This window comes from Chlorocebus sabaeus, chromosome 9 (genome assembly GCF_047675955.1).
Source record: "Chlorocebus sabaeus isolate Y175 chromosome 9, mChlSab1.0.hap1, whole genome shotgun sequence".
In the NCBI taxonomy this organism is placed as follows: Eukaryota; Metazoa; Chordata; class Mammalia; order Primates; family Cercopithecidae; genus Chlorocebus; species Chlorocebus sabaeus.
In genome coordinates this window covers 24,977,634-25,049,722 of record NC_132912.1, presented here as the reverse complement: position 1 = coordinate 25,049,722, position 72,089 = coordinate 24,977,634, and the positions used below count along the sequence as shown (strand labels likewise).

The following is a 72,089-nucleotide window of genomic DNA, read 5'->3' as shown; positions in this document are numbered from 1 at the left end:
CAAGCTCAAGATCTGGCTTCCTTTTTATAATCAGAAAGTTCTAGAACAGGCAAGTCTACATTATTCATAAAATTATTGCCTAGACTTGTGCTTTGTTTCTAATTGTTGATACTGCTTTGTTATGGCAGAAGAAATGGGGCACTTGGGAGGGAGATGTATTTGTCAATACTTTTCTGAAAGGACAGAGGAAATTGAGCAAAACCAGGAAACACTATTCTACCTTACTTGCTAGTTCTTCTGAAAAACAGAAAAAGTTTGAGAAGCAGGGTGAAGGAAGTCTTCAGCCAAAATAAGGTACAAGAGCTTGTCTGTACAATTCAATTCTTCATGCTTTCCCTGTTCACAATTAGTCTGGATAATCAAATACTGAGTGACCTAGAAAGAAAGAGAGACAGTGGAACATTTTCCAGTGGCCTCACATGCTCCTGATGTTGAATCCCACTTGCTGACATTCAGTAACAGCCTCATCATGGAAAAATTGAAGAGGGTAATTACCATCCCTGAACAAACCTTGAGAGTTTGAATTAAATTTATAAAAGGAAAAACTGGGTTTTTCCGTTCTGTGGACTATAAGAATTTGGATAGACAATGCCCAAATGGCCAGCAGCCTCAGAGTCAATTACTCTGAAGTTTGTTACCAAAAACTAATTTTATTTGTTGAAAAGCAAAGTAAGAGTCCACAGATTCGACTGACCCCAAATTAACTTACAAATGACAAATTCTCACTTTTTCCACCTAAATAAAATAAAATGCTTCTACTGAAACATTCTGAATTTCTAGAGGATGGAAATTAACACAGAGGGCTTACTTTCAAGTACAGTCACCATTTAACAAAGTCCTTGGGGTGCTTTAGTAAATAAACTCTTTGGCTGGGATACAATAGCAGAGGTTGGTTAAAAACAAAAAAAAGTCAATCTGTTCATGAAAAGTTATAGTGAGATTTTAATATTTTATGAAACAAGATTATTTTAGGTCCATTCTATGAAAGGGCCATGATTTTGTAGAAAGCGAAAAATTATAGAGCTTTATATGCACTATCTCCTGTCATCCTCACAAACCAGGAAAGCAGGTATTTTTATCCTTATGTTCTAGATGAAGAAACAAAGGCACAGAGAGATTAAGTCACTTGCCCAAGGTCTTGATGCTGGTGATAAAGCCAGGACGCGGATGCATGCAGGTGATCTCGCTATAAAGCGGCTTCTATAAAGCATATGGAAAGTTTTGCATCTCTATGGTGTTGTAGAGATTATCAGATGCAAGAAAAAAAATTCAACTATGGAATTAGGGCTTACTACCCACATGAGAAAATGAAGGCAATAGTTCTAATGATTGACATAATGTGTTCATCAAAAGCCTGAAGGTACTATTGGTTGTGAATTTTTTTAAATCAGTGAGATTAATTCTGAACTTGATAGAATGTACTTAAGCATTTAATAGCTCATTCTGGCCTTGCAAAGACAGAATTTCTAATATCATTCTGATTGTTCCACCAGGATATATTCCATCTCCTCAGTGAAGAAAATAGCCAGATTGAGTTATAATAATTAATAAACCTCTCATAGCATTTGCTAAGCTTTGATTGATATATCCTCTTGCAGTTTTGTTTTTCTTTCAATCCTGTTACCATTGACAAAAAGGATAATGAGACCATTTTGATTTTAATCAATGTTCAACCAAAGAATGACTTAAATAATTTCTGGAAATTATATTTGAATTACGAAATCAGGTTCGTTGATTAGAATTCTATCAGTTATGTTTCTGTCTGTATTTATATCTATATACATATCTTTTATTTTTGCTCTGAAGACACCTTTGGTAGAATTGCTGCACACAGTTACTTCAACTTGATAGGACAACTGGTTCTGCCCTTAAATGTCACCATAAGCTTGCATTTTAGGGTGCTTGAACAGTTTTTAATATAACAAAGACATGACTTTTAACATTGTTTTATTGTCTTACTATAAGCAGAAGAGAATTATATTCTTTTGTCTCTTATTTATTAGTCATCAATGTCTCAGTTTCAAATTTAAAATTCAGAAAATAGCTTCTGAAATACAGAGAACTACTTTTCAGGGGATGGTTAGCCTGCAGATCTTATGTGACTAAAACTTAGATGTTTATATTTTTATGCAAATATATTTCATGCATATTTGAAGCTGTTTCATTTCTTGGAGAATTCCTCTTTTTTTTTTTTTTTTTAGAAAGAAACTCATTATTTTTATCACTACTACAGCTTATATTTTAAAAATCATTATGTTAATATCATATTATCCTCTTACTTTTTCATAACTTGGCAATGAATAGAAATCTGACCCTCAAAAGAAAAGCATAGAGCAGGATGGGTCATATAATAAGAATACACTGGAAGAAATTAACTAGTTGTGGTCTCATCTTGCCCATTCTACCAGCTTCAGATAAGGTAAAGAAACTTTTATCAGACTAACCCACTTAAAAATATAAATTATGAACTCCAGACAAAATAAAAATAAATCAAACAGCCTCTTAAAGGTAACGGACCGTGAATAAAAGTCAGCAAAAATGAAAAGGATTTCAACCCTTGAGATAGGGCAACTACATTGGATGAGGTCCACATGTATTCACCTTTTCCCTGAGAGCATTCCTCAGATGGTAAGGCATAAATGGATAAAGTTTAAGTGAAAAGCAGCTACTTTGCTGACCTGACTCCCTCAGAGAGGGAGTCAGGAGCTGCCCAAGTGGTTAGAAATTGAGGAGAGGAATTCCATAAAGGGAGAAATCCACAGTCAAGATGAGCCCCAAAAATCTAGGCATAAATTACCTTTAATACTTGGCTCATTCTTGAATGCAGCATGTACAAGGCAAGGCTCTAAGGATACTCAAGGGAAAACAAGAACTAGAAACTGGAAAGAATGAACTGAGCAGAGCTTTTAGCAACTGCATATTGCAGGAAAGACAAAGGGAGTTTAAGACCTGACCCAGCAGGGCATGGTGGCTCATGCCTGTAATCCCAGCACTTTGGGAGGCAAAGGCAGAAGGATTCAAGACCAGCCTGGGCAACATAGCGAGACCATGTCTCTACAAAAAACGAAAAAATTAGCCAGGCATAGTGACATGTACCTGTAGTCCCAGCTGCTTGGAAGGCTGAGGCAGGAGGATCACTTAAACTCAGGAGGTTGAGGTTGCAGTGAGCCGAGACCGTGCCATTGCACTCCAGTCTGGGTGACCGAGTGAAACGCTATCTCTAAGAAAAAAAAAAAAAAAAACCAAAAAACAAAAACAAAAACAAAACCCTACCCTAACAACGGTCACGCTTTAGGACTAAAATCTACCTCCCAGTTCTAAAGTATTTGCCTTAGAACTCAGAGAAAAACTGAAATACACCTATCCTAATAAAGCCTAAAACCAAACGTTCACAAATTCAAAGTTATATGCAAGAAATTTAACAGCCTGCTAGAGTGGAACTTAACATTCTTTTAGAGAAGATAATAGAATTCAGAATCTTTACAATGATTTATCCATGATGTGAGCTATATAATAAAAACTTAGTAGGTCTGAAAAGAAACAGAAGAATGTGACCCACAGTTAAAAGAATAATCATTCAATAGAAACAGTCTTACACATGATCCAGATATTGAAATTAGTAGACCAAGACTTTAAATAACTCTTATAAATATGTTTTAAATCTACAGGAAAAATGGGGCTGCAATGGGTATGAATATTCAAGGAATGTGGGAAGTATAAAAAAGAATCAAACAGAAATCCTAGAACTAAAAAAAAAAAAGAATATCTGAAATTAAAATTTCATCAGATGTGATTAATAACAGATTGGACACAACAGAAGAAAGAAAGAGTTAACTAAAGACTAGTCAATGAAAATCATCTAAATTGAAGCTGAAAGGAAAAAGACTGGAGAAAAAGAACAGAGTCTTGAGGACCTTAGAACAATGCCAAGTGGTCTGATGCACATGTAACTGGAGTCCCAGTAGAACAGAAGAGAATAGAAAAGAAAAATTATTTGAAAAAAATAGAGTCTGAAAGACCTCTAAATTTGATCCAAAACATTAGCCTGTAGATCCAGGAAGTTCAGCTAACTCAAATCAGGATAAATATTTTTTAAAAATTCTTAGGCATATTATGGTCACACTTCTAAAAAGCAAAGACAAAGAGAGACTCTTGAAAGCAGCCAATATAAAAAGATATTATGTACTGGGGGAAAGATGTTATATACACAGGAACAAGGATGGGAAAAGGTATAAATGATGACTAATTTTTAATTAGAGATTGAACAATTAAAAATTAATTATAATTAGAACATAAAAAGCTTTCACACAATTCTATTGATATAAAAACATGCATAACTAACAATATTTTAAATATATTCCACTACATCTTCTTATAATTTTATTTCAGTGGCTTTGAGAACTCCCAGAGTAGAAAAATTTCAGAGTAGTTTTATTGTTAACTAAAACTAAAAGCACTTCCTTTTATTGTGTGTAGAAAGGGGGAGAAAAGATGGTAATGGCAATTACATTAATGTAGTGGAATTATATTCCGTTCCTCGATATTTTGTCTTCTCATATTTTCAAACCTAATTTTGGTGAATTGGTCTCCCTTAATACTTCAGTGTTTATTTCTGAAACGTAATGCCACTGTCACATATAACAGTAACACAATCTTCAAAATCAGGAAATTAACAGTGATATCCAAATATTTCTCTCAAATTTTGCTGATTGTCCTAATATTATCCCAAGTAGGTTTAGGATTAAGTTCAGATCATGCACTGCATTTACATTTCTTCCACCTTTTCATTTTTAATTTTTAAATTTTTTTTTGAGACAATCTCACTCTGTCATCCACACTAGAGTACAGTAGTGTGCTCATAACTCACTGCAGCCTTGAAATCCTGAGCTCAAGCAATCCTCCCACCCCAGCTTCCCAAAGTGCTGGGATTATGGGCATGAGCCACCACATGGCTCATGTACTCTTCCATCTTGTACAGTTTTCAGGTCATTTCTTAATTTTCATGATCTTGAGGATTTTTTTAACTTTATATTTTGAATTAATTTCTGACTTAAAAATTTTTCAGGGCCAGGCATGGTGGCTCATGCCTGTCATCTCAGCACTTTGGGAGGCCAAGACGGGTGGATCACCTGAGGTCAGGAGTTTGAGACCAGCCTGGCCAACATGGTGAAACCCCATCTCTACTAAAAATACAAAAATTAGCTGGGCTTGGTGGTGGGCGCCTGTAATCCCAGCTACTTGGGAGGTTGAGGCAGGAGAATTGCTTGAACATGGGAGGCGGAGGTTGCAGTGAGCCGAGATCATGCCATTGCACTCCAGCCTGGGCGACATATTATCTTTGAAACGATAGTACAGAAAATTTCTATATGCTGTTCATCTAGCTTTAATCTTTCTCTCTCTCTCCCTATATATGTACATAAAATAATTTTTTTCAGAAACATTTCAGAGTAAGTTGCAGATACAATGCCTCTTTACTTTCAAAAATTTCAATGTGAGTTTCCTAATAACCAGGACTTTCTCTTACATAACGGTATCACAGTTATCGAACTTAGAAAAATTAACCTTGATTTAATACTCCTATCTAAACTACAGACATTCAATTTTGTCAATCACTTACTAATTTTATTTCTGTCAAAAGAAAACGAATGTCTGGTTCAGGGTTCAATTCAGGATCACAAGTTTCATTTAGTTTGTCATGCATTTTATTTTTCCTTTAATCTGAAATAGTTCCGTAGTCTTTTGTGTCTTTCATGACCTTGACATTTTTTAACAATACAAGCCAGTTTATAATCTTATAGACTGTCCCTCAAAAAATGGGAAATCTCAGCAGACAAATAAAAACAATGAAAAGAACCAAATGGGAAATTTAGAACTGAAAGAGGTAATAACTGATATAGGAAAATCACTGGGTGAGCTCATAAGAATGGGGATGACAGAGGAATAAGTCAGTAAACTTGACAATAGATCCATCAAAATTATCCAACGTGAAGAACAGACAGAAAAAGATTGTAAAACAAAATAACAGAGAAAAAAATAACAAAGCCTCAGGACCTGTTTGACAACATGAAAACATCTAACATACATGTAACTAGAATTCTAGAAAGATAAGAGAAAGAGATTGAGACAGAAAAAATATTTGAAGACATATTGACCAAAAGCCTTCCAATATTTGGTGAAAGACATAAATGTATAGATTAAAGAAGCTTAGCAAACTCCAAATAGGATAAATTCAAAGAAAGGCATGGCTAGGCATATGAAAATTCAACTGCTGAAAAGAAGGCACAGAAAACAACCCTTGAAAACGGCTAGGAAAAAAAGACACAGGACATACAAGGAAACAATGATCTGAATCACTACACTTTCTCATCCAAATCACAGAAACTAGAAGACAGTGGAACAAATTCTTTTCAGAAGGGCAGCACGAAACATTTTAAATATTCACACCCTTTATCTTAGAATTCCACTTCTAGGAATTGGTCGTGAATAAATGAAAAAAAAAAGTGACTAAAATGTACACATAGGATGCTTTTTACAGTATTGTCTATAACAGCAAAAACTGTAAATAATAAACATTTTTCAGAGGAAGGGTTCAATATATTATTGGGTACCTATATAAATTACTAGGCAGCCATTACAAATCTTACTCATATATTTATTGACATATAAAGATGTCCACAATCTTGTTGAGTGTTAACAGCAGACTAGTAAAAGGATGCACTTATGTATGTTTCTGAATTTACACAGCAAGTTCCCACTAAGGTCAGAAAGACAAAAGCCCAACTTTGTCTAAGGAAGTAAAACCAAATGGTCAAACTACTGTTAGGTTCAGAAATTAGTATTCTTTTCAACATTATTTCATCTTAGTGTTAAAATTCTCAAATCGTGACCAAAAAGCCATGTCTTCTTGATTGAAATGAGTTCCTCTTGAAAAGCCCACTTAGGGCTGGGCGCGGTGGCTCACGCCTGTAATCCCAGCACTTTGGGAGGCCAAGGCGGGCAGATCACGAGGTCAGGAGATCGAGATCATCCTACCTAACACGGTGAAACCCCGTCTCTACTAAAAATACAAAGAAAAATAAACAGGTGTGGTGGCAGGCGCCTGTAGTCCCAGCTACTCAGGAGGCTGAGGCAGGAGATTGGCATGAACCTGGGAGGCGGAGCTTTCAGTGAGCCGAGATCGCGTGACTGCACTCCAGCCTGGGCGAGAGTGAGACTGTCTCAAAAAAAAAAAAAAAAAAGAAAAACCCATTTAATGTACCTCTGGTAGAGTGTTTAAAGTGGCATCACTGAATTGTGCTTCCCTAGTCCACACACCTTTGTCATGTGACTTCACCTACTCCTTCTATCAAGAAGTGGAATCTGTTTGCCCCCACCTTAAATCTAGCTGGCCTTGTGGCTTGCTTTGACCACTAGAATGCAGCGGAAATGATGTTCTTGGATTTTTGAGCCTATACCTTAAAGAGCAGCCTTGTAGCTTCTGCTTCTGCTTTTGGGACCCAGCAATTATGTAAAAGCTACTCTAGTGGAAAGAGAAGGCAAGTGAGGAGAGAGGCCCCTGAGGATGGGAGACCATAAAAGAGAGAGGACACACAGGAAAGAACAGAGTACTAACCACAGCCAGCAGCCAGCACCAAGGCCCAGACTCCGGAGTGAAGCTATTTTGGATCCTCCAGCTCCAGTTGAGCTTTCCTGGCTGAAACCACGTGGAACAAAGATAAGCCTTCTACACTGAGTTCTGCCTAGATTCCTGATCCACAGGGTCATCAACAAATGGTGGTGGTTTTAAGCCACTGTTTTGTGATAGTTATGCAGCAGTAGATGACTGAAATAATACTTTCAGTTAAAAATCTTAACAACAAGGTATGCACTGCACATAGCTAGAGAATAAGCAATGTCAGAATAAGCAATGACCACTTTGTTTTTGTTTTTGTTTTTGTTTGTTTGCTTTGTTTTTTGTTTTTGTTTTTGTTTTGAGACAGGGTCTCACTCTGTCACCCAGGTTGGAATGCAGTGGCATGATCTCTGCTCACTGCAACCTCCACCTCCCGGGCTCAAGTGATTCTCTTTCCTCAGTCTCCAGAGTAGCTAGGAGGATGGGCATGCACCACCACACCCTGCTAATTTTTGTATTTCTGTAGAGATGGATTATTGCCATGTTGCCCAGGCTGCTCTCAAACTCCTGGACTCAAGCGATCCTCCTACCTCAGCTTACCAAACTGCTGGGATTACAGGTGTGAGCCACCATGCCCGGCCTAGCAATCATTTTGAATGACAGTACAACAGCAAAACTCTCCTTATTGAAAAGACTGAATTGAGGTATTCAAACAAAGCTTAATGAATTTGATTTCCAAGCGGATATCAGTCACCAATATCCTATTATAAGAAAAAAATGTTTAAAGCTTTGTGATTCTGACACTTAAAATTGTAATGTAGACTTAAATTCATTTTACAAACGTATATTTGAAAATCCACAGTAACAGAGCAAATAATTTAAAACAATGTTCTGCTAAAGTGACTATAATAATTCATGGCAGTAAAAATTTTGAGTTCAATGTAGAGACATCTACCATGCAACAAATTATCAAGGTGATCGCAGTAATTCTCACTGTACACATTTTTATTTAAATAACTCACACAACCTTTGACAACTATTGAATCTTTCTCAGTCCAAGTCCTAAATAAGCAACTTCAGGTCATTTCACATAGTTAACATTATGAGAAACAGCTACCTTTTACCATTCATTTAAAAACATAGTATGCATTTAAAATCATAGTCTCCCATTCTGTTCAGGTGCTGATAACCGGCGTTCATTTCAGACATCAACCTAAGACAGGGTTGTAGGGATTCTTCCCGGTTACATTAAAATCACTCCCAGAAAGGGAAGCTGCTATTATTAAAAAGATCACAGATTTCCTAAGATGAATTTTTTCCAAATTTGACAGTAATAGCAACAGCACTCATAAGAATAATATGATGTATCCTTTAAAACCCTCCTTGCACACGTTATTTTATTAGATCCTCATAACGGGCATATATCAATTTTATAGAGTTAGAAACAGAGGTCTGTGCAGACGAGAAGGATGCTTGCTGTCACTATAATGAAGTTAAATTTTAAGCCTAAGCCTCCTAAAAGTAAAACGAACGTCTAATGCTTAGTTCATGTATTATCATAAGTGGAGATACAACATACAGGCACACTCAGCCCTGTAACACAGGTAGGGAAGTGAGGACATAACACAGTTCCATGTCTACTTAAAGTGTAACTTTCATGGAAATCTTTCAGACAGTTATCAGACTTCAGTCACTTGTCTTGATTACCAAAAGAGTCAAACAACAGTTCCTTTTAAAAGGAAACCATCATTTCCTATGATACCCTATCTTACAATAAACAAAACAATTCACAAAACAATTGAGAGTAGATACTGAAGACAAATGGTACCTAGAGAGAACCAGAAGTATCCTATTATAGTATGTACTTTAGAAAGCGACTGCAAATTAAAATATCCCATTAAGGCTGCTCAATAAGCTTAAAATTCAGTGGTTTATTGTGGGATCTATTTTACTGCTAGTTATCAGAATGAAGCATAACAAGAAGTCAATTAACTGAGAATTTACCCTTTTAAAGAAATTTATGAATAAATTATGAAAATGATAAGGAGAAAGAAATCCAGGATCTTAGCAAGTTAACCAGAGAGGAGTCATAAATGGCATATAAATGCTAAAGCTGAAATGAACAGGGATGGCGTCTGCTCAGGGAACAATGAAGTGAAGTCAATCCTGAATTCCAACTTGAAAATGTTTAAAGTAAATTGGCAGGATCTAGGAGGTCATCTAGGAGGTTGTTTTAAGGAAATGATAAGGAAAGACAAGAGGAAAGGAGAGCAAAACAGCTTTGTAAGTTAGTTATGGGCAGAAATAGGAATTTGTTTGTTTGGAGGTAAAAGTTCTCCAAATTTCCAGATGCTTTCATTAGTAATTGAGTCATTTTACTTTCTCTTCCTGGAAGAGGGTTTGGAAATCATTTATTTTAAGATGCAATGGGAAATAAAAGTGAAAATTAAATGTTTGATGAACTACACATGCAAAACAATCAACATCTCTTCCTTACTCTGTTCCTCCTTTTCCAAGCCAGAATTTCTCTGCATGCTTTTGTCATCTAATTTGTCACCAAATCCTATAAAGCTATTTTTTAAATATTTCTTGACTGACAACTGCTTTCTGGTTCCACCTCTTAAGTCCATACTATGTCCTCCTAATTGGTCTCAGGCCCATGAGTCTAATTTCTCCATCACTACTAAGTTGCCAAAATGATCTTTCTAAAATAAAGAGGATTATGGTGTTCTACTTAAAATCCTTCAGTGACACCTCATAGCTTTCAAAAAAGTGTACACTCATGGAACCTGCTTAATTTTCTTGCTTCATCTTCACGACTTCGTACAGGTACTCTTTGTTCCAGGCAAAGTGAACAGCACATACTCCATGCCATGCTGTCTCCTCCAGCCATCAATTTGCCTTTGTAACTATTACTTGGCTTTACATTTTGGCTTGCATGGGATTGTTTCCTCAGAATGCCTGCCTTCTTTAATCTCGCAGTCTGATTTTGATGTTTCTCTTCTTGGCTCCCCTCCAATAGCCTCAGGTGTAAAACACCATCATAGCCTGAAGGGGATTAGGAAAGGACCAGCAGACAATTGTCCAGGGCTCCAATCCTCAAGAAAATGTAAACATCATTAGGAATGTTGCAGATCAATACTCTATGTGGCTGGGAGACTGCTTTGACAAGCTTCTAGGAATTAGAAGTCTAAAATGACCCAGGAATATGCTTCAATAGTAATAAATCACTTTTTAAATACCTTTCAAAGAGGGTTTGGTTACTTTCTGCTTTTGTTCTGCTAGGTAGGTACGCAAATTTGAAGTTAGAGCTGAACTGCTTAGAACAATACTCTGCTAGCAGACATCCTTCCTCATCCTTCACTGCACTGTGCTTGTGGTGCAGTAGTCTGTGCAAAACTGTGATCTTTCCCCAAAGAAAAGTGGAACAAATACTTTAAAAACATCTGTTTGAAGGGGAACTGTATTAGCCCATTTTCATGCTGCTGATACAGACATACCCAAGACTGGGTAATTTTTAAAGAAAATGAGTTTTAATGGACTCACAGTTCCACGTGGCTTGGGAGGCCTCACAATCACGGGGGAAGGTGAAAGGCACATCTTACATGGCAGCAGATGAGAGAATGAGGACCAAGCAAAATGGGTTTCCCCTTATAAAACCATCAGATCTCGTGAGCCTTATGGGGAAACTGCCCCCATGATTCAATTATCTCCCACCAGGTCCCTCCTACAACATGTGGGAATTGTGTGAGCTACAATTCAAGATGAGATTAGGGTGGGGACACAGCCAAACCATATCAGAAACCAAATACCTAATTAGTTTTCTCAGGCCATGCTATGTTTCTGTCTGGTCCTGATCATAATATTTATCGCACAATATTGTAATAAGTTGAATTACTTATCTAAGGTCTCCATAAGCTTCACAAGGACAAAGGCCAAAACTTTTTTGTTTTGTAACAAATATGAAAAACATGTTCACCCAAAGTGTGTGATCTTTAAGTGCAATGAACTGACACCCAAAGATCAAGATTTAGCAGCATATGTTCAATTCTGTCCAGAGAAGAATGACCTTGAGTCAAACAGATAAGAATATTCTGTTCATTAAAGAGGCATTCTTTATTGTGAGTCAGATACCAATCATTGTGAGAGAAATGTCCCTTAAAATTATTTTTCTCTTTTTGGTTTATCTTCATATTCACCAGATAACTGACTGTTCGTTCAATTTCATAGATACTGTCATAGAAAAAATGAAGAATATTGGAGGGAGAAGACCAAATTTCTGGTCACTGGAAAAATGCAATAAATTTACACTCTTTCTTTTTTTTTTTTTTTTTTTTCCTTGAGACAGAGTTTAACTCTTGTTGCCCAGGCTGGAGTACAATGGCACAATCTCGGCTCACTGCAACCTCCACCTCCCAGATTCAAGCAATTCTCCTGCCTCAGCCTCCCAAGTAGCTGGGACTACAGGTGCACACCACCATGCCCAACTAACTTTTGTATTTTTAGTAGAGACAGGGTTTTTCCATGTTGGCCAGGCTGGTCTTGAACTCCTGATCTCAGGTGATCCGCTTGCCTCAGTCTCTCAAAGTGCTGGGATTACAGGGGTCAGCCACTGTGCCTGATTGATAAACTTACATTCTATCTTGTGCATTATTCTCTTACAAGTAAGATTAGCAGGCGAGGACGTCTTAAATTTGACCAACTGAGTACATGGACAAAAAGTTACTTCTAGACCTTTCACTTGGCACTGTCACCTTTCTGAGGTCTTGGGAAAATAAAGTCCAATAATATATGTGTAACTGTTTTCAAAGTTATAAAGCTCCTATATATTTTTTCTTTGACAAGAATGACCTTCATATTTCAAAGGATATTTTAGCTTTGATTGTTGTCTCTCTAAAATAAAATTTTATCTTGGTACTGCTTTTGGCCAGCCAAATAAATTTTATGCTCTTGACCTGATTTAAACTAATATTTTCCTTCTTTCTTCTGCCAGTAAAATATTGTTATACTCAACTTTTCTCAAGAGAAAGATGTTCTGTGTTTCTTCATAGTAAGCAAAAACATTTAAGGGAAAAGGGGGTCTCTCTTGAACTGATGACTCTTTTTCTGGAAAATACACAGAATACTGTGAAAAAATAAGCTGTAATGATCTGTTAGGATTAAATTACATTACTTTAATAGAGAAGAATCCTACACATATGCGGAATTTACAAGAAATGGTGTTATTTTCTGGTAATGACCCATGTTGACTTGGCAGTTGTTTAAATATAATGTCAACCAATTATGTTTAAAATCTCGAGCAAATTTGAAAGATAGTTCCAGAAAAAAGGTAATATCAAGGGCAAGTAAAATTATTTCCTGAAAACTTCGGTGACTTGAGCTTTATAACATTTAAAACAAATATGGATAATCTTAAATTTCGTCAAATTGGGAAACTGAACCATTCAGATTAGGCCACTCAACCCAGTAGAAATACTATTTTTTTTCACATCTTTTTTGTTAGATTAGAAAACTGTGTTGTGCTAAAATGAACAGGTTCACAATTGCTTTTCTAGAACCTCTAGGGTAATTGGGTTGTGGAATTTAAATATTTTCAGATTTTAGAAAGGTAATATCATGTGTCTGCCACATAGTCAATGCAGTGGTAGTAAGTGGCTCTCTGAAAAAGTTTGCATGAGTACATATAAGTTTATTATAAATTTTACTGATATAAACAAACTGTAACACAAAATTACAAATAAAAATAAATAATATGTTTGACTGTAAATTACTTTTGATTTCACAGAATGCTTTCATTAATTTTTGCATAGCTTTCACATTCATAGTTAACCTATGGTTGTGACTGATGTAGAAATGTACTTTAGTCATGAGTGTTTGTCGGTGTTTTCCTTTATTCTTACATCTGTATTTGGGTTTACTAGTTCTCCCTTTAGTTTCTTTAACTGAATACTTGCTCATTTATTTTAATACACATATATATAGAGAGAGATAGGCATACGTCCACATCCAGATAGAGATAGATGATAGATATATAGGCATACATACATACATATATACATACTAAATGAACACAGTTCAGGCCATACATTTCTAAATTCCACTATGGCTGCATCTCTACAAATTTTATGTTGTACTTTCCTTGTTTTTTTCTTGATTTTAAAAAACCAAACATACATAGTTTAGAAGCCCTATTTTAGGACCCATTAAACTGCTCTAAATTCTCCAGCTTATATTCACCTATTCCAATATTTTTGAACTGTTTCCTGCAAAATATTTACAAGTTTTCCTTTCCTTGATAAATACGTTTGGGAAGAAAGGGTTAAGCAAAGTTTAAATGAGCTTCCTTAACGTAGGATTAATATGCTAATATGCATTATAAATCCTATAAAAAGGAAATATAGAAGGCACATTTACTAAAAGTATTGGACCACAAGTTTTTGTTTGTTTGTTTGTTTGTTTTTGAGATGAAGTCTTGCTCTGTCACCCAGGCTGGAGACCTGTGGCACAATCATAGCTCACTGCAACCTCAAATTCCTGAGCCCAAGCAATATTCCTGCCTCAGCCTCCCAAATAGCTGGGACTATCTTGGCCTCAAGCTCTCCTCCCAAAGTGCTTGGATTACAGGCATGAGCCACCATGCCCTGCTGACCACAGATTTTTGTTTTTGCTAAAACTATAAAAATGAACCAACTTAAAAATGTTTACCTACTCTATAGTAGTTGGTGTCAGTATCACTACTTTTACCTGTAATCATCATTTAGTACTATATTAATCAGGGTTGTTAATTGCAAATAATAAAAATGACTCTCAACAAGTTTAAGTATAAAATAAATTTATTAAGAGATAATAAATGGGCAAAATATTCTCCAGGAAAGCCAGGGATCAAGTTTAGAGGCTAGGACCAGAAACAATTCCCAGGTCACATCACTGGATTGCTGTTTTGGCACCACTAAAATGGCAGTAGATCCATGAAAAAGGAAAGTCATAAGCTGACAAATACAGCAGGGGAAGAGACCAGAAGTGCAGTTTGGAGGCCAGAAAGCACATAAATGACTGCTTACTACTTTAATAGACTAGGGAAAGTTGAGTTCTATGTCTCTAGTATGAAAACTTCAAAATTACACTGATTAGCATGTCAAGACCCTAAAATAGTTCAAGAATTAGAGGTAACATTTACTTCTGAACCCAGAGGTGCGTTTGGGGGAAAGGAGTATAGGACTAAGAACAAGAGAATTCATCGAAAATCTGTATGAAAAGCAGTTATAGCCTTGGAAACTGTTCCCCACCCCATGTAGCAGGGCGACTGCTGAATAAGCGCTTATTCGATGGAGAGACTTCAAATTCTGGGATACTAGGCATAGGTAAGAGCAGAAATAGTACATGCCAATACCACAAAATAGTGAGAGGTTCCATACTGAAAAATCTACATGTTGAATGGTAACAATTATAACCCCCCCTTTCTTTACTCTGACTCTAATTCCCTGGAGGATTTCTTTCCAGGAAGCCTAAAGAGGCTAAAAGAAAATCCTACAGATAGAATTGAGGGTACCCACTGAAATAGCCTAATTCATAATCATACAGTGAAGTCCAGCAATATCCAGGATATGGTTTCCAATCAATTTCTTACTGCTTGAAAATTAAATGTGAATAAGAGAGGAAGATCACTAAACACTTGAGGAATGTCTCAATAGGAAATACAGAGACCAAAACAAGCAAACAAAAAGTGGACTTCAGAAGAAACAGAAACAAATTTCAAATGAATTTTCTAACTATAATTAAATTCCTTAGCTGACCACAGTGGCTCAAGCCTGTAATCCCAACACTTTGGGAGGCTGAGGTGGGAGGATCACTTGAAGCCATGAGTTCAAGGCCAGTCTAGGCAACATAGCAAAGTCCCATCTCTACAGGAAAAGAAAAAGGCTTTAAAAATTCCTTAAAGAGTTTAAAAAAAAAAAAAGACTTTTGTATCCACGAAACAAAAACAGAAAGCAACTAAAAAATTTAAAAGGCACAAAAAAAAAAGAACTAAAAACATGATAATCATAACTTATAATAGAAAAGTTAACAAAGAAATAAACCCAGGAAGTGGAATCCCTCCCAGAAAGGATAAATGGATGAATTCAAAGAAAGAAAAATAAACGGGACATGGGAAAGAAAAATTCTAGAGAATTAGAGGGTGTTCGAGTTATTTAATACTTTATAACAAACCACCCCAAAACTTAATGGATTAAAACAATTTATTATTTCTCAATACTCTGTGGGTTGAGTGGGCTCAGTGTAGCATGTCTTCTGCTCTTTTGCTTAAGGCAGTCACATAGCTACACTCACCTAGTAACTTGGCTAAGGCTCAAAAATCCAAGATGTCTTTTCACTCTCTTCTTTCCACATGACCTTTCATTATGAGATAATCCGCGCCAAGTATCTTTACATAAAAAAACGAAGGATGTAGAAGTGTCTAGCACCCTTATGGCCTGGCCTTGAAATCCCATATACCTTCTGCCACTTTCTATTGATCAAAGCAAGTCACAAGATCAGCCCAGATTCAAGGGAAGGGAATATGGACTTCATTTGTTGATGTGAGGAATAGCATGCACATAAGGTTTGGGAGGTATCATTGAGCACTATCTTTATTTATTTATTGTTTTTTATTTTTGAGACAGAGTCTCACTCTGTCACCCAGGCTGGAGTGCAATGGTGCAATCTCGGCTCACTGCAATCTCTGCCTCAGGGATTCAAGCAATTCTCTTGCCTCAGCCTCTTGAGTAGCTGGGATTACAGGTGCCTGCCACCATGCCCAGCTAATTTTTGTACTATTAGTAGAGATGGGGTTTCACCATGTTGGCCAGACTGGTCTTAATATCCTGACTTTAGGTGGTCCACCCGCCTCCACCTCAAAAAGTGCTAGGATTACAGGCATGAGCCACCTCGCCTGGCCAAGCACTATCTTTAGAATCAATCTTCCACACTACATAAGATCATTTTAAGGAGTCTAAAATCCCTAAAATAGGAGTTTGAGAAAGAAAGAACAGAAAATATAAGACAGGAAAAAGAAATTCAAAAATAAGTTTTATCATAATTATCAGAAATGAAGGACATAAATTTCCATATTTAGAAAGCCTATCAAAGTGCTCCAGTAGCAAAACAAACAAGCACAAAGACTTATACCAATAAATACTACCATGAAATGTTAGAACCCTGACCATAAAGAGAAGATCCTAAAAGCTTCTACAGGAGAGGAAAAAAAGATTACATTTTAAAAATCAAGAATCAGAATAACATTAGACTTATCAGAAACAGTAAGAGAACCTAGAATATGGTGGAGCAATACCTTCAAATTTCTGAGGAAAAAAATTACTTCCAACCTAGGATTCTATACACAGCAAAACTATTAATCTAGTCTGAAATGGAATAAAGACATTGTTAGACAAGCAATTTCTCAAATAACTAAAAGCACACGCTAAAATCACATTATCATAGGAAGCTACTGGAGAGTGAGTTCTACCAAAATTATGGAATAAACCAAGGAAAAGGAAGAAGCTGGATCCACTCAGCAGAAAGTGGAAGGACAATGTGAATAGAAAGGAAAGGTGACTAGAGAGACCGTATACGGTAGTCTCCCTATAAACCAACCAGTCTGCCTTAAAACAGGAAAACAGAGCACTCAAGGGGAGAAATCTTCAAGAAAAAAAATAAAATGGTTGTATTACCTAATGAATTTCTAGTCATTGACATTTGTGCATCTGGCAGAAAGTTTGGAGATGAATTTGTTACATATGTAGAAAGTTAAACAAATTGAATAAACACCACAACTATTAATCCAAAAAATAAAACAAACCCAAAAATTATAGCATACTATGTAATTCAAATGTGGGTAATAGTCATTATAAGGCAAACAGTAATCTTAACCTAATCCAAAATCACAATATATTAGGAGGATGGGAAGTAAGGAAATGAGAGGATAGTGGGACAGAACAGTGGGAGCAGAAGTAAATATTTAACTTTTTTTTTTTTTTTTTTTTTTTTTTTTTTTTTGAGATGGAGTGTCACTGTGTCACTCAGGCTGGAGTGCAATGGTGCAATCTTGGTTCTTTGCAACCTCCACCTCCCGGGTTTAACTGATTCTCCTGCCTCAGCCTCCTGAGTAGCAGGGATTACCACTGTGTCTACCACTGTGCCTGGCTAATTTTTGTATTTTTAATAGAGATGGGGTTTCATGTTGGCCAGGCTGGTTTCAAACTCCTGACCTCAGGTGATCCACCCACCTCAGCCTCCCAAAGTGCTGGGATTACAAGTGTGAGCCACCATGCCCAGCCAAATATTTTACTTTTATATAAGAATGTCAGTAGATAATATCTAAAGCCAAAATTCAAAATGGTAGTATAGCTTGTTATCAAGAAATATGGAGGGAAATACCAGAGGAAACTGCTGATTTGAGAGTAATTGCCTCTGGGGAGTGGGTACTACTGTTTTACATTTTAGCTTTATAAAACAATTTGACTTCTTAAACTATGCATAAATTTGTGCTCTAAATGTAACACAAGTTTTCACTGGTGGGCATGTAAATGATGTAGCTGCTACAAAAAACAATACAAGAGATTCAAAAAGTTAAAAATGGAATTACAATATGATCCAGCAACTCTGCTTCTGGGTGTATGACCAAAGAATTGAAAGAAAGGTCTAGAAAGCACGTGTGTATTGGTGTTTGTACACACATACTCACAGCAACATGATCCACAATAGTCAAATGTTGAAACAACTCAAATGTCCACAGACCGATAAATGGATAAACAAAATATGACACAAGGATTGCAAACCTGGACCATGTGCTGCCAAGCAACCCCCAAATGGTATTTTTTACATGGCTTCCAAAGAAAGCCTATAGTTATAAATTAAGTTTTAATGTCATCACAAATACGGGTAAGTCTAATTTAGTCTGAAATAAAATTAAGTCATTAAAAATTAACATATGTCGATATTTGTGCTTTAAGAGCACCAAGAAGACTCTTTGTGGTGGTTATTACTTTTTTAACTTATTCTTATTGTTCAAAATGGTTCCTAAGGGCTTTTTTAATTTCAGTATTTCTCATGAGCTCTGAAATATCTACCTCAAAGTTTTGTTTTGAAAATTAGTAATAAAGCATTTGCTTAAAAAAATCCCTTGCAAAGATACTATTAAACTTATGATTAGATGGTATTGAATTGATGCATTTTAGAATTCATTCACCAAATAAGAATTTGTTCATTAAAAATAATCCATTGTGAATTTAAAATTATAAACTCCCCTTTATTTGTAAATGAAACTTACCTGCCATTAGCAACTCTGCATTTTGATCATAGGACTACGATCAAAATATTGCCAGCTTGTTGCAGGAAGTCAGGGACCCCAAATGGAGGGACCAGCTGGAGCCACAGCAGAGGAACATAAATTGTGAAGATTTCATGGACATTTATCAGTTACCAAATAATACTCTTATAATTTCTTATGCCTGTCTTAATCTCTTAATCGTGTTATCTTCGTAAGCTGAGGATGTACGTCACCTCAGGACCACTATAATTGTGTTAACTGTACAAACTGATTGTAAAACACGTGTGTTTTAACAAAATGAAATCAGTGCACCTTGAAAAACAACAGAATAACAGCGATTTTAGTGAACAAGAGAAGACAACCATAAGGTCTGACTGCCTGCGGGGTCTGGCAAAATAAAGCCATAGTTTTCTGCTTGCAGAGAGCCTATAAACAGACGCGCAAGTAGGGAAGATATTGCTAAATTCTTTTCCTAGCAAGGAATATTGATAATTAATACTCTGGGAAAAGAATTGCATTCCTGGGGGGAGGTCTATAAACAGCCGCTCTGGGAGTGTCTGCCTTATGCGATTGAGATAAGGACTGAAATACGCCCTGGTCTTCTGCAGTACCCTCAGGCTTACTAGGGTGGGGAAAAACCCCACCCTGGTGAATTTGAGGTCAGACCAGTTCTCTGCTCTTGAACCCTGTTTTCTGTTGTTTAAGATGTTTATAAAGACAATACATGCACAGCTGAACATAGAACTTTATCAGTAGTTCTGTTTTGCCTTTTTTCCTGTTTACTCAGAAACATGTGATCTTTGTTTTCCCTTTTGCCCTTTGAAGTATGTGATCTTTGCAACCTACTCACTGTTCTTGCACACCCTCCCCTTTTGAAATCCTCAATAAAACTTGCAGGTTTTAAGGCTCGGGTGGGTGTCATGATCTTACCAATATATGATGTCACCCCCAGAGGCCCAGCTGTAAAATTCCTCTCTTTGTACTTTTCCTCTTTATTTCTCAGCCGGCCGACACTTATGGAAAATAGAAAGAACCTACGTTGAAATATTGGGGGCCAGTCCCCCTGATACCAGCTAATCAAAGTATTGCCAGATATCAGTTATGCTGATTTAGTTGCTTGCACTTGACCTGTCCCTTTTCCATGACATTGGCGACTTTCTTGGCTTGGCTTTTTTCAGTCAGAAAAGCATATTTGTTTTTGAAGGAGACTGTTTGTTTTTAAAGTTTCAAAATGATAATAAGTTAATGATTTGAGCAATGGTTGGAGTGCACAGATGAGGCCTACACAAACTACTTTTTCATATGTAGATTGTATTCATTTTCCTGGATAGGGACAAAAACAGTATTATGTTTCCATGGGTTTGAAGTTCACATGAAAACAGGTACTTCATATTTTTTTTTAACTAACATTATGTAGTCTGAATTATAAAATGTTTATAAATGATTTAATGGATTGAGAGAAACAATATTTGTCATCCATGATTATTTTTGAAAGTGAATTGCTATTAAAATTTAACTAAAACTTCATACAATTTATTGTCTTCTAAACTCTATTTTGATGAAAACACATTTTATAGCTTTCATAAATATATAACTCAAAAATCTAATTTTTCTCAAATATCTTACAAATTCACTACATTTATGATACTGTAAATTAATTTCAAACAGTAAAAGCTAGATTAACCATAGCCTGAAAATTTATCAATTTTCATTTCATAAACTCATAGATTTTTAATAATGTCAACATAAAAGATGGTTTTACATGCTATTAAGAGTCACAAATGTTAAGAAGTTTACAGTCACTTTCAATATAAATTTTATAAAACAGTATATCTATTTGATACAAGAACAGATAAAAATTAGACAAATGTCCAGTAGTGGGTAAGTGGATTGTGGTGTTCATACAATAGAATACTATTTAGTAATACAATTCAATGAATTGTGGCTTCATTCATCTGGATGGATGAATTTGGAAGCCTCTGAGCAAAAGAAATAGGTCATGGGATAACACATAAAGTATGATTCCATTTATATAAAATTCAAAGAGTCAAAACTAAACAATGTACAACTATGAGAAAGGGAATGAAAAACAGAAAATGTATGATGTCATTACGGCTGGGGGAAGAAAGTGAATGTAATCAAAGAAGAGTCAAAGGTGAGTCATGTTCTATTGAGTGAGGTGGTGAATACTTACGTATTTAATGCTTATCCTTAAACTGTACATATATTTTACACTCTGGAGAAAAAGAGAGGCAGGAAAGTGGAGACCATATATGTAGATAACTCTGTGAAGAACTTTATCTTGATTGGAGAATAAAGAAGTACAGATTGGAAAAAGGCTGATGTTCACAGAGATCTTCTTCTTATGCTAAAGTACAAAAAGACTCTAAATGCCATAGAAAGTAAGGTTACACAGGAGGGGAGAAGTTGAAGAAACAAGAGGAAGGTACCTGATGACACACGCCATTTAAGTAGGTTGAAGGGAATAGGATCCAAGGCACATCTAAAGAGACTCGTCTTTAAAAAGAGAAGGAATGCCACCCAATTCAATCAAAGGGGAGGGGAAAAGGACAGAAATGTGCAGCAAACATATACACTTGATTATGGGGAGCCTGAGGTATGTTATGTATGGTCACTTGTTCCTCTAGAATGAAGCAAAGTTATTAGCTGAGAGTGAAAGGCCAGAGTTGGTTTTCAGAAAAAGACATGAAATAACTGTTTTGGCCAGTAAGAGAATGTGCTGTCCACAAACAAATACACGTGAACTCTTGGGCATTTCATCTTCCCTGTTTCTCCTGCCTCTGCTAGAATGCTTTCCCCATTCCTTTTCATTTAGAAAATCTTCCCATCCTTCTAGACTCATCTTAGATTCTATGTCCTTTGTGAAACCTTTTTTAATTATCCCATAGTAATCCTTTCCTCTTCAATCTTACAGCACTTAGCTGTATCATTCATTTTTCATTTGACACACCATCTTGCAGTAACTTTTTTGCTTGTACATGATTCAATTTTTGCGTTGTTTTGTTAACTACAGTTACTGAAGGCAGAAATCATGTCTTCATTTTTTTGAGGCTGAGTCTTGCTCTCTTGCCTAGGTTGGAGTGCATGGTGTGATCTAGGCTCACTGCAACCTCTGCCTCGTGGGTTCAAGCGATTTTTGTGTCCCAGCCTCCTGAGTAGCTGGGACTACAGGTGTGCACCACCATGTCCAGCTAATTTTTTGTATTTTTCATAGAGATGGGGTTACACCATGCTGATCTTGAATTCCTGGCCTCAGGTGATCCGCCCTCCTAGACCTCCCAAAGTGCTGGGATTACAGGCATGAGCCACTGTACCCAGCCAGAAATCATGTCTTTTTAAAACACTGTTCCTCTTACTCTCAGAAAAATAATTTTTTTTTTTTTTTTTTGAGATGGAGTTTTGCTCTTGTTGCCCAGGCTGGAGTGCAATGGCGTGATCTCTGCTCAATGGCAACCTGCATCTCCCAGGTTCAAGTGATTCTCCAGCCTCAGCCTCCTGAGTAGCTGGGACTACAGGCATGCACCGCCATGCCTGGCTAATTTTGCATTTTTAGTAGAGACAGAGTTTCTCCATGTTGGTCAGGCTGGTCTTGAACTCCTGACTTCAGGTGATCTGCCTGCCTCGGCCTCCCAAAGTGCTGAGATTACAAGAGTGAGCCACCACACACAGCAAAATAATGCATTCTTATGTATGGTGAATATTTAGATGCAGTTTCTAAATATATCATCTACTGAAATATCCTTAAAAGTAAATGATAAAATAATAAAGATACACATGAATAAACGGAACTTTGAATCTTCCATTTTTTTTCCTGTAACTGCTCCTGATTTTCAATTTTTGGTTTTAGAACCTCCTTTTTAGAAGCTAAGCCAGAGATCTGGTGCTAATATACAATTGGTTTAATTTTTTTAAAAAATTTAAAACAAATTTCTCTTGTTTATTAAACTATTAAAATGTTTTCTTCATTACAACTTTCAATATATTTCTCCTTGGAGATTGTTCTCCCAGAATATGAAACTGAATGTTATCAAAGACAAATTATGTTAGGAATGCCATCTTGTGGTTGACAGTAGTCCATTACACTAATTGGTCTTGACAATCTTTAATTCAGAAAGAAAACATACAGTAAATTCACAAACATAAATCATGGTTAAAAGGTACTACGACAAAGGAATACAAATTAAATACATGTATCAGTTGTGTGCAGTTTCAGCTGCCAGAAAAATAAAATGTTCACTGAAGAAACAACAAATTACATAAGAATTGACTCCAAATAATATAGTGAAACTGCTGTCTACAAATACCCTCCTATTGAGACTACTCAAGTACTCTTAATTTTGGAAAACTTTCCTCTTGAAATAGATCACTTCTTTCTGTATTCACTTATTATTTCTGTATTCACTTTATTTCTGTATTCACTTCTAAATAGTTCTGCTGTTTCATCCTGGACTTCAGTTATGTCTTGATTTTCAAACATCACCACCCTAACCATAAACATCCAAAAGACAGCGAAGGACAGAGTACATATTTAATTTGGACAGTGTGAGAAACACATTAGTTGTAGTACAAAATGGAATTTGAGGAGGGTTAAAAACACTGGCCATAGTCAGGTACAGAGGCTCACCCCAGTAATCCTAGCACTTTGGGAGGCCGAGGTGGGTGGATCACCTGAGGTCAGGCATTCAAGACCAGCCTGGAAAACTTGGCGAAACCCCATCTCTACGAAAAACAAAAAAATTATTCATGCGTGGTGGTGCATGCCTGTAATCCCAGCTACTTGGGAGGCTGAGGCAGGAGAAACACTTGAACCTGAGAGGTGGAGGTTGCAGTGAGCTGAAACTGTGCCAAACAAAAACAAAACAAAACAAAACACTGGCCTTAATCCTAATAGAAGAGTTTACTACTTCCTCCATTCAAGTTAGCCATTTTGAGTGGTAAATTAACTTTCTAATCAACAGAGAACTATTCACTAATTACAGATGTAGTACCTGAAAACTGGGCTTAAATATTTTAATTGCCAAATAGTATAGCAGACGTTTTGGCCCATATAACAGTGAGAGTGTGCGAGTGGAAACTGATACACCCCACGTGAGCACAAGGCAAAGCATGACAGTTCAAAGGTCCGTGCACTGTGTTACCTTTTGTCACTTCTAGATTAAAGATCTGAGGAGGTGCCATGAGGTCTAATGTCAGCCCTAGAGATCAGACTATTGAAATTCCAAACAGATATAGAGATATTTACATAAAAGAAAAAATGCTACTGTACTCCAAATCAGTGTTTGAGATTTATTATTGCATGCTTATAGCCAGAAAAAAAAATTTACTCTGAAAGCTTTCATATGAATTGATTTTGGATAAGTTTTTCCACATGACTCTTCAAGACATTCACATCAGCTGCACAGACCTGGTACTCCATCTTCTCTTGTTGTTTTGTTCTCTCTAATAAAGCCTCATGCAGTGGAGGTAATGCATTGTATGAACCCAGTAAATACAGCTGACTTGATGAAGTCTCATTGATTTCTTTAATCTTTAAAGCCTGCATGATAGCAGGTGCAAACTTTGAGTAATGGGCTGTAGATGAGACAATCACAGGGCAAGTTTTGTCTTGCACCCTATCTGCAACCACTTTTGCAACAGCAGTGTGTGGATCCAAAATATACCCTGAAGTATTATAGGTGGAGTTAATAGCTGCTAGGCACTCTCCCTCAGAGCACCAGTCAGCTACAAAATCCTGCTGAAGTTTCTCAACTAGAACCTTTTCTATCTGGAAGTGATGCTGACTTTCTAATTGATTAAATAATTCTGTCATTAGTTGTCCATCTTTATTAGCCATCAAGTGTAAATGTCGTTCTAGGTTTGAAGATTTGAGAATATCTATCGACGGTGAAAAAGTCTGTGCTAATTTTCTTTCCCTTAGATCATAATGTCCTGTTTTTATAAAATCAGTCAAAACACGGTTCTGATTAGAGGCACAGATAAATTTTCGAATTGGGATTCCCATCATTTTGGCATACACTGCTGCTAATATGTTACCAAAGTTTCCTGTGGGAATACAGACATCGACTGGGCTTCCAAAAGAAATAAATCCTTGACTAACAAGATCGAGATATGCGGAAGCATGATAAACTACCTGCGGAAGTAGTCGGCCCCAGTTTATGGAATTAGCCGAACTTAAAATTGTTCCATATTCCACAGTAAGAAAGCCAGTAAAATCAGAATCGTTAAAAATTCTTTTTATAGCTGTCTGGCAAAAATCAAAATCTGACTCAACACCCACTGCCCATCCATTTTCTCTCTGACTGCCAATTATTTGTGCTTTTTGAAAATCACTTACTCCATTCTCAGGAAAAAATGTGACCACAGCTATCCTTTGCTTATCATTCTTATTAAGACGACTAAAACCATTTAAGACTGCACTCCCTGTGTCTCCTGAAGTAGCTACAAGTATCATATAATTGCAACTTGGTGGGATACAGTGTGCAAAAATATGAGGCATAAGCTGTAAAGACAAATCTTTAAATGATCCTGTTGGTCCATGAAATAACTCCAGGATGAACTGGTTGCCTGAAAGGTGCCTGACAGGAGCAATTTTTGAGCAGGCAAAGTTTTCCCCATAAGCAGTTTCAATCATTTCTCCCAACCTGGCAGCAGGTATGTCTGCAGGATGGATACATCTTTCCAACAGTATCTGTGCTCTTTCTATGTACGTTGCTCCTACTAGGCTTTTCCACTCCCCACAGCTTAATTTTGGAAACTCCTTCGCAGGAACAAAGAGTCCACCATCAGAAGCCAACCCCTCAATTACAGCTTCACTAAAAAATTTTGCTGAAACCTTCTGTTCACAGTCTTTAGGCCAAACGTGTCTTGTTGAAATGAATGTTTCCGAGTCCACATCTTGGTATCTTTTAATTGCATTCAGCACTTTGTCAGCTACCTCCTCTGGGGAAGCCCCACTTTCACAGAAAACACGAGCATCATACCACTTCTTATAATACTGTCTTCTAAATTTAAGTAAGTCTTTCATAGATGTTCCAGAATTCCGACCTACAATCCTATCTATCTTCATTAATTTCAGACGATGAATTAGATCTAGTAGAGGTACATCCAGGTATACAATTACTCCATTTTTCTTCAGATGCCACATGCTAGCATCATGCATTGGATTGGACCCAGTAAGGGAAATCACACTTCCAGATGCAGAGAAGTTTAACACAGCTTTTCCTTCCTCTTCTAAAAATTGCTCATTACCAACATCCTGTAATTTTTCAGACACACTCATATTCCAGGTTTTTTCAAGGATATCATCATCTACATCTATGACACAACAACCTAGTTTCTGACCTATTATTCTGCCTACTGTTGTTTTCCCAGCACCAGGAGGTCCCATCAGGATAATATTTTTGTCTCCAACAAGAGAGTGGGTGGAATACCATGACTTCCTTAATTCCGCAAGTGCAAAGGTTCTTGAAAGAAATCGCTGTGCGTGTTTATCCATTTTAACATGTATACTAGAAAAACATTTCTGTGTTATCTTTTTCAGACGCTGACATCGGTTAAAGTGGAACATTCTCTTTTCACTTTTCTGCCCACACCAACCTAAAAATGGGCTTTAGCCCTTTTCAAAACACAAAACAAACAAACAAACAAACAACAAAAGATAATTTGGTTACTAATTTCAGTAGATTGTTAAAATCTCAACAGGATTGAATATAACCATGCCCATGGTACATAAACTGTTTAAAAATCTGCCAAACTTATGGAATTTTAAAAAAAGTATTCCAACCCAAATTCTTATATATTGCATATTATCCTTCTTAATGATATCTTTTAAAATCTCAAGACACTAAAAAATCAAAACTTTGACAAAATTTGTAACTATAAACAACAGAAACTTGTATTCACGAAGTGCCAGATTGTAGATGCTTTTAGAAGTGTATATATACTAAATCAAATTACTATTTCTTTTCGTATTGAGATCTTTTAATGGAAATTATTTCATGGTTTATCGGTTTATATCATATATAAAGATGATTTGGAGTTGGAGTGCTATCTACTTGTAATTCACAAAAGTTGAATAATATTCTTTATATTTAATTTCTCTTCAGTTATATGAACATCGTGATAGACTATATTACTCATAAATTTCTTACAGAATTCATAACAGGAAACTAGAATAAAAGAACATATTTGCTTATAAAATGCTTAGTTTTCCAAACTAGAGAACAAAGGTATGATATTTTCTTTCTTATGTGCCTTTTACACGCATATTAAGAATCATTGTGACATATCATTCATACTGAAGGCTTTAAAAAGAGCCAAAGTGAAAGGTATACTATTATACAAATAGTTAAGAAAAATTAATAATCAGCAATAAGGTCAAAGGCTACATATAACCTTATCTGCAAGGAACCATCGTTTTTGTTTCTAATCCTATAATCTTCAGTGGAGAGATTTAACTCAATTTCCAGGCCCAGGGCGATAGCCAAGAACCTCAGGAATGTTTCCAATGATGAGAGAAAACAATTATTCTGGCATCCAAAGAAGCTCTATAATTTCCCATATTGACCAAGTCCTTGTCTTTGGAAATATACTCACCATTAAAACAAAAATGTATGCCAGAGAAGTCAAGTCTTTGGCTTATGTAAAATGCAATATAATACCTCTGCAGTGTTCATGTAAACTGCCTGGAGTAATGTCACAGACACATAGTGGGGCTTATCACGTGTTCTCTGGTAGAACCAATATGCAACTAAAACATATTAAATACTAGATCATATGTTTAAGTATGTGCTGAAAACTTTTAATCATGTAATACTGACTTTCTATGCTACTTAAACTCTGTTTTGTAATTAAACATTTAAATGATTTTAAGCTAACTCTGAATTTAACTTACAAGTAAAATTAGAGCCGTCAAGGGAAGTAATTCATTTCCTTATTTGACTTTTCAATTTGTATGTGCTGTGCTTAATTTCCACTGACTTGTAAACACAATACACACCAGAACCAATCTGAAGAGTTGGTTGACTCTGAGGCAAAACTGATCTTTGCAAAATGTGGAGTCTATAATGGAAAAAATTTTAAGTAAATTATAACTGTATACAGTATCATAAAATTCTACACATAGACTAGTCTATTATTTGAAAAGCTCATCTGCAATTTTAAAAATACAGAAAAGTTGACCCTTTTCATGCTTCCCCAACTCTATTATTAGATTAAGATACCGTTTTTAAACATGTGTGTCTCATTATAAAAATAATTTCACTAAACAGTACTGAAGGAATTTCTACCATCAAGCAATAAAAAACCAAATAACAACAAATACAAAACCTTTCAGAAGGATACCTGGAATTTTAATGATTTGGCTGTATAATGATCAGAGGGGAAAAAAAATCAGTGGACTACAGCTATGAAATTAGTGTCTGAATTGTTTTTTAGGCTGTATTATCTATCAAAATCACTATATATTCATATGTAATAATATCCACTATAAAAAGCCCAAATAAAACTCTTGCCACAAAAAGCTCTCTCTTAGCTATATAAGTGTCTCTATAATAAAATCAAAGCACATATCATAGTGGTTAGCACAAAATATTTACAGTAAGATTAATCATTGTCACTCACTGACAATGAGCTAGGAATATATAAATTAAATCCAAATACGTAGGTACAAGGCAACGTGCATTTTTTTTTTTTTATGGCTTGGTTTATAAACCTTCAGAGAATACAGTGGTATTCTTGATTCAACCATGAATCAAGAACTGTTTTGCCACACACAGTTTAATCCTTTCCCTGAAGTAAACCAGGGACCAGAAAGAATTATATACTTGAATCATAACATCAATTTATTTTATTAAACGGTATTCTGGTACTGGACTTTAAAAGCACAAGCTGCTTTTAGGGCACTTATATAAAACAGTTTGATTAACCTCCTATTCAGGAAGCTTTTGCTTGTAACATCACAGTCTCTTTTTTTTTGAGTTTGCAATACATAACTTTCTGGTATCAGTATCAGTAATAATTGTATATAAGAGAGTAGCTGGTTTTCAAGTGCAGTAATTTTTTTTGTTTGTTTTTGTTTTTGCTTTTGAGAAAGGGTCTTCCACTGTCACCCAGGCTGGAGTGCAGTGGCATGATCTCAGTTCACTGTAGCCTCAACCTCTTGGGCTCAGGTCATCCTCCCACCAGGTGTGCACCACCACACCCAGCTAATTTTTGCAGGTTTTGTAGAGACAGGGTTTCAGCATGTTGCCCAGACTGCTCTTGAACTCCTGAACTCAAACAATCCTCCCACCTTGGCCTCCCAAAATGCTGGGATTACAGGCATGAGCCACCACACCGGCCCAGTAAATCTTTCATCTTTTCTTCTGCTTTATGTTGCTTGCTACCATGCCTAACATCAACTTCATTAAAAGTAGATTGTAAAGCAAACATTATGTTACCTTCACCTTATGTTTTGAAATCTTACTTTTCCTATATATTAGTTCCCCTCTACCCTCTCGTTTTTAAATTTTACTTCACTTCCCTTTTTCAAGACTTTGGGGTAGACATATATATTTTTTAAAAATTATGACAGTTCAATTTGTAAATTCTGTATCAATATTTCCCAAAAACATGTTCCTTAGACTAGAAGGCAGTTAAGTACTATATTATTTCTAAAGAACAATAAAGATATATTCTATTTTAAGATACATACTACATTTTATTTTGTAACATTTAACCACAAATTGATTTTAGGGGCTCAACATTTTTTAACAAACCAAATGAGGAAAAGACATCCTCATTTTCTTTTTGAGAATGCCTGCTGCAATGGCCAGTCAGGAACATACATAGAAGGCATATATATGGACTTCACCAAAGCATTATCCATGGTTCGCTAAATATTTGTTCAATTCACGGAGAAATGGAAAAAAGGATTTGAGGATATTGTTGAATGATCATAAAAAATGGTTCTGTTGAATAGAGGGAAATTTCTGGTAGTGCACTCCAAGGCTTTCGGTCTTGCTACTCTTCTCTTTAATGTGTTTAATAATTATTTGGATTAAGCATTGAGAGAGATATTGGATAATTAGTGGTTAACAGGACGGGCTTCAGAGAAAAATCTGCAGATGTGCAAGTCCTTTATATAAAATGGTGTAGTATTTGCATACAACCTGTGTACATCCTCCTGTATACCTCAAATTATCTCTGAATAACTTATAATAAGTAACACAATGCAAATGCTACGTACAGAGCTGGTATACTAATTTGCTTTTTTATTTGTGGTATTTTTACTGTTCCATTATTTTCGTGTTTTTGTTTTTCAGACAGGTTCCCACTCTGTTGCCCAGGCTGGAGTGCAGTGGCACAATCTTGGCTCACTACAGCCTTGACCTCCTAGGCTCAAGCAATCGTCCCATCGCAGCCTCACAAGTAGCTGGGACTACAGGCACGCACCAATACACCCAGCTAATTTTAGTACTTTTTGTAGAGAGGAGTTTCGCCATGTTGCCCAGGCTGGTTTCCAATTCCTGGGCTCAAGCAATCTTCCTGCCTTGGCCTTTGAAAAGTGCTAGGATTGCAGATATAAGCCACTGTGCCCAACCAAAATATTAAAATATTTTCAATCTGTAGTTAGTTGAATCTAAGAATGGGAAATTCACAGATATGGAGATCCAACTGTGTATCGGGACACAAACTAGCCAAAAGGAGGTTAAGCTCTACTGCTTCTGACTTCTAATCAAAAATTCTCTCAAACCCTTCTTTCAGAGGGCCTCCCACTTGCCATGAAATAGAGGTGAGGGTGGAAGGACCACACAATCTAGTATGGTTCTGTAATCACAAGGATCTTACAACCAAAACAATTAACTTTGCAAGTTCATCACTTAAGTCTTTATATTACTATCAAAGCTAAGCCTTTTCTGCCGTTAGACTTCTGCTGTTAGACACGTTCTTAATGATCTCAAATATTTAACTGAAAAATCTTAAGTATCCACAATTCTGTAACTTTGAGAATTATAAAGACCCTGTCTTTATAAAGGGTTTATTTACCTTCCAATTGTCTTATATCCTCATCTACACCCATTTTATTCATTTAAATAGATAAAAATAAGCCTTCGCAAAAAAACCCCTCATGGGTTTGTGTACACGACAGGCACACCAATATATGGGGATCTAGAATCTGTGCAAACTAGAATCCACAGGCTAAATCTGGCCCACTATCGTTTTTATAAATCAAGTTTCACTGAAGCACAACTTCAACCATTCATGTGCTCATACATTTGTTCATTGGTTCAGTATTGTCTTTGGCTGCTTTTGAGCTACAGTGGCAAAAGTGAGTAGTTGCAACATAACCACTTGGCCTGCAAAGGCCTGAAATATTTACTGTCTATCCCGTTACAGATAGTTTGTTCATCCCTATGGGTATATAACAGTTAATCGCCCGTGGACATGAGGTGGACACAGGCATTTTTTTTGAACTGTCACTTCAAGAGAATTATAAAAACTAGAAATAATTTTGCTTAAACACACTTTCGAAAGGCAAGCAGAATTGCAGATCAAATGTCTAAGAAAAAAGAAAAGTTCTTTTCCAAATGATTTAACAACCTGCTCATGACTGTACACTAACCATACTACAGTGAGGTCTAGCACAAATTGTTTAGCATTTTTTAAAGCATAATAAATATACAGACATCAGGGAAATTATTTTATTTCAATAACCCCAGAACATCAAGGCTACCTAAGGCCAGTTGGTGCTAACTGCAGAAATCATGTTTTGCCCTTACTTGCTATTTCAGGAACTGATTAACACAAATAGTCTCAAGGTGTTCCTTCTAATTAGAAAATTTATAAACTTTAGTCGATGACTATCCACTTGGCTAATGGTGTTATTATTCTATGAGTCCTTGGTTTGAATCTTCGTAAATACAGGAAGTTTCCCGCCAAAATTTTTCTCTATACTTGCTAAAACAGAAACCCCAAACATAAAATACTCAAGGGCGAAAAGGACAAAGTGATATAGATTTAGATCCAGATCTAAATATACATCTATAGATCTATCTATCTAAAATGTTTTGGAAGACAATCTGATGTGAAGAAATCTAGAGAATTTTCCCTAAGCGTCTGGGATAAAAATTAAAACCAACTGTATACAAAAAAAAAAAAACCTTACTGTATTCTTATCTAGTGCAATTCAGTAAGCCCAAAATAAGGATCTCCACATTCAGTAAAGCCTTTTTATACAAACTAAAAGGTTCACCGGGCCATTGTGTTGTTTCAATGTCTCCACCAGGCAACCAGGCAGTGAGAAACCCAAACTCCTGTGTTTTCTCTCCTCTCCGGGAAGCTTTATTTCCTTCGGGCAGAGTAGCCTCTGTACGGGTGGCTCAGAGCCATCCATCTTCCTCCCCAAATCCTATTACCAAAATGTCTTTTAAACACTCAGGTAAAAGCGTCTACATGACTTTCCTACGGCAGCCCTATGTGCGTAGATTTACGGGTGACTAGGTGGAGCAAAAAGGAATAAAACCGCTTCTCAGAAGACAATTTTCAACATGGGACGCCAAAAACTGGACAAAAACGTAAAGGCCCACTTAAAAGGCTCTCCTCTCAGTTTAGGATGCTCATTTACAAAGAGCAGGTCCACTGGTTCCTGGAGAAGGACCTAGAGGAAGGGTCCCGACCGGGGCGGGGGGGGGCGGGGAAGGGGGAAGAGCAGGCGCAGAGCAGACCCCGAGGGCCGCCCAAGAGGCTGTAGCGGGCGCAGGCGTGGCAGGGCAAGCGCAGCAGGCGGAGGAGGCCGCGGGCCCCGGGCGCGCACTCACACAGGTGGCGGGCAAGGCTGCGCGGGTTTCCCAGGGGCCTCGACCAGAATTGGCAGGAAAAATGCGCGCAGAGTTAAGATGACCAGCGAATAGCGGAAAGGGGAAGGGACGGTACAGGGAAAGGCATGCGATGGGAGCGGGGTGGCTTCTAGTTTTCCTTTCTCTCTCCTCCAGTAACTCACCAAGGAAATCTCACTGAGAAGACGGGGAAAATGAAAGGAAATAGGGAAGCAGTTTCCACGAACCGCTAAAGCCGATACAGGAGACGGAGCACCGTACCTCCGGCTAGTTCCCCGGTCCCGCCCCCGCGCAGTGGACTCTGCCTATGCCTGCGGCGGCCAGCGTACCTCCGCTCCACGCCCACGCCGGAGCAGCGCAGGGCACGTGACCTCCTGTCTCACTGCAGCCTATCCAAGCACTCCGAGCTCCTCGGGCTCCTCCCCTTCCTCGTCCCGCTGGCGGCCTTGGCCGTGCGTCCGCGTGGTCTCAGCCGATCGCTGCGCCCACACCGGGATTGGGGCCTGCTCCAAAAACGTTATTGTGTCACGCCTGCGCACCAGCTGCGCTTTTCTGTGTCTGCAGTAGGATTTTTCTTTTTCCCCAGATACACGGAGATAGAAAAGAGCACAGTTTTTAAGGGGACACCATTTTCACCCCGTTAACTTTCAAAGGCACGTAAAAACAGTGGCTTCCAAATGAGCTTCTCCAGTAGAAGGCGATACAGAAAAAGGGGAGACCTGGTTTGCTGTGCCGCCGTCTACTTCCTCGTTGCGTAGTAACGGTTTCCACGGCAACCGCACAGTCAACGACGCTTAGCAATCCCGGGAGACATAGGGTGTTTTCTTCCTGAGAGAGGACTGCTAAGAGGGGGTCAAAGGGGGGACGATGTGAAGGAGAGAAACTGTGGTCCTTGAGAAGGCGAAGAAAGAAAGGGGAAGCAGTGAAGAAGGACAGAGATACTGGGACAGGGAGAAAAAAGCTGAGAATAGCTTTTAAGGAGTCATTTGGTGACCATGGATCCAACGTGCCCTTCTGAGTGCATTTATAACCTCATACCCAGTGACTTGAAGGAGCCTCCCCAGCCTCCTAGGTATGTGGATAAGCAAAGACCATCACTTGAAACAAGAATGGGGAATAGTCAGTATTAATTAAACATACATATACTGGAATTTTTAATAATAAAATGTATTTATGCCTCGATGAAGTAGCCTTGGAGGATAACTTGTTAGAGAAAAGGTCGAAATATCTAGATATTTAGCATCTAACAGTTTTACAGAGAGGCCAGTCCGGCGCTGTGAGATGACCATTTGATTATATTACACTTAACCTCTTATTAATACTGCATATGATTATTGTGTAATTTAATTATATGTGATATGTATACAACATAGCACGAAGTTTCATGTTGTTGAAAAGAGAAAAATAACAATTCTGTTATCTTGTTTAAGTATACTTGATGTTTGGTTTCAGGAGTTCGGTGTTGTATTTCTAACTGCACTACTTCTCCCTCTCTAATGGGATAGTACTTATCTTTTCCCCCAAGATTTTTATGAAATATAAATTTACATTTGCCCTTGAACCTCAGGTTTTTGATCAGTGAAACGAAATATCTACTACTATTAGGCAGTTTCTAAGGACTTTTTCAGATCTAATGGTTTAATGGAAGGAAGACTTGGTGGATAATGAACCAAAAAATATGTAATTGAGTTGAAATTTTACATAGGTCTTAGAACCTCTTATATTCTCCAAATCTCAAAAACGTGCAAAGGAAGAACTTCAGTTACTCCCATCTGTAGGGACTTCTTAGAACTTACTTAAATCTGTGGGGAGCAAAGAAAGTAGTGGAGAAAATTTCAGCTCTCCTAGGACTTGAAATGTTTCCTGTCTTTTACCATCACGCTTGTTGGTATACCATCACCTTGTCGGACTGAAAATCAGGCCTAGCGATTGTCTTTGTGATCTTGGATAAAGTTTCATTGGTTTACTGATCTGTGAGATAAATGTACTAGATAATATCCAAGGCCCCTTTTAGATCTAATGGTCAATTATTTTTACCAGTATTAGGGTAATAGCTCAACAAGTAGGCAGCTTGTTCAACTTTAAATATTTGGTTTAAACCAGAGCAGTAACTATATTTATTACTTTTCCATCAGCATATCAAAATCTAGAGATTGGAAAGAGGAATATAAAGTAAGTTATCGCACGGTTGCAGAATTTATGAGTAGAGTTCAAATTGTCTATTGTTGAACCAACTTTTGGTTTCAAATTTCTGCATATTACACGAGATAAAACTCCTCCTCTCTGTAACACATTGGTAGATTGTATTTCTATAGAATATTGAATTTGAGTGTTATTTTGTTAAGTAGGTACTCTGTTCTTTGGCAAATTGAAAAGTTTTACTGCATCTAGATGATTTTTTTTTTTCTGAAAACATTTATAGGAACAGTCTTTATTCATTTGGCAAGCATTAATGGAGCCCCAATTATGTGTATAATATTGCACTAGTATATCTGTTCTTGGTGCTGTTGAAGTGATAGCACAGACTTCTTGGTTTTACTATGAAGAAATGAGTAGAAGAAAGATTTGTGATGAGAGGAAATAGAGGCACCCAAATGTAATGCCACAAGAATCATTTCTGTTAGGTTAAAGTCAATTTACACTGTCAAGATTCTGACAACTGCCTGCCTTTTGATCTCCCACGCCTCAGAGTTTACAGTCTTTTTGGGGAACTGAAATATGAACACTAAAATTTATCATTGAAAACCCTAACGAGAGATGAAGATACTAACTGAGAACTTAGAAGATGAATGTATGTGACCAAAATCGGATGAAGGGCACTTTTCTGCAGTTGAACTATTGGCTGAGACTTAAGTTATGAAAGTCTCAAAGTCAATGGGAAGTCATGATTCAGTTTTCAAAATCTGAGTTACTCATGATGCATAAGATGGTTTCTAAGATTTTCACCAAATCTGTCACCCTTTTTTTTTTTTTTAATTAATTTTCTTTGAGACAGAGTTTCACTCTTTTTGCCCAGGCTGGAGTGCAGTAGTGCCATCTCGGCTCACTGCAACCTCTGCCTCCTGGATTCAAGCGATTCTTCTGCCTCAGCCTCCCAAGTAGCTGGGATTACAGGCCCCTGCTACCATGCCCGGCTAATTTTGTACGTTTAGTAGAGACGGGGTTTCACCATGTTGGCCAGGCTAGTCTTGAACTCCTGACCTCCAGTAATCAACCCACCTCTGCCTCCCAAAGTGCTATGATTATAGGCATGAGCCACTATGCCTGGCCTATCACCCTTTATTGATGTCTGCAGTTATTGAATATCTCCAGTCATTCCCTCTTTCCATTTTGTTTAAAGCAATATTCTAGTTATGGTCTGAACATTCCATGAAACCATTATCTCTTTTCCATAATTCTTGGCACAATGTTTTCATCCATTCAGCCTAAGCTTCCATAAGCATTTTGACAGTCGTGTCCAACTGTTGGCTCACATTGAAATAACCTGTATGGAGTTTGACTAAGGTTGGTCTCTCCCATCCTCTAATTATGTAGCTGATTCCTTTTTATCTCAACTCATTAATCTATGAAGATCATTTTGAATTTGAATCTTTTATACATTCTGTTAACCATTCTTCCCAGCTTTGTGTCATTTGCAAATTTAATAAGTATGTCTTTTATATCTCTTATCTATCATTGAACATGGTATATTCGTCTGTTCTCACACTGCTAATAAAGACATACTCAAGACTGGGTAATTTATATTTAAAAAGAGGTTTAATTGACTCACAGTTCCACATGACTGAGGAGGCCTTACAATCATGGCAGAAGGCAAAGGAGGAGCAAAGTCACATCTTACATGGTGGCAGGCAAGAGAGTATGTGCAGGGGAACTCCTCTTTATAAAACCATCAGATCTCATGAGACTTATTCACTATCATGAGAGCAGCACAGAAAAGACCCACCCCCATGATTCAATTACCTCCTACCAGGTCCCTCCCATGACATGTGGGAATTATGGGATCTCATCAATTCAAGATGAGATTTGCGTGGGGACACAGCCAAACCATATCATTCTACCCCAGCCCCTCCCAAATCTCATGTCCTCACATTTCAAAACCAATCATGCCTTCCCAACAGTCCCCCAAAGTCTTAAATCATTTCAGCATTAACTCATAAGTCCACAGTTCAAAGTCTCATTTGAGACCAGGCAAGTCCCTTCTGCCTATGGGCCTGTAAAATTAAAAGCAAGTTAGGTACTTCCCAGATGCAATGGGGGTCCAGACATTGGGTAAATATAACCATTCAAAATGGCAGAAATTGGCCAAAACAAAGGGGCTATAGGCTCCTTGCAAGTCCAGATTCTAATAGGGCAGTCATTAAACCTTTAAGTTCCAAAATGACTTCCTTTGACTCCATGTGTCACATGCAGGTCACACTGATGCAAGAGATGGGTTCCCATGGTCTTGGGTAGCTCTGCCCCTATGACTTTGCAGGGTACAGACCCCCTGCTGGCTGCTTTCATGGGCTGGCGTTGAGTGTCCGCAGCTCTTCTGGGTACATGGTGCAAGCTCTTGGTGGATTTATCATTCTGAGGTCTGGAGAACAGTGGCCCTCTTCTCACAGCTCCACTAGGTAGTGCCCCCAGTGGGGACTCTATTGGGGGACTTCAACCCCACATTTCCCTTCCACACTGCCCTAGCAGAAGTTCTCCATGAGGGCTCTGCCTCTGAAGCACATCTTTGCCTAGATATCCAGATATTTTGATACATCCTCTGAAATCTAGGTGGAGGTTTCCAAACCTCAATTCTTGACTTCTGTGCACCTGCAGTCCCAACACCACGTGGAAGCCTCCAAGGCTTGGGGCTCGCACCCTCTGAAGCAATGGTGTGAGCTCTACGTTGGCCCCTTTTAGCCATGGTTGGGACTCAGGGCACCAAGTCCCAAGGTTGCACAAAGCAGCAAGGCCCTGGGCCCAGCCCATGAAACCATTTTTCCCTCCTAGGTCTCTGGGTCTGTAATGGGAAGGGCTGCTGTGGAGACCTCTGACATGCTCTGGAGACATTTTCCCCATTGTTTTGGTTATTAACATTTGGCTTCTCCTTATGCAAATTTCTGCAGCTGGCTTGAATTTCTCCTCAGAAAATGGGTTTTTCTTTTCTATTGCATCATCAGGCTGCAAATTTTCTGAACTTTTATGCTCTGCTTCCCTTTAAGCTTAAGTTCCAATTCCATACCATATCCTTGTGAATACATAAAACTGAATGCTTTTAACAGCAATCAAGTCACCTCTTGAATGTTTTGCCACTTAGAAATTTCTTCCACCAGATGCCCTAAGTCATCTCTCTCAAATTCAAAGTTCCACAAATCTTCAGGGCAGGGGCAAAGTGCCACCAGTATCTTTGCTAAAACATAGCAAGAATCACCTTTATTCCAGTTCTCAACAAGTTCCTCATCTCCATCTGAGACCACCTCAACCTGGACTTTATTGTCCTTATCGCTATCAGCATTCTGGTCAAACCCATTCAACAAGTCTCTGGGAGTTCCAAACGTTCCCACATCTTTCTGTCCCCTTCTGAGTCCTCCAAACTGTTCCAACCTTGGTCTGTTACCCAGTTCCAAAGTCGCTTTCACATTTTTGGATATCTTTATAGCAGCACGCCACTCTACTGGTACCAATTTATTCTTATTAGTCTGTTCCTACACTGCTGATAAGCATATACCCAAGACTAGGTAATTTATAAAGGAAAGAGGTTTGACTCACAGTTCCACATGGCTGGGGAGGCCTCACAATCATGGCAGAAGGTGAAGGAGGAACAAAGTCACATCTTACATAGTGGCCAAGAAGAGAGTGTGTTCAGGGGAACACCTCTTTATGAAACCATCAGATCTTATGTGGCTTATTCACTATCCCAAGAACAGCATGGGAAAGACCACCCCCATGATTCACTTACCTCCCACTGGGTCCCTCCCACAACATATGGGAATTATGGGAGCTACAATCCAAGATGAGATTTGGATGGGGACACAGCCAAACCATATCACACGGCAAGTGCTATATACTTCACTAGGCTACCAGACACCTCTCTCTAGGCTGATAGCAATACTTTTGAGTGTTCAGTCACCAAAGGGAACCTATTAACTCATATTTCTCTACCTTATCAACAAGGATTTAACAAGATTCTCCACTAACATCAACATGCAAATTATTATGTCTAAAATATTTCCCTAATCTATTTATCAAATAATCTTATTTTTTAATTGATTTTCGTTTGTGGTGACCTGAAACTCCAAATGGCCTTATGCAATCATTGCTTCTCTATGAATGTAATAAAAATTCTCTCTACGACTCTTACAGAAATTGTCATCAGGCTCTATAGTGTAGAATTTCTGCATGCATACTTTTTGAAAATGAGAATATTTAATGCAGTGAACACCACTAGTTTTTGTTTAACGTGGTTCTGTTTTTCATTGTGATTAATTGTAACACATAATCAGAATTTCATTTTTGGAGCTTCCCATTCTTCTTGGACTACCTTCTGCTTTATGCAGTGTCAATATTGTTAACACTTATATGTTCTGAAGTCTTTATAACGTCTCTTTGTTTCAAGTATGGTTGTGTATCTGACTTTGCTGTGAAATCTGTTCCTTGACTATTAGGAACTCTTAGGTGACATGGTCATTTTCTTTTGATCCAGAGTTTCTTGTCTTACCCACTTTGCTAACTAATTACAGCCAAGAATTTAATCAAGGAAAGCAGTAACCCTTTTAATTAACTTATATTCAAAGAAAGTCTAGACTATTCCAAAGTCTCTTTTTGTTTGGCATGATGACATTTTATGCTAAAATTCCATTGCTGCAATATATGGTCTCTGAGCATTATGATTAGTGTTAGTAACTATTTTAGTGTTTAGTGTTAGAATTTAAGTGTTAGAATGTGTTTTTCATCTGGCTAGGCAGTCTCTGCAGACCCACAATAATACTTCTCTTCATCTCTTACATTTTGTCCAACTGCCCTTCTCATGCTTATGTATCTCATATATTTATATTTATTCATATTATGTTTTATATAGACATATATATATCACAGGCACACAAATGAAGATGTGTTATAATTAATAGAATTACCTGAAGAATGTAGAAGAATTGAAGGCCTGGAAAACTATGTGGTTAACAGGGTAATTCAAAAGGCACCTTTCCCTTCAGGCATATGGATGAGGGGACAGACAACCAGATACAGAATTTTTTTCAGCAAGGAACATTGTGGCTTCCATCTGCATTTACTGGCTTAATGTATATTTTGAGTTACTGCCTCTAATTTAGAAACCTATACATAATATAACATGTGGTAAAAGGTATTAGCACACCTCTCTGGCATTTGATATATACACAAAAATGTTGAGAGAAGAAAATATGACAACAATATTTCTTAAAATCAGTTGCCAAGGAAATGTGTAAGTGAGCTTTTGTGAATGTTAGACTCATTTTTTTAGATTATTCCGTTACAGAATAAGGTTTAATATCTTAAGCAATACTAACAATATATTGTATATGAGAATTCACTTTTGCAGATCAGGGAAATATGTCAGTCTGTTATAACCACCTAGACATGATGACTCAAATTTTTACAGAATAAGACTGTGTCTTCCAGGACACAGGTAAAATCAAGTAAAGGGTTAAAACATTTTATCAGGATGGATATCCAATAATAATCATAACCACAAGAATACTATTACTATTAATAGCAATATGTTCAATGTATTAGAATTTAAAATATGCCAGTTATTGCTCTTTTCACAAGAATCTTATGGGATATGTAGTAGTATCCCCTTGTTACAGAAGAAAAATCTCCGGCCCAGAAGTTGAGGCAATGATGAAGAACAAGAGCTGAGATGGAGACACAAATCTAAAACCAAAGCTCATAACTTTAATTGGTTTGCACAGTCTTTTAGCCTGAGTCAATTAAACAAACTGAGTCTTTTTTGTTTCAGTAACATCTATAATTGTTTAATTTTTGATAACTTATTGTATATCAGCTACTATTTGGTGTTTATACACAACCTTGTTCTAATAAAATAAGTGTTTTTGATGAGGCTATCAAAGCAAGTGGGAAATTTATGATAGAATAGTAAAGCTACAAATGAGGACCTACATGAAATGTACGCTTTAAAATCATGTACATTTGCTTAAAGTCTGAAACAAATTTGACTCTATTAGTTAAGCAGCCAGCCCACAAAGGAAGAAAGATGCTTCCCATGCTTCTTTAAAATTCAATTACACTCTAAGTCACATTGTCCGAAGACAAAAGCAAAGCAGTAGCCAAAGAGGAGCACACATGTTCTTGGTGTGCTGCCACAAATACACTTCCGCCAGGATTCATGGAGAGAGGAGACCATGTGTGTAATATAATAAAGATTTCAGCCGCACTTTTACACTAAATGTACTGAGTTTCATAAGTCTAATATTGCCCTCATTATATATCAGTATCCCAGTACGATAACATAACTTAACCAAAGCAGTTTTGGAGACAGCAATGTGTTGTACTCTGGGTGTGCAGCTATCTGACTATATAGTTTAATTCAAGGATAGATTTTCCTGCTATCTAGATCAGCACAGTATAACAGAAATGTAATGAGAATCATATATGTAATTTAAATGTTTCTAATAGTCACTTTTAAAAGTAGAAATAACAGGAAAAATTTACGTTATGTAGTTTATTTAATGCAATATATCTAAAATACTGTGATTTCAGCATGTGGCACCAGCCACATTTCAAGTGCTCAATATCCACATGTGGCTGTATTACACAGCACAGATGTAGATGAATACATTAACTACATAGTCTTTTGATATTCCATGTATGATTTCACTCAACAGCTTGTGAGAGGTATTGAGCAGCACTAAGATCATCATTATACTCAATGACATATGTCTGTGTTGTCAAGTAAGTGCAGAGCAGAGCTATGACAGACAACGAGGCTGGGGGAGGAATTGGCATCCATTTTTGAAAATTTAGTTACTTGATATAGACATGAGCCTGAATTGAACACTCTCATTTCGAGTCTGTAGGGGGTCTTAAAGGGTATCTGTGTACATCTAAAAATTCTCAAGAAATAATTTGGATGACTTTCTAGCACAGCCTAGGTTCCAGAGTTCAGAGTCCCACACAATAGTGTAATGCTGCAATAATACTGGCCAAAAATTGAAAAAGAAAAGTTGTTAATCAGATGCCCATTTTGCCCATTAGAGGAAAAAAAAAATCTCAATTAAGCACTTTCAAACTATCTCAACTTATTGGGCAATATCATTTATTTGTGTGCCCTTTAAAATAAATGGTTTTAAAAATGTAAATCTATCTTAATGATGGGACTTACTACATGGTGATTATTGGCAGTAAAATACAGTTTTGATATGTTTTTTGAAGATGACAATTTTAGTTTGAGAATAACTTATCTTTAGCCTGTATCTAACAATTCTGATAATAAATAGAAAATAGAGCCAATTATCCATCACACTGCCTGACTTCAAACTATACTACAGGGCTGCAGTAACCAAAGCAGCATGGTACTGGTACAAGAACAGACACAGAGATCAATGGAACAGAATAGAGAACCCAGAAATAAGACTGCCCACTTACAACTATCTGATCCTTTACAAACCTGACAAAAACAAGCAGTGAGAAAAGGACTCCCTGTTCAATAAATGGTGCTGGGAGAACTGGCTAGCCATGTGCAGAAGAATGAAACTGGACCCCTTCCTTTAACCATATACAAAAATTAACTCAAGGTGGATTAAAGACTTAAATGTAAAACCCAAAACTGTAAAAACCCTGGAGGAGAAGTTAGGCAATACCATTCAGGACATAGGCATGGGCAAAGATTTCATGATGAAGATGCCAAAAGCAGTGGCAACAAAAGCAAAAATTGACATATGGGATCTAATTAAACTAAAGAGCTTCTGCACAGGAAAAGAAACCATCAACAGAGTAAACAACCTACAGAATGGGAGAAAATTTTTGCAAACTATGCATCTGACAATGGTCTAATATCCAGCATCTATAAGAAACTTTAACAAATTTACAAGAACAAAACAAATAATGCTATTAAAAAAGTGGGCAAAGGACATGAACAGACACTTCTCAAAAGAAGACATACATGCAACCAACAATCATATGAAAAAAAGCTCAACATCACTGATCATTAAAGAAATGCAAATCAAAACTACAATGAGATACCATCTCACACCAATCAGAATGGCCATTATTCAAAAGATACTGGTGAGGTTGTGGAGAAAAAGGAACACTTACTGCTGATGGGAGTGCAAATTAGTTCAACCATTGTGGAAGACGGTGTGGCGATTCCTCAAAGACCCAAAGATGGGAATACCATTCAACCCAGTAATCCCATAACTGGATATATACCCAAAGGAATAGAAATTGTTCTATTATAAAGACACATGCATGCCTAGGTTCATTACAGCACTATTCACAGTAGCAAAGACATGGAATCAACTAAATACCCATCAGTGATAGACTGGATAAAGAAAAGGTGATACATATACACCACGGGATACCATTCAGCCATAAAAAAAGAATGAGATCATGTCCTTTGCAAGGACATGGATGTGTGCATGTAAAAATTCTCCTCAATAAATAATTTGGATAACTTTCTAACACAGCCTAGGCTCCAGAGTTCAGAGTCCCATGCAATAGTGTAATGCTGTGGTAGTACTGTCCTTAGCAAACTAACACAGGAACATGAAACCAAATACTGCTAAATTCTTACTTAAAGTGGGAGCTAAATGATGATAACACATGGACACATGGAGGGGAACAACACACACTGGGGCCTATCAGAGGTTGGGGGTGGGAGGAGGGAGAGGATCAGGAAAAACAAGTAATGAGTACTAGGCTTAATACCTGCGTGATGAAATAATCTGTCCAACAAACCCCCGTAACGCATGTTTACCTATATAACAAATCTGCACATGTATCCCTGAACTTAAAAGAAAATAGAGCCAATTATCTAATAAAGTCACCATTAGATCTTTATAATAAAACCACACCATTCAGAAAATGGAATAAAATGCAGCTATTTAACAGAAAGAATAAGCTTTATGTGTATTAAGATATCACACTATATTAAGTTTTTAAAATCTGGTTGCAATTCGTACAAAAATAGGAACACAGGCTTGGCATGGTGGCTCACATCTGTTATCCCAGCACGTTGGGAGGCCAAGGTAGGTGGATTACTTGAGGCCAGGAGTTCCAGACCATCCTGGCCAATGTGGTGAAACCCTGCCCCTACTAAAAATACAAAAATCAGCCAGGCATGGTGATGCGTGCCTGTAGTCCCAGCTACTCAGGAGGCTGAGGCACGAGAATCATTTGAACCCAGAAGGCAGAGGTTACAGTGAGTTAAGATCACACCACTGCACTTCAGCCTGGGCAACAGAGCAGACAAAAAAAAAAAAAAAAAAGAAGGAAAGAAAGAAACACTGAAATTGAATTTATTCTGGAAAATTTCTTGGAGAGCTGGAGGAGACCTAGATTTTAATTTACTTATTAATGTTATTTTTGTAATTTGGAAAATATAATTTATATAAAATAGAGTATCTTATTTTCTATAATAGATGGACAGGCTTTCAGTTCATATACCTACACAAAAACATACTGAATCATGGGTTTACAAATTTAAAAGAGATGGGAGTAGAGACACCTTTTTTTTACCCCAAATGAAATTATCTTCTTAATCACGAGACCGTATCTGCCAACCCCAACTTCTATGGGCATTTCAAGGCACAGATTTGGCTTGAACATTATTTCTTGAAAGTATCTAATGAGCTCATTCAGTGTGGACTATAATTGATTCCCAGCCTTTAAGTTCAGGATTGAGGCAAGGCTCCTAAAAGGAAAAAAAACAATAATGTGTCTCCAAATAAGTCTATCTACATAAGGAATAAGATAATACAAGTTGTTACAAACAGTATCGCTGAACTTTTGCTTTCAACCAAAGATAGGATTTATCTTCTCGACTTAAATAACCAGAACACCAGAAAAAAATATATGAAACAATAGTTATCAGACACTGAACAATAGACAACACAGAGCAGTCATCCATAACAGAAGAGAAACAAGTGAGGAAAACCCTACGATTGCCCCAGCATACTCTCTGGAGAGAATTTCCAGGCCAAGATCCTGAAGGAAAAATTAAAACAAAGCCTAGGAGTCTCCATGAGTTAAGGAGACAGAACTCAGAGTTTGTGAAGGCCAAAGCTGCTAGAATTCATAGCATGGAGTACCAGAGAGGAGAGCTGCATAGAGACAGGACTGTGGAAATACAAACAAGGATTTCCCTAAAGTCTTTGGTTGATAGCACACGTATGTAATGAAACACCAAGGCCAAGGAAATAACCAACAGAAAGCAGTAGCGCCAGGTAAAGTTCGTGTTCACACCAGCCCAGGTGGAGACACCTCCTAATACACAGGGCATTGAGTAGTGCATTCAGAAGTATATTGCCTCAGTAGTGGGGCCAAATTCAAAATAGACTGAAAGCACTTGTGGAATTACCCCAACACTTAAAGCAAGCTTTAAAATGATCACCCTGTTTCCAACTATCGTAACTGAATCCCAGAAAAAGGCTAAGGAAAAAATTTAAAGAACACCAGAAAAGAGAGAAAGAAGAGAAAAATTCAGCAGCAAGCAATGTAAAATTCACAATGTTTGGCATCCAATCAAAAATTACCAGGCATACAAAGAAGCAGGAAAATATAATGCATAACCAAGAGAAAACATAGTAAAGACAGACACAGAAATGACACAGATGAGAGAATCAGCAGAGAAGACCTTAAAACAGTTATTTTAAATATTCATCATGTATTCAAAAGGTACAAGAGAGCATGAACCAAGATGGGGAAAGAAATAGAAGGAGAGATCCAAATCTAACTTCTGACCATAAAGAATACCATGTAAAAAATGTAGCTGTAAGTAATAGATTGGATTAACAGCAGCTAAGACACTGAAAAAGAAAATTTAGGTGAATTTGAAGACACAGTAATATAACAATGCAAAATGAAATACAGAGAAAAAATAGACTGAAAAGGAAAGCAGAGAATCAATGAGGCTTGAACAATATCAAGCAGTCAAAGAATCATGGAAGAGGAGAAAACGGATGAGGAAACAGAAGAAATATTTGAATAAAGGTTAAAAATTTGTCAAATTTGATGAAATCTCAAAATCTAAAAATCCAAGAATCACAGTTAACCCCAAGTAGAAAAAAAAAAATCATACCAAGAGACATTATCATCAAACTTATTAAAACTATTAATAAAGAGAAAAAAAGTTTAAAACAGCCAGAGGAAAAAAAGAAAAATTATATAGAAGAAGAAGAAGAAAGGACAGCAAATGTATCATTAGAAACAGTGGAAGCCAGAAGTTTAAAAAGGTCCTTTATGGAGAAGGAATGGTATCCGTTGGAAATATGGGTTTATACAGCAGAATAAAGAACACTGGAAATGGCAAATATATGTGTGAATATTCAAGATTTTTTCAAATATATTTAAAATATAATTATATAAAGGAAACATAATCACAATCATTTATGGATTTTTATACCACACAGAAAAGTAAAATATATTACAACACTAGGACAAGGGTGGGGTTGGATGCAAGTATTCTTTTGAAAGGTTCTCATACCATATATAAAATGCTATAATATTACTTGAAAGTAGGCTCTGATAAGTTAAACCTGTATACTGGAAAGCTGCAGTTTCCACAAAACCAAACAAAACAAAACAAAAAGCAAGATAGAAAGAATGAGCAAGGGGATATTTATAAAACAGCAAGCTGGAAAATTTAAGCAGAAACAAATCTTTAAAATCACATTAAAAGTGAATTGTATAAACATACTAAACAAAAGTAATTGTTGGCTGGATAAAATTTTTATGCAGTCTATAGGAAAACTCAGACAAATAGAAAGTCCAAGAATGGAAAAACATATACTATTGCAAGTCAAAGGGATGCTTGAGTAGCTACCATAATATCAGACAGAGTAGAATCTAGAGCAAAGAATTTTAAAAGGAATAAAGAATGTTATTTTGTAGTGATGAAGTGATCTGTTTTTCAAGAAGATATAACAATCCTAAATGCTATGCACCTACAAACAGAGCTTCAAAATACATAAAGCAAAAACTCTTTTAATTGAAAGAAGAAATAGCCAAATCCACAATTACAGTCGGAGATCTTAACATCTCTTTTTCAATAATTAATAGAATAGACAAAATCAGGAAGGATACAGTACATTTGAAGATACTTTCAGTTTGACATAATTGTCATTTATAGAACACTCCAGCCAACAGTGGCACAATATACTTTCTTTTCAAGTGTATACGGAACATTTACTAAAGTAGAACATACTTTGTGCCATAAAACAAATGTCAGAAAATTTAAAAGAATTGAAATCATACAAAGTATATTCTCTAGCCACAATGGAAATATATCTGAAATCAATTAGATATCTGGAAAATCCCAAATCTATGAAAACTAAACATGTATAAACAAACTTCTAAATCAAAGAAGACCTCAAAAGTATTAAAGTTCAAAATAAAAAACCTAAACTTGTACCTTAAGAAAGTAAAAAAAGAAAAACAAATTAAAACCAAAGTAAGAAGAAATAGTAAAAATAAGTGCAGATATCATTGAAATGGAAAACATGAACACTGGAAAATATCAATGAAATTCTGGTTCTATGAGAAGATTGATAAAATTAATAGACCCCTCGCCAGACTGATCAGCAGAAAGAGAAAGAGAAAGACAGAGAACACAAATTACTAACATCAAGAATGAGAGGAGTGACATCACTATCAATGCTACAGATGTTCAAAGGATAATAAGGAAATACTATGAACAATTTTGCCCTAGCACCTCTTTCTTAGAGCAGAGCTTCCATCTAGTTTTTCTAAGCCTGATGGACAGGGCTCAGGTAAGTGTGTTTTATGATTATGCTTCTCCATATGAATGTAGACTTAAATAAATTAAAATGTGAAATTTAAACTTTAAGTAATTTTTACTAGAAATATAAATGCTACAACTTTTTACATTTAATTTTAGGTACATATCCATTTTTAAGGCAACTGTAAAAGATGACATGCAAAAAGCTAAAACTGCAATGAAAACTATGGGACCAGCAAAAGTTGAAGTACCTTCTCCAAAAGATTTCCTAAAGAAACATTCAAAGGAAAAAACTCTACCACCCAGTAGGTTTTATCATGCTTTCTTTTTAATATTAAAAGCTTTAGCAGGTGATTTAACTATTATTGTATTGTTGATGAATATTAAACGTGCACAGGTGATAGCAGCTTTACCTCATATTAAACAGAATTTGACTAGAAGAAAGTGGAAGTAGAGAATGGAGCAGAAAAAGAGAATGGAGAATGATAAATTGCCCCCCAAATAGACTTTTGATTGGGTTTGGACTATCCAATGAAGCCCACATGCCCCACCATCTTAGTCCCTAGCTGCGGGGCTTCAATTATAAACAACAATTATAGGAAGAGTCAAGACCCCAGAGACAGTATCTGACTAATGGGCAAGATTGCCCAGCATCTAAACCCTGTCTGGCCTTTTCTCCAACAGATGAAAATTACAACCATTACTACCAGTTGTTGAAGCAACTACTAGACTCACTTTTGAGTATAGGCTTTTACTCTTCCAGACCTCTAAGATCAACTGGACTGTAATGAGTTAAATGTAATGAAGGAGGCTTCATGAATAAGTGGTAGAACCAGCTTAGGGCCCCATGCCTATTTTAATGCTGTACTCTTGCCGTACTAAAATTTTTAAATTTTGATCAAGTAGCCTTGTGTTTTTATTTTTTACTGGGCCTCAAAAATTATAGAGTTGATCCCAGTTATGGAGTCTATTGAATGATTTCAGGAAAGAAAGCTATCAGGGAAAGGGAGAGTAGATGAAAAGTGATCTGTGACAGGTTTGCATGGAAGCAATTTCTTCACAACCCAGTTATGTCTTAGGGCAATAAAGAAAAGAGAGCACCTGGGCAATACAGCAAGACCCCGTCTGTACAAAAAATTTTAAAAAATAATTAGCTAGGTGTGGTGGCATGCACCTGTAGTCTTTGCTACTCTGGAGGCTGATGTGGAAGGATCGATTGAGCCAAGAGTTCGAAGCTGCCATGAGCTATGATCAAGCCACTGTCTTCCAGCCTGGACAACAAAGTGAGACCCAATCTCAAAAAAAAAAGAAGGAGAGAAAGAGAGAGAGAGAGAGAGAAAGAAAGAAAGAAAGAGGAAGGAAGGAGGGAGGGAGGCAGAGGGGGAGGGAGGGAAGGAAGGAAGGAAGGAAAAGAAAGAAGGAAGGAAGGAAGGAAGGAAGGAAGGAAGGAAGGAAGGAAGGAAGGAAGGAAGGAAGGAAGGAAGGGGAGAAGGAGAAAGGGAAGGGAAAGGAAAGAAAAAGAAAAGGAAAGGACAGAAAGAAACGAGTCTGTCTCTTCAAAATGTTGGCTTTTTATGTCTGCTGGCCTCAAGGAAATAATGCAACATCTCAAGCCCAGCTAGAGATGTACATTTTAACAAAAGTGAAACTACTTCTCTTTATGGCAGTATTTAATGTCCCCAAATCCTCTCTCAACCCATATCTCATGACAAAGGGTAAGGGCACTATGAGGCAAGATGGCAAGATGGAAGAAGCAAGTGTGAAAATACAACATTCATCCTTCATTCGTGACTTCAGAAGTCTCTTTTGTATCTTCCTCTAGTCTTGGCCTGTTGTGCCCCAGCATTCTATGACTAACAATACCATTTGAGAATATAGGAAAATCTTAAAATGAATTTGATGCTTTCAATGCCTTAGGACCACTGGTATCCCTTGGGTCTTCATATAGCCTCTCTAGGGTTAAACATATGATATAACACAACTCTATATATATATATCCTTTGTGTCAAATAAGAAATAAAGGAAGAAGCCTATCATTTTATAAACATTTTAAGGCAAAAGCAAACCCAAAATTTCATTGACCTTTAGAGTAATTCATCAATTCGGGGTGTTAGGGCTGGGCACAGTGGCTCATGAGTGCAATCCCAGCATTTTGGGAGGCCAAGACAGGAGGATTGCTTTAGCCCAGGAGTATGAGACCAACCTGAGCAACAAAGTGAGACCCTATCTCTATAAAAATATTTTTTTAATTAGCTAGGTGTGCTGACGCACATCTGTGATCCCAGCTATACGGGAGGCTGAGGTGGGAGGATCACCTGAGCCCAGGAAGTTGAGGCTGCAGTGAGCTATGATTGCACCACTGCACTCCAGCCTGGGTAACAGAGTGAGACCCTGTCTCAAAAAAAGAGAGAGAAAAAAAGGAAGACATGCAGGGTTTTGCAAGAGCTTTAAAAACTCAGTCCAATGACAGTTCTGGAGGACAGTTCTGGAGAACTAGAAGTCCAATATCAAGGTGTCAGAGGATTAGTTTATTTTTGCTTTCCTTTTTGGGGGGTATTTTTGTTTGTTTTTATTATTAGAGATGTCTATGTTGCACAGGCTGGAGTGAGTGGTGGCTCTTCATAGGCATGATGAAAGCACACTGCAGCCTCACACTCCTGGTTTCAAGCGATCCTCCCACTCAGCCTCCCAAGTAGCTGGGACTGCAGGCATGCAACACCACACCCAGCAGGGTTGGTTTCTTTAAAGCATCTCTCATTGGCTTGTAGATGGTTATCTTTTCTCTGTATCTTTACACGTTCTTCCTTATATGTATGTCTGTGTTCAAATTTCCTCTTCTAAGGACACCAGTCATATTGGATCAGAGCCTTCTCTAATGACCTCATCTTGACTTAATTACCTCTTTAAAGACCCTTTCTATAAATACTGTTACATTCTGAGATACTGGGGGTTAGGGCTTCAACATGTGAATTCCAGGAGGACATAACTCAGCCCCTAACAAGAGGCTAATCCAGTTCATGGACTTAACAGTAAGTATTGGCTTTGCTGATAATAAAAGTTATATAAACTCATAATAAAGGTCAAATTATGCATAAATGAATAAAGTCAGTCCTTAGTAATGGTGATGGGGTTAAAATTGGAATAAGGCATTGTCAAGATAGCTGTTGCTTTCAGTTCTTAAAAATAAATTATTTCACGTTTTTGCATTGTGGCAAACCATTTGGCTATATCAAAATAGATCGATGGGAATGATCAAGCTGAAGAGGCTGTGTAAAAATGGCCAATAAGCAAGAAATACTTCTTCCGTGTATTTATATACTGTTCATATGTATGTGTGCGTGTGTGTGTGTGTGTATGTGATCTTTTTTGAGACACAATGTCACTTTGTCACCCAGGCTGGAGTACAATGGCACGATCTCGGTTCACTGCAACCTCTGCCTCCCAGGCTGAAACAATCCTCCCACCTCAGCCTCCTGAGTACCTGGGACTACAGGTGCACACCATCATGCTTGGCTAACTTTGCATTTTTTGCAGAGATGGGGTTTCACCATGTTGCCAAGACTGGTCTCGAACTCCTGAGTTCAAGTGATCTGCCCACCTCAACCTCCCAAAGTGCTGGGATTACAGGCATGAGCCACCGTGCCTAGCCTTCTCAACATACTAATTAATTATGTTGCCCTTAATGTATTTCCATTTTAATTACTGACTTTTTTTCTTTTTAAAAAATTATTTTATTGAGGCATGATTGACAGGTAAAAAGCTGTGCATATTTAATATCCACAAGTCAATGAGTTTGAGGATAAGTATAAACTTCTATCTTAAATATTTAAATATATTATGACTAAAACTTAAATATACAAGTGGTAAAATATCTGGATATTATAAATAGTACTGAGTAGCAGTGTTTGTAGTTTAATACTAACAAAGAAATGTTATATTTAACAGAAAAAAAGTTTGATCGGAACATGCCCAAAAAGCCTGCTGTGCCATTGAGGACTGACCATCCTGTCATGGGAATACAGAGTGGAAAAAATTTTATAAATACAAATGCAGCCGATGTCATCATGGGAGTGGCTAAAAAGCCTAAACCAATTTATGTTGATAAAAGAACGGGAGACAAGCATGATGTTGAGCCTTCAGGACTAGTTCCAAAGTACATCAATAAAAAGGTAGCCTTGTGGTATATTAATGAGAGGGCTGAGATTCAAATAATTTAAATATGGTGTTCCTGGTGATCATCTATATGATCAGGATTAGTGCTCTCATTGAACACATTGTCTACGTTGCTGATTCTCATTCTTCTGCAATCTGTGTTTGGTCCAAATCTAATGTGATAAAGTTACAAAGAACTCGTAGTAAACAATTCCGTATAGTTCAGTAGATAAAAGTTATTGTTTTCCTTAATTTTGATTATCAATATATTTAACAATTTCAATAAACATTCTCTGAAAGATATTTTTGGTTAGGTGGAAATGTCACTAAAAGCAGTCATTACTGTAAATCTAGAAGGAATAAGCTGTCAGATGGTCTTAAGATTTAGTCATTAATTGTAGTAACTTGGCAGCTGAATAAGAAAAATGAAGCAGAATGCAGCTTTAGAGCCATCCATCTCATCAGTGTAGTATAAATAATTCACATTCCTATTTTAACATGAATATATTTATTTGGTTTTGGGTTTTGGGTGAAGACTTGAAAGTACTGTACAATAATCTAGTCGTTTTGGGTCCTTCATTTGTATCTGAAAAGGCGTATAATTTCATTGGTGAACATTATAGTTTAAATATAGAGTTTTTTTGTGGTTTTTTTTGAGACATATTCTCATGCTGCTTCCTAGGCTGGAGTGCAATGGTGCAATCTCAGCTCACTGCAACTTCCAGCTTCCAATTCGAGTGATTCTCCTCTCTCAGCCTCCAAAGTAGCTGGGATTACAGGCATGCACCACCAGGCCTGGTTAATTTTTGTATTTTTAGTAGAGAGGGGGTTTTACCATGTTGGCCAGGCTGGGCTTGACTTCTGACCTCAAGTGATCTGCCCGCCTCAGCCTCCGGAAGTGCTGGGATTGCAGACATAAGCCACTGCGCCCAGCCAAATACAGATCTTTAAAATAAAAAAGTTTACAAAAATCTTATTTAATCCTACTTTATTTTGCATACTTATAGAGCTTAAAAGTGCTTGAAATACACAAAATATGAAAGCATTCTGGGCACAGTGGCTCACACCTGTAATCCCAGCACTTTAGAAGGCCGGGTGGATTGCTCGAGGTCGGGAGTTCAAGTCCATCCTGGGCAATGTGGTGACACCCCATCTCTACTAAAAGTACAAAAATTAGCCAGACATGGTGGTGTGTGCCTGGAATCCCAGCTACTTGGGTGGCTAAGGCACAACAATCGCTTGATCCCAGGAGGCAGAGGTTACAGTGAGCCAAGGTTGTGTCACTGTACTCCAGCCTGGGTGACAGGGCGAGACTCTGTCAAAAAACAAACAAACAAAAAGAGTGCAAATTTCTAAATAATAAGTTGCGTCAAGAAGAAATGAAGGAAGGGAGGGAGAAAGGAAAGGACAGAAGGAAAAAGGAAGAGACAGATAAGGAAAAAGGAAGAGAGATAAAAGAACAAAAGAAAAGAAACTGCAATAGTGATGTACAGGGGCCTTGAATTAAAGAGTCCAACGATCTACCGTGATGAATCCAATGCCAGAGGAAAATCAAAACAGGACCCTCAAGGCTGTTTTCAGAGGACACTGTCTTCTCAGGAATCTAGGAGTTTGCAGGATAAGCCAATAAAGTTACTTCAGGCTTCTCCAGGTACTTCCTCCTTCTGTGGCCCCTGGAAACTGTTTTATACTCCTTGTCCCACAGGATAGGGAAAAGTGGAAAACTCACTCTCCTGGCTCTTAAAGCCACTTCCAATCCATTTTTTCTCCATGATTATATGAAAAGTCTTCGATGGTCGTGCCACCACCTGCCACACACTCTGCCCCTCCTTCTGGCTGCTCTCTAAGCTGTCCACTTTATTGCATTTTCTAACTTCAACAGGAAATTTGAAGAATCCATCCTGGAAACAGAAAAATACCAGATCTGTCTATGCGCATTTACCAAGCCATGAAAGCACCATGTACATAATGTCCTTTTGGTGTTGCTGACTAGCAATCAGTGCTCACGAAAGACTTACTCAATTTACTTTTCCCTTATCAGAGTTAAGTTTTAAAGATCTATTATTGGTAGGTGAGATAGTAAATAAATTCTTTTAAAGTCAATGTCATATTTTTATAAAATGAGTGAACTCCTGTTTCAGTTCCAAGTGAATTATATGCCATTCATACCATGAGAAACGATTTCTGAAAACAAGCAAGGATAGATGATCACATGAGGTATTTAGCAATAGTAGTAAAGACATTATTTCAAATTGTAACTCTGCCACTTAGTAACGGTGATTTCCAACAATCCATTGGATTTATCACAGGGTCGTAGTGAGGATTAAATAATATAAAATATATTGAGCACTTGGCACAAAATATGACACCTAATAAAAGAACAAAGAGTAAATATTATAATATATGCAATTTTATTAACAGTATGCATTAGCCTCCGGTGATTCAGCCCATAGAAATATTTCAGATCATTGACGCTTTTGCTCATTTGTGAGTTTTTTTCTGAACTGTATCATGCCATTCCCTTTCTTTTTAAAAGAAAATGTAATTTAATTTTTTTTAGAGATGGGAGTCTCACTATGTTGCCCAGGCTGGTCTTGAACTTTTGGGCTCAAACAGTTCTCCTGCCTAGCTGTCCCAAAGTGCTGGGGTTGCAGGCATGAGCCACTGTGCCCAGTCATTCTCCTTCTTAAACAGAGTATGCCAAATATAACTTAATCTTTTTGTGATCCTGCAGAATCATCATGATGAAGCTCCATTATTGTTATTAAGTTGTAATGAGGTATTTCCCTCAGTGTTTTCCAAAGTGGATTGGCCTGTCTCACTGCACCAACTGCTCAGAATACTGGGCTCCCAGAGTCTATTTGTGTTGTCCTCTGCAGCTTCCAGAACACATTTATATCTAGGATTTCTATCCCTGGTTCAGTCAGGATGGGTTAAGTTACACTGTGATGACAAACAACCCCCAAATTTCAGTAACTTAAAACCACAAAGTGTTATTGTTTGCTTTTGCCACATGCCCTTTGAGGGTTGTTACAGGCTCTGCTTCTTTTCCTTCTTCCAGGCCCCAGAAAAATCTAAACATTGCTTGTCACTAGACCAGACAGGAAAAGACACAGCAAGTCATCCACTAATTCTTAAGGCTTCTATCCAGAAGTGGCAGAAGTCACCTCCACTGACACTGAGCAATTCGGGGCATATGGCTACATCTTACTTGATGAGGACAACACAGCAAAGTGTTGTCCTACCAAGTGTCCAAAAGGAAAACAGAATATTTGTTAGAATTTTAATGACTACCATACCTCCCAACTGCTGCTGCTTCAGCGAGTTCCTTCCCGACCTCCTTGTTTATCTAAAATAGTCCCTAGTATTTTCTTTTCCCTCACTATCCTTATTTATTTTACTTCAGAGCACATATATATTATTTCATTCTCCATTTTTGGTGAATCTCTGTCACCATAGAATGCAAATTCCCTGAAGACAGAAATTTGCCTTTTTTATTCACCAGTATACCTAACACCAAGTACATTCTCAAATATTTTTTAAAGAAGGAATACATAGTAGTCCTGTTTCTACACATGGTGAAATCAAACGCATTTACTAAGCTGAAAGAATCATAGCTGATGGTTTCACTGTCAGTCGCTGTGAAACGGGAGAAGTTGTCTTATTCCCCTTGCAGGGTGTACCATAGGGCTGTGGCTCACTTCTTCGATGCCCCACTGCTTAGACCTCTAGGGGAAGCATGCAGATGGGCAGATTGTGGGGCTCTGACTCCACAGCAGTGTCTATGGGTCAATGTTGGCAGCTCCTGAAGCCCCAGCGGGCATGTGTTACAGGGTGTGCTCTTTTAATTTAGCTGTCCATAGGCGGCTTGTGTTTTCTCAATTAGACTCCCTGCCTTATCACAAGGGCAGAGGGCTTCCAAAGGACTTTTTGTATCCCAGGATTCTTGCCTTGGTATACTGGAAGAATTGGATCACATGTGGGCTTGGAGAATGAGCGCAAGGTGTTATTGAGTGGAAGTAGCTCTCAGCAGATGGGGGAGCCCGAAGGGAGATGGATTTTCCCTGGAGCCGGGCAGCTCTGTGACTCGGGCTTTCCTCCCACCACCCCGGCCAAACTCCGTGTTGTTCCACTGGTCAATGGCCTGCCAGCATGCCAGTGCTCAACGGTGTGCTCTTATGTTGGCATGCTTCTCTCGACCGCCTCCATTTATACGTTCTTCCATTGATGTGTTCCTCTCGACGTGCAGCCATTTGTGTGCCTGCCTGCTAGGGTCTTGGGGGTTTTTACAGGCACAGGATGGGGGCATGTTTTTATAATGTTTTGGAAGATTTTGTCTTTTCTTTAACAAGACCACAAAAAAGAGACTTCAAAATATTCAAGATGTTTCAGGTAAAAACTGAAGAACATAGAAGGTAGAAAAGCCAACTCTTAGGAGTAAAATATCAGCCAAGAATAGGGGTGGGAAACATTCAGAAAAGGAAAAACAAGCAACTGCAATAACAACTCCATCCATTTATTTATTTATTTATTTATTTATTTAGAGATGGAGTCACACTCTGACACTCAGGCTGGAGCGCAGTGGCACCATCTTTGCTCACTGTAACCTCCACCTCCCAGCCACCTGAATTCAAGAGATTGTCATGCCTCAGCGACCTGAATAGCTGGGACTACCAGTACATGCCACAATGCCCAGCTAATTTTTGTATTTTTAGTAGAGACGGGATTTCACCATGTTAGCCAGGCTGGTCTCAAACTCCTGACCTCAAGTGATCCACTCCCCTCAGCCTCCCAAAGTGCCGGGATTGCAGGTGTGAGCCACCATGCCTGGCCAATAACAACTCCATTTTAAAAGGCAGAAATCTACTAGCTCTCAACGGGTGGGGGGGGGGGGTAAAAAATCACTGAATTTTGTCAATTTACAGAGTTTTGAGCAAAGGCTTTAAGTCTGTACCATTTCTTTTTCTCCCATCATCAGTTGATATGTACATATATATAAGATTGCATACAAAATATTGATTACTTTTTTCTGCAAAATCTTCTTAGGATTATGGTGTCACACCTGAATACATATGTAGGCGAAACGAGGAAATAAAGAAAGCCCAAGAAGAATATGATCGTTATATCCAGGAAAACCTTAAGAAAGCAGCTATGAAAAGGCTCTCCGATGAAGAAAGAGAGGCGGTTCTGCAGGTGTGTGTTCTGCCATTTACATTCATCTGTAACTCTTTGGATCACCTCTGAAAGAAAGGTGTACCATCACCTTGATGATTAAAGTCAGCACTTTGATTTTGAAATCAGAACAATCTCTTTGGATTACAGTTAAAAACTACATACAGCAAAGCTTACTCTTTGGAGAGAGCAAAAAGTTATAATATAGGGATTCATTGAATAATATTTTATTTCCAATTTGGTGAACTGTTTTTCTCCTGAACTACGGTTGTAAGGAAGCCTACCTTCCTCTACAATGAACACGCATGAAATGAGGCAAATAAAGCATTTTTATTTTCATTTTTATGCCCCTGAGTTTGTGAAGAATAATAAATTAGATATTTTTCACTAGATGGAGCTCTAGAATAATTGAAAGTGTCCTTAAAACAACTTTTTTTTTCTTTCCTATAAGCCACATGTCCAAAATTTTAAATAAACAGGTGTTAGGTTTCACATATGTTTCTCTTGTTTTTAATTAAATAGACTTAAAGATATATTTATATTGGATTTTTTAATGCAGGACTTTTATCTGAAGCATTTAAAATATTAGGGGGCATAAGCAGGGTTTCTGCTTCATCATTTGTATAAGTATTGAATCAAGCACCTCTTTGGTTTTTATAGTCATACTTTCTCTTGTAGAGGTAGAAATAATACTTAATTGTTTGTTTGTTTTTTTTCATTTTGAAAACATCCCATGAAGCCATTTCTCGTGTCTTATTAATCTGTTGAAAAGTGGATTCATATGCTGTTATAAATTCTTAACATTTTATCAATGTCATCATAATCCTCAATAAACATTTCTTAAATGCTAAACCCTGAGGATATTTTAAAAGGCATAAGATTTTTTTAAATGTCTACCATGGAGAATTGTGCAATTTAATTAGTGAGAGGTACTACGGATCTATGTACATGTATAGATGTGAATGTGCGTATGTATGCAGCTCCTAAGTTTCACAAGGTTCCAAGGCACTAGTCCCGCCCCAAGGAGTATAGATCATTAGCTGGGCCTGAAAATGTAGAGTGACGGCGTGTCCCAGACATTAGGAGTGGCTCAAAGGCAAGGACGGTGTCTCTTTGCTGACAGCAGCATCCCCAGTGCCTAGCACAGTGCTCAGTGGAAACGCAGATGTTCAGAAATGGTCTGCTGCAAAGGAGGAAGGCAGACAGGCAGGAAGGAAGGCTGGCAGACATGGAAGTGAGAATTGGCATGTCATTTTCAGGGAGAGCTCTGGTCTGTGGCCCATTCTGTCTCTCTCATTTGGATGTTCCCATTTTCAGAAAGTATATGCCTTTGTGAAAGCCAGGATTTTACACCTAAATGATGCTGAAAAATAGGAATATGATGAAGAACTCAGAAGTGACAGGTCCTTCCCTTCTGTGTCTTTTTGGCTGCAGGAGATAAGCAGCCCTCAGCTTCCTATTACGGTCACTACAGAGTTACCCTTTGATGTGACAATAGCAAATCCTCCACTGGATGCCTTATGAGCCAGGGAGCAGAGCTGCCATAGTAACGAAGCCACTGGCCGGCCTCCTGATGAGCCCTGATCCTTCCCTGGGCAAGAGTTGCGTGTAGTTCGATGACAGTCTGGTTGTATGCCCCTGAGTAAGCCACATTCTGCTCATTCTTCATAAAATAACAGTCTCATTATACCTGGACAGGATCGTCTGGTCTAGTGATTCCAAATTTCTCATTTTTAAAATGAGGGCTATATATATATATATGTGTGTGTGTGTGTGTATATATACACACATATATATATATAATGAGGGCTATATATATATATATATATATGCTGTGTCACTCTACATTTTCAGGCCAGCTGAAGATCTATAATCCTCCAGTGGTGACTGGTGCCTTGGAACCGTATGAAACTGAGGAGCTACATACATACACACATTCATATCTCCACATGTACATAGATCCATAGTTCCTCTCACCAATTAAATTGCAAAATTCTCTATTTATACATATTTTCTGTATAAATTATATATGATGTATATACAATATATACAAATAAATTTTATTTATGTATATAAATATATATATACATATATATATATAAAAATTTTTTTTGAGATGGAGTCTTGGTCTGGCACCCAGGCTGAAGTGCAGTGGCATGATCTTGGCTCACTGTAACCTCCACCTCTCAGGTTCAAGTGATTCTCATGCCTCAGCCTCCCAGGCAGCTGGAACAACAGGCATGCACCACCACGCCCACCTAATTTTTTTTGTATTTTTTAGTAAAGATGGGGTTTTGCCATGTTGCCCAGGTTGGTCTAGAACTCCTGGCCTCTGGTGATCCACCCACCCCGGCCTCCCAAAGTGCTGGGATTACAGACATGAGCCACTATGCCCAGCCCTTAATACTAATATATTAAGTGGGCCCCTTTGTTCATTTGTTTATTTATTGAATATCTACTGTGTTCCAGCCAGAAGGATACTGTAGAAAGCAAAATAAACACAGTCCTCAGTGTCAGTGAACTTAGAGTTTGATTTTCATTTGTCCTCGGTCACAAAACTATCAAGTGCATCAACAGGGACCAAAACTCATTTACCAATTGCCAGGCTGGTGTTTCCCCCACTACAGAACACATACTTGCAGAGGAGGTAGCAAAGGGAGGCTGCGTCGGTCAGGGCTCCAGCAGGAAATCAAAGGCACACTCAGCTAGGACTTGGGAGATAACTTATGTTTGTTTACTTTATTTATTTATTTGAGACAGTTTTGCTCTGTTGCCTAGGCTGGAGTGCAGTGGCACAATCACGGCTCACTGCTAGCTGGGATACTACCATGCCTGGCTGTTTTTTTTTTTTTTTTAATCTGTTTATTTCATTTTTTTATTTTTTATTTTTAGAGAGGGAGTCTCACTATGTTGCCCAGGCTGGTCTCAAATTCCTGGCCTCAAGCAATCCTCCTCCCTCAGCCTCCCAAAGTGTTGGGATTACAGGCATGAGCAGTGGCCACTGAAGAGAATTCATGAAGGAATTATTGACAGAAGCGAAGTAGGGTTAAGGGAACCAACAAGAAGCACTGAGGCACCCCAGGAGTAGGGACAATAGGAATTAACCACACCTAGGCTTGAAGGGCAGCAGGCACAAGAGGCAGTGCTCTCAGAATCCAGTGAGAGCTGGAGCTGGGCTGAGGGTCACAGTCATAGATGAATGCAGCTAGAACCCGTGTCCAGACTGTCCTAGGAGAGGAGGAGAAATGCCCCAACCTCTCTCTCCGCCCTCCAGGGCTTTCTGTGGCTGAACTGGGGCCAAAGGGTGAAAGAGCTGGGAGCACCCCATAAGGTGGAGAATTTTGGGGGTGGGGGAGGGTGCAAAAGGAGCATGAAACTGAAGGCGCTTCTTATTATAAGATCAGTTCTCCCTATCTGAATTTTTTCCAAAATGAACGATATTATTTCAGCATTAAAATAGAAGAGAGGAAAATTAAGAAATAAAAATAAGGGAAAATTGCTATTGCTGCAACACATGAAATATCTTTTTAGATGAAATAATGAAAAAACCTCTTAAAGTCAGCAAGTAGCCTATTTCAGTATCATATGAAATATTTGCTACATTTAGTTTCCATCCCTGACTGTTGACTTTGATCCAAACGTTATTGTACACACCGGAAGATAAAAGCAAACTATCCTTTAAAAGAAAATACGGAGGAAAACTGTAGCTGCTGTGACTGCAAGTAATATGGAAATATCACCCAACTAGCTATGAAAAACCTTTGATATCCGCAAGTGTACAAATACATAGACTTCCTCTCTGCAATAGACACCCCTGTGGAGCACTGTGGGAACCTCTTTCACATTCCATAATGAAAGGCTGTGGAGAAATAGAATTCTTTTGAGGGCTTCTTTTTGGAATACAACGCATACACTATCAAGAACTGTGTAGCCTCCTCTTCTTAAATTTTAACCTGGATACTTTTTCTTCTGTCCTTTCCCTTTCCCAGATCCTTAGCTCACTCAAGAAGGTCTCATAGTTTGTCGCCCCTTTCCCCAACCAACCTCTTCTATACAGTGTGCCATGACCTGTCATCAGCCCTTTTATCGAAGCATGGAAATAAATCATTGAAATTTTATTGTCCCCGGAAGTTTCTACAAGATTAAATTTGTACCGTCAGAGCTTACGATGAAGGCATTATTATATGAGTCACTTCTAATCCTCTTTTACACCTATATGTACGGCCATGGTTTTCAAGGACCATGTTTTCTAGGCAGTATTTTCAGTTTTGGGGTTTTGGTTTTGGGTTTGCTGTCAGGCAGGGTCTCACTCTGTTGTTCAGGCTGGAGTGCAGTGGCGCAATCATGGCTCACTGCAGCCTCAACCTCCTGAGCTCAGGTGATCCTCCCACCTCAGCCTCTCAGGTAGCTGGGACCACAGGCCCATGCTACCATACCTGGCCATTTTTTGTATTTTTTGTAGAGACAGGTTTTTGCCATGTTGCCCACACTGGTCTCGAACTCCTGGGCTCAAGCAATTCATCGTCAAGGCAGTATCTTAAATTGCACTTTCTGTTTTGCTTTTGTGTAAATAAAATAATCTATGTGCCCATAATGAATAATTAGAAAGTGTTGACTTATAAAATTTCATTGAATTAATTTAATTAGTAGTTTAAGACCATTTTGTCTATGGAGCCCATAGGGCACTGTGATAAAAAATGGTAATTATGCAGAAACAGAAATAACCTTTATTGCTCCTAAGAGATCCCTAATATTGCATTTGTTGATTTGTGAGAATCGAAAACGTTAGCTATATTATTGAATTAGCATGTGTGTTACATTTAATGACCTTTCAATCATTTATAGAATACATTAATAGGAACTATAGATCCCTTAACTATATAGAGGGCAGTTGGTTCTTTCTAATATATTGAAAAGACACTTAGAAGATCGTCTTTTGTGCAAGTGAATTTCAGCAATTTTACAAATCCCATTTGTTAGAAATAAGAAAATATGGCCATGAACATCAGAATTAGGTCTTTTGATGTGATTTCTCTGTTGAAGAATGAGGATAAAAAAGAAAATTTTACAAAACAATTTCCTGTTCAAAAATGTTGTTCTAAGTGGTTTTTTACCCACACATTTGCTGTAAGCTTTAGCTTCACACTACTCATAACTCTGCATGTACATTTTTCATGGTAAAAACAAGTACAGTAACAACAAAAACAGAGCAAACAAATACTCCCAGTGGGAACCGAGCACACAGTCAAGGATGGGATTTGGCCTCTGTACAGTATTTTTGGTTACTGTGGCCAAGTACTTGATAAATACATGTCATTTTAGAAGTTATTTTTGTCAGTTTCTTTTACCTATTGACATTTTTCATTACTGATTAACTTTTCCAATTTCCTTTACTTTTGCAGTTTGCTTTGGTATTTACAAGTTTCTTCACCATTTGCAGGGGCTGAAAAAGAACTGGGAAGAGGTGCATAAAGAATTCCAGTCCCTCTCGGTCTTTATAGATTCTATACCAAAGAAGATCCGCAAGCAGAGGCTGGAAGAAGAAATGAAACAACTGGAACACGACATTGGTGTAATTGAAAAGCACAAAATTATTTATATTGCCAATAAGTAAGAGTGGATCTTTAAAGTATAGCAATTTCAATGCAGGGAAAAAAAACCATGGAAAATATAAAAGTAAAACTCCACGTTTTTCAAAAAGGAAAATACTATGAAGAGAATAAAAATAGACTTAATCAGAATGCTTAGGCAATGTGCAAAGAATAATTGAGTTATTCACTTATACAAGAAGAAATTTTGTTTTTACTAGTGTCACGTTTTCCACATATAAACTATTACATTTGAGAATATGTGTTCCAGTTCCACAATGTAATTCATTATTATTACATGTTTCACATAAACATTAATTTCTAGGTACTGAAAAATAAAGTCAGCACTCAAAACTTCACTTTTTTTTTTCCTGCAGTGCATGATACCAACAGCACAACTTTGAAAACTGTTAAGTATTTTGAACTGGAAATGGTAACATGTGCCTTCTTACTACTCTAAGTGTCTCCAACACATTGTTTCTGAGCTCCACAAATGCAAAAGATGTATTTTCCTGTGGCCCATGACATTTGCAGTTATTCCAAGTGATAAATATTTTCAGTATTCGTAACACTGTATATGATGAAAGGCTTCTATTTGGAGGAAGAAAAATTAAGAAGACAACTTACAAAATCAAGACTACAACTTGTAAAAGGCATCATTGAGGATGATTAAGGAGAATAGCCTCCTTTCTAGAATACTAACTTCGATATTCTTGTTTTATTCCACAACTCACTATGCATATCTTATTTAAATGTTTTTTTTTCCTTTTGGTCCTTTCCACTTATCTATTTTATGAATTCTAAAGTTACATTTGTAAGATTACATAATCTATTAAGCAATAAGTTTATGTTAGTAGAGCTGTTTTCAACCCAAAATAAGAAAAATAGCTCTAAATATCTAAGAGGAAAAAGTTATTTTATGAAATTTTAAATTAGAAAAATTGGGTAAAATATATGCAACTATAAAATATCAGAGAAGTAACCATTTCTACTACTTACACTCGTTTTTATCCTCTGGACAACATAAAAAACAAAATATGGGAGCCTTTCAAGCTTTTTTTGCAAACACAGAATTTGGAAGCCTTATAGAAAAGCTTATTTTGGTTACTTAAAGAAAAGTAGTTCACATACAATTTTTTTGAAGATTCACTTCAAACTTGTCTGTATGAGTATCTTTATTCCTTTATTAACTTAGGGTGGATATAAAATAAAGGATAATATATGATACATTCTCACTTACCAAGAATGGTTGGTTGCTATTTAGGGTAGGCTAACAGCTGTGATAGTACACTCCAAAATGTATAATTACATAAACATATATTCAATTCTTGCTAACATAGCAGTACTTTGCTGTGAGCAGGTCAGCAGGAACCCTTTTCTGCAGCCACTCAGGGACCCAGACTTACAGAGTGGGTAGGATGTACCTGATCCAGAGTTAGGGAGAGGCATGTACAGGCCAGGCCTAGAAATGATGCATATCATTCCCGTTTGCATCGCTAAGTAAGCAACTTAAGTTATTTTACCAAACTCCAAATCTCAGTTGCCTGATACAGATACATTCTTCATTTACATCACTGTGCAATGCGACTAAGGGTGGGGGTATAACTCTGTTCCCTCAGTCACTCAGGGGCCCACTCTCCTTTTGTCTGGTGGCTCTATTGATCCAGGCAGCCTTTCTCTGCCAGTTCAGGATGAGATGTTTAGGTAAGTATTTTATTTGTGAAATGATTGCTATACATACTCATTTTTAAATAATTCAAAATCAGTAGCAATGCAAAAATATTCTAATTACTTTAGCCTTATGGATATTATGCTTTGAAGTCATGAGTGGGAGTTGCCTTAAATGTTAAAATGAAAACTTTGTGGTTTTAACAGCTAATTCTTTTGCCTTCTGTAAATGTCTACTGAAGAATCTAGACTTTTCTCTATGGTCTACACTGTTGTCCTAGATGGACATTGTTGCTTTTCTTTCACACAGCCTTCAGAGTGAAACATTCCCATCCATTGTTCCTGGGAGGGTGATCCCTACCATGGGATCCCAACTTTGGATAAAGCCAGTTCAACCTCCCCCAATCCATACACATACATACCTGGGTCATCCTATCACCCAGAAGAGGGACAAACACCTGACTTGGACAGCTGTCCAGTGACTGATCAGATTATCTCTCTCTTGAGAGCATGAATTAAGAGACATGGAGACTGCAGTCACTTGGGAGTAGACACCTGAGACTAAAAAGTCAAACTTCATTATGCAGCTAGTTTGACTTGGTTTCTCGTCCTGTTCAAAGGAAGAATGGGTAGAATAAAGATTTGATGTGGTCTGGCCCTTGTCTGTGATCTTTTTAGCTTGATTTCTTGAAATGCTGCTTCTTCCCTACCCACTGTAACTGGCATTCTGATAGTACTGAGGTACTAGAGACCTCCCAGATCTGCACACATGGTTCCCTCTGCCCAGAAAACTGCCTTTTTCTTTCTCTCATCCTACATAGCTGCCTGGCAAATCCCTAGTCTTCATCAGCTCACATCACATTTCCATGACAATCCTCTTTGATTCCTCAGAATCTGGCCTGCCTTTATGGCACTGGTCATATTGTATTGTGCATATCTGCTTATTTGCCTGTTTTCCATGAAATTGCAAGCTTGTGGGGGAGAAGACACTGTGTATCTTTTCATCTACATTCCTTAGAATCTGCAGGACAGCTGGTATAGAGAAGATACTCAAAAAATCCTTAATGAATAAAGTAATGGACCGTACCCAAACATGTATTTTAATGATCTCTTGACATTATTATCATGACATAAGTCAGAGTTGGAGGATAGAGAATTTGACTACTAAACAAACCAGATGATTCCATACCCATCAGTTAATACATAATCAAAGTAGGAAGAGGCAATTTCACGTAGTGCTTAAGAGCTCAGGTACTGAAGTCAGGCGGCCTCTGGTTTGCATTCCAGCTCAGCTGCTTACTAAGTATGCTACATAACCTTTCTAAACCATGTTTTCCTTTTCTGTAAATGGGGTTGCTAACCCATTCCATGATCTGTAGAGTTATGATAAGAATGAATGGAACAATATGTGCATAACAGCATAGTCCCTGGCATGTAGAAAGACAACTTAATGCTATGACTTACTATTAAGAACTCTCAATTCCGTAGTCCTTTTGTCCAGTTGGTGCTAGGCCCATTAACATCAATAGAATTTCCCACACCCATAAAATCTGGCTGCAGAAAAGGACTTGTTTGAACTGCTTAGAAGTTCTAGCCTGAGATTAGCCTAGCCTGGTTAATCTCTTCAGCGGCACACACAGCTGATAACTGTATTAGGTAACTTATCTCTAGTAACTGGCAAAAATTTGGCAATACATCCTAAGTTACTCAGCACAGGCATTCCAAAAAGATAGATAAGCTTAAATCGGTAATGATGCCAGAGAGTCACTGAGAAAGGTCTGCAAGGTTGTGTCCAACAAAGCCTCATGGGTGATATTTATTAGTGAATTAATGTGTCCCAGGACCTGACCTGAGGACCCATGCTTCCCTGTTCTCAGGAACTCAGAGTCAGACACACATGAATTAAAGTCTATGTGAGCATGAGTTATTGCCCGAACATCGATTTTTAAATTAAGAAATACCTCTCAGCTAAATAAATCTCCATAATAAGTGCATTCTGTCCCAGTTGTCAAGCTATGTGGGAAGAAAAATCATAATCAAAAGGTACTTTGGGCCAGGCACGGTGGCTCACGCCTGTAATCCCAGACTTTGGGAGGCTGAGGTGGGTGGATCTCTTGAGGTCAGGAGTTCAAGACCAGCCTGGCCAACATGGTGAAACCCTGTCTCTACTAAAAATACAAAACTTAGCTGGGCATGGTGGTATGCACCTGTAGTCCCAGCTACTCAGGAGGCTGAGGCAGGAGAATCACCTGAACCCAGGAGGCGAAGGTTGCAGTGAACCAAGATGGCACTGCTGCACTCCAGCCTGGGTGACAGAGCGAGACTCCATCTTGAACAAACAAAACAAACAAAAAATACCCAACAAGTACTTTGGCTAAAACAGAGCCAAGAGAAAAAAAATTATTTTGTAAAAAGTCTGTCAGCTGACATAGCTCACTCATTGTCATTCAACCCATATTGACTGCCATGTGCCAAGAACTGTTCTAGTTGCTAGGCATATAATGGTGAACAAAATAGCTATGTTGGGAAGACAGAAATAATCACACAAATATAATGCATTTATAATTAGAAATTGAAATTAGTGTTTTGGAAGAAAAAAAAAAACAACAGGATGCTATGCAAGAGAATATCAAGGGAATCCTAAATCAGATTTTGTAGGCTCTGACATTTTAAATGAGACTGAAGAATTAGTGGAAGTTGGGAAAAGCTGAGAAGAAAAGGGTTGCAGAGGGGAAAGAATTCCAAGCAGAGAGAAGAATGTGTGAAGGATTTGGGGCAGGAAACCCTTGATGGATAGGCAAGACAGCCACAGGGCTGGGGTGAACTTAGAAAAGGGGAGAAAGCTGCAAGCTGAAGAGGAGGAAAGCAGGCACCACTGATGCGTTTTAAGCAGAGAGGTGGCACAAGGCAGTCAGTATTTGTAAATGATCATTCGCTATGTGGACTGAAGTGGAAGATCAGATGAGCATGGGGAGACTAGTTAGTAGACTACTTGGTAAAGAAGATAGTGGCACAGACCAAGGTTGTAGTAGTGCAGATAAAGAGTAGCTGTTGGCTTCAATAAATATTTAGGAGGTAAAAATATAACTTGGTGATGGATTGAACGGGGGAAGAGGGAGGTTTCAAAATTGACAACCAAATTCTGATTTGAGCAGCCAGGCAGTGGGGCGGCAAGCGGTGGGGCTGCCATTTTCTGAACTAGGAAAACCTAGGGGAGGAGCAGTTTAAGAGAAGAATGTGGTAAAGATATCAAGAATATGATTTTAAACATGTTAGGCTTATGAAAATTGTGGCATCTAGTTGGAAGTTTAGATCAAGAGACAGAAAGATACATTGAAAGAGCGAGAGCTTTGTGTCAAAAGAGATGTGGGGTAGACCTGTATGTTTGGAGATTCATCAGCATGAATGAGATCACCTTGGGACAAACTGAGAAGGCAATGAATGAGCTCTCAGCAACTACCATTTAGAGGTAAGATGGGAGAGAAGGAGTCCATAGATGAAAGGCCAAAACAAAGTTTAATGTCCAGAGAGGTCAAAAGAAAACCAGGAAGCCAAGAAAATTCAAGAAAGGAGCACCTTTTCCCTGAAGTAGATCCTTGACAATGGGAATGACATTCTCAACACCCTGGCCAAGACTTTCTCCTGGCTCTGAGTAGGACACAGGTCAACATCTACACTGGTACCCTGGCCTCTGTTTCATTATTTGTAGTCCAAACTCCTGCATTGAATCCTTTGCTCTCTCTAGATATGTTAATGCCATTAACACTACTCACAACATTAGTATGGGATCCACCATGCCTATTAACACAGTCCACAGTAATACAGTTTGAATACCAAATTGAAGGAAACTTTTCAAAAGGTCAAAGACATTTTTCAGCAGTTAAGGAGGCCAGGGCTGGTGAACATCATAAGTAACTCTCAAGAGAACCATCTAATTTCGCTCCTTTCCAAGTTCTTTATTTGATTTATTTGTAAACACTGGTTACTCCATGTAAGAGACAAACATAGATCGGGGGAAAAAAAGAGCCAGATAATTTTTCTGGAGGGTTAGTTTCTTTCTGTTGAAATGTGCTATGGTTTAAAAAAAATCAGCAGGTCTGACTGACAGCAAGTTATGTAACTTTTGGAAAATCACTTAGTGAGTCTCAGCCTTATTTTCCTTATCTGTAATACAAAGAAACAGAACCAGATTTTGTCCAACCCTCCTTCCAGTCCTAATGGTCCATAACTATAAAACTCTAAGACTATTTCAAGTTACTGCAAACAAGAGTTTGGTCTCCAAACTGATCAGAATGCAGGAAAGCTCTAGTGGATACAGAACCAATGATTTGCACCAACACATGTCAACCCAAGAACATGATTTGACAAACTAGAAAGAAAGTTAAGTAAAGCAAGAACTGTCACTAATTTTTCAGTGTTTTCAGATGAAAACTTCCTTAACAACAGTCATTTGAGGTTTTCAACCACAGAGGGTTCCTTTTCTAAGTACTTTAAATACATGGTCTCTCTAACGAGCCAGTGCTATTATTTATAAAAAGAGAGAGAGAGAGAAGGAGAAGAAGAAGATGGAGAAAGAGAGGTTAAGAGAGAGAGAGAGGAGAGAGAGAGAAAGAGAGAACAGGAGAGAGAGAAGAGAAGGAGAGGGTTGGAAGAAGAAAAGTAAAAAAAGGAATGGCATGTGTTCTTTTATCTAGAATGAGAGTTTCCAATGATAGAACATTCTATGCTCTTAGGACAATGTCTGAGGCCACGAATTAAAAAAAACTATGTGTTCATAATTTTAAAAATTTTTGAGTGAGGCCAAAGGGAATAGCATTTTTTTTCTTTCTACATAACGTGCTTGATGAGAAAGAACTGAGATTAGCAACAGAGTAAGTGAATACCAATTATACCTGCAAACTGAAAGATAGTGTTTCACAGGACTGATGTAAAAAGGCCATGCACACACTAATTTTTAAAACTGCACATGCAGATATGGCCTTTAGATGTAGATTTTTTATTCTAAAGGAGGTGCCAATATAGGAAACAAGGGTAGTATATTTTTTCTTCAAACTGCCTTACCTTAGGCACTCAAGTCAGTGATGTCTGTGAAGCAAGAACATAAACTTATCTAAATGATATTGCTGATGTGAAAAACATCTGTGGAATCTTTTGGAATAAAAAATATCCATCCCATTCCTGAACTTCTGCTAGCAAGTTCTCTTTTCTTGAGACAACTAATGTTATCAATTTTTAATGTAACTTTTCTATAAATATTGTATAAAAAATGTGTATATATATACACACATACATAATAATTACACACACATATGTATATTCCTCTCACTTTTTAAAATTTAAATGAAAGCATGCAATAACATTTGCCTTTTTCAGTTAGTAATGCTGTAAAGCTCATTTTTTTATTAATACATACTCTTCATTCCTTTTTGTAGATGCATGGTGTTGAATTGTGTAGGTGTATATATTTCACCAGTACCCTATTGATGGACACCTAAGTTGTTTTCATATTTCCTATTAAAAGCAATGTTGCAGTGAATGAGCTTGAACATGGCACTTGTTGATTTTATTAGGAACTATTTTTTACTTTTCTGTTTTTGCCTGTGTGTGATTAGGTTATGTATATACATGACCTAAAATGTATAATTTACCCAAAGGTAAGTAGGAAGAAGACATCTTTCTCATGTCCCTTTCACATAAGCAACCACTATGACCAACTTCTTATTGTTCTAAATGTATACATTCTATGCATATAAGTATCCATAGTATGAAAATAATTATACATGTATCTATAGAAGAATTACACCTATTTGACAGATACTTGGTTCTCTTCTGTCATAGCCTACAGAGATCAGAAGGCTCTTGTCATAAAAGGCATCATGTATGAGTGTAAGCCTTTATGTTAGGAATAGCTTTTTTATTGTTTCATTCTTTATCAACCACACACCATCAATATTGTGGATCTCATTAAGAAAGCAATGCTTTCCTTGATTTTCAATGCCTATGTTTTTATTCTGGATGGAAGAGGGGCTATGGATATGGGACACTCCCTGCCCTGTCCTTGGCCACACTGTGTTGAATTTTCCAATTTGGATTCATGGGTAAATTCGTTGGTTTCATCTGGACAAACGCTTTAAAACAAATTCCCTGGCTTTTTGCAGAATTATTGAGATGACAGGCAGCTGCCACCCACTTAGTAAGATGATGTTCAGTACTAACTAGTAAGAATGCTTTATAGCCGGGCACGGTGGCTCACACCTGTAATCCCAGCACTTTGGGACGCCAAGGCAGGTGGATCACCTGAGGTCAGGAGTTCAAGACCAGCCTGGCCAACATGGTGAAAACCCTGTCTCTACTAAAAACACACAAAAAATTAGCTAGGCGTGGTGGTGGGTGCCTGCGATCCCAGCTACTTGGGAGACTGAGGCAGGAGAATCACTTGAACCCAGGAGGTGGAGGTTGCAGTGAGCCAAGACCACGTCATTGCACTCCAACCTGGACAACAAGAACAAAACTCAGTCTCAAAAAGAAAAAAAAGAAAAAAAAGAATGCTTTATAGATATAGATGATATAAACAGTGAGATGGACGAGTTAGGCTACAAATTTTAACACTGCAACCATCTGAGTTCTGCTTTCATTATCCCAGTGGTGGGGTCTGCATTGGGTCAGCTGCTTCCTGTGTTTTGTGTTTTTCTCTTTCTTGATTGTATTTTTCCAGTGCCGAGAGTCTACTTGTTTATTAACTCTAGATTGCAGGCTGCATGCAGAGAGACCCTCCCTGCACACACAATAAAATCTCCACTATACACTTACATCTCTCCATGCAAACTGTACACTTCTTGCCTGAGTCCTTCTCTTCCATATGATCTTGCTAACAAGACTTAGGAGCAGTCGTTCTAACCCACCACAATATTCTGAGTTTTTCCAATCAGGCTCCCAGGAAGGGGTAGAAAGGCATGTGGCTTCCCTTCTCTGACAGTGTATGTGACAATTTTACCAAATGTTTTGTCATGGAATAATAAGGTCAACAGCTTTACAGCCTGCCTAACAATCTTTCCCATCACTTAGATGTCACTTTATTCAATGACTATCATGAAGAATCAAATTATGATCCTTTCTAAGATGCTGAAATTCTATCAAGTCTTATCTCTCACAGGATTCTGTGCCAAAGATTCAATGTAGCTACTGTATTACCTAAGTAGACATCTGTATTAGTCCGTTTTCGCACTGCCATAAAGATACTAACCAAGATTGGCTAATTCATAAAGCAAAGAGATTTAATTGACTCACAGTTCTGCATGGCTGGGGAGGCCTCAGGCAACTTACAATCATGGTGGAAGGGAAAGCAGGAACATCTTACATGGTGGCAGATGGAAGAGCTGTGTAGGAAACAAAGGGAGAAGAGCCCCTTTTAAAACCATGAGATCTCATGAAAAACCACTATCATGAAACAGCATAAGGGAAACCACCCCCATGATTTAATTACCTCCCATCAGTCTCTCCCTCAACATCTGGAGATTACAATTCAAGATGAGATTTGGGTGGGGACACAAAGCCTAACCACATCAATATCATAACCATTGTTTGCTATTGTGTTCTCAAGGCCACTGTTCACCACTAGAGTTAATCAAGACAAAGTTAACTGTCCAATTCAAGTTTCTTTCAAGCAAGCAAAACAAAAAACAGAAGGACCCAGCAGCTGTCTACTTTCCTCTCTATCCCCTGACTTTTCTGAGGCCAATACTGAGGATAAATCTTAATCTTGTGCAATTCCCACCCATGAGCTGTGCTGTTTGGACTAATGTTGGTTTCTTTTATCTTTATTGGCTTT

General features: G+C 37.7%; 2 protein-coding genes across 8 annotated transcripts; one reads left to right on the top strand and one right to left on the bottom strand.

Moving 5' to 3' along the window:
• Window positions 1–24,210: 24,210 nt before the first annotated feature.
• THNSL1 (threonine synthase like 1) lies at window positions 24,211–33,170 on the bottom strand. Of its 7 annotated transcripts, none has more exons than XM_008002548.3 (3): window positions 32,920–33,074; window positions 27,832–27,998; window positions 24,211–26,553 (listed from the first exon to the last, which is right to left on the bottom strand). In XM_008002548.3, exon 3 carries the CDS (start codon window positions 26,503–26,505, stop codon window positions 24,274–24,276), a length of 2,232 nt encoding a protein of 743 aa, XP_008000739.2. In that variant the 5' UTR covers window positions 26,506–26,553; window positions 27,832–27,998; window positions 32,920–33,074; the 3' UTR covers window positions 24,211–24,273. The 7 variants fall into 7 exon arrangements, with proteins under 7 accessions (XP_008000739.2, XP_008000744.2, XP_008000741.2 ...); XM_008002553.3 differs by having other exon boundaries at window positions 27,937–27,998; XM_008002550.3 differs by having other exon boundaries at window positions 33,017–33,072.
• A 291-nt stretch (window positions 33,171–33,461) lies between these two features.
• On the top strand, window positions 33,462–64,913 carry ENKUR (enkurin, TRPC channel interacting protein). Its single transcript, XM_008002558.3, has 5 exons — window positions 33,462–33,827; window positions 47,841–47,986; window positions 51,627–51,850; window positions 56,880–57,026; window positions 62,446–64,913. The coding sequence occupies exons 1-5, from the start codon at window positions 33,751–33,753 to the stop codon at window positions 62,617–62,619; spliced, it is 768 nt and encodes a 255-aa protein (XP_008000749.1). The 5' UTR covers window positions 33,462–33,750; the 3' UTR covers window positions 62,620–64,913.
• The last annotated feature ends 7,176 nt before the right edge of the window (window positions 64,914–72,089 follow it).

Bases quoted from the DNA above. Each gene is read 5' to 3' on its own strand.
- THNSL1 (XM_008002555.3), bottom strand. From the start codon at position 26,505: ATGTTCCACTTTAACCGATGTCAGCGTCTGAAAAAGATAACACAGAAA.
- ENKUR (XM_008002558.3), top strand. From the start codon at position 33,751: ATGGATCCAACGTGCCCTTCTGAGTGCATTTATAACCTCATACCCAGT. The intron at 51,851-56,879 runs GTAGCCTTGTGG...AAATCTTCTTAG, and splicing joins CAAAGTACATCAATAAAAAG to GATTATGGTGTCACACCTGA. The intron at 57,027-62,445 runs GTGTGTGTTCTG...CACCATTTGCAG, and splicing joins AAAGAGAGGCGGTTCTGCAG to GGGCTGAAAAAGAACTGGGA.